General features: G+C 39.6%; 2 protein-coding genes and 1 long non-coding RNA gene across 3 annotated transcripts; all 3 read left to right on the top strand.

The window, feature by feature from the left end:
• The first annotated feature begins 8838 nt into the window (after positions 1–8838).
• On the top strand, positions 8839–10720 carry LOC117061472. The gene is made up of 2 exons (XM_033174313.1): positions 8839–10066; positions 10519–10720. The coding sequence occupies exons 1-2, from the start codon at positions 8910–8912 to the stop codon at positions 10718–10720; spliced, it is 1359 nt and encodes a 452-aa protein (XP_033030204.1). The 5' UTR covers positions 8839–8909.
• Positions 10721–32814: 22094 nt separating this feature from the next.
• Positions 32815–35925, top strand: LOC117043468. The gene is made up of 3 exons (XR_004426190.1): positions 32815–32864; positions 34013–34030; positions 35780–35925. It is a non-coding gene; the product is annotated as an uncharacterized LOC117043468 (long non-coding RNA).
• Positions 35926–35927: 2 nt separating this feature from the next.
• Positions 35928–70555, top strand: LOC117043462. The gene is made up of 22 exons (XM_033143144.1): positions 35928–36288; positions 37544–38012; positions 41212–41341; positions 41649–41824; positions 43888–44024; positions 45662–45831; positions 47508–47628; positions 48757–48907; positions 50048–50130; positions 52428–52504; positions 53175–53335; positions 54496–54630; positions 57409–57558; positions 58339–58479; positions 59782–59895; positions 61823–61942; positions 62949–63022; positions 63989–64199; positions 66662–66814; positions 67897–68067; positions 69461–69686; positions 70319–70555. The coding sequence occupies exons 1-22, from the start codon at positions 36155–36157 to the stop codon at positions 70450–70452; spliced, it is 3438 nt and encodes a 1145-aa protein (XP_032999035.1). The 5' UTR covers positions 35928–36154; the 3' UTR covers positions 70453–70555.
• The last annotated feature ends 1534 nt before the right edge of the window (positions 70556–72089 follow it).

The raw sequence follows: 72089 nt of genomic DNA, 5'->3' as shown, positions 1-72089 counted from the left end.
GTTATTGGTCAGTGCTGAATTTGTGCCTACACATTCATCCCGGAATTTGTTTTTAGTGCCCTTGATGAGTCTTGTAATGTGTGAAGCAAAGAGCCAGAGAACTTGTCCTCATCTGCTGAATGTGACTGATTAGTGAAAGCGAGCTGCATTATTATCTAGAAGTTTCAACTTGGGGGGGGGGAATCCAAATAGATTAAGCGGTTCATTGTTTAGGATAGAGATATTAGAAACTGCATTTCTACTCACATTACACAGAAACGGATTTCAAGGGCATAAATAACAAATACATATATTTTCCAGGAAAAATTAGGATCTAAACTGATGTGATTAAAGGTCTCAGACACCTCCTACATACCTGGGAGTGAGTCCCATTGAATTCAATAGGTCTTTTGAGGAGGCAGGAATAGGATCCAGCTGTCAGTAAGTATATTTAGCCCTTTGAGGTACAGTATATGGGTTTAGCTAAAAAGCCTAGTTTAATTGTGTTTGGACATATTCCAGCAGCCTCCCCCAACAAGGTCCCTTCAGATATTTTGGACAACTCCCATCATTCCCGACCATAGGCTGTGCTGGCCGGGTCTGATAGGAGTTGTAGTTGAAAACATTTGGAGGGCTTCAGTTTGGGGAGGGTTGCATGACAGCCTCCAACCATTTGTAAGTCAGCTGTGGTTTTATAAAGATCCCAGGGCATTTTCACACAAGATAAATTTCCATGAAAGTCACATCTGTGTACAACAGTAGTTCTGCCCCCGCCCCCGCCCCCACCCCATGGACCACTTGAAAATCTCTAGAGGTCTTGGTGGATTAGTTAATAAACTCAGGTTGCTGAGAAGGTCTCCATTGAATATTCACTTTTATTGGTGAATAATTTCTGAATTTCACAGAAACCTTTTCAGGTAGAAAGAGGAAATTAATAAGTGTGCACAATAGGATATCAGCCCAATAAATAGTTTATTCTGTTTTACCTATGCAACACCAACCTAGCAACAATACTATACAGTTAAACATCAAAGCCAAAAGAAGGTGCTGCATTTCTTGGCACAATCAAATTTATGACAATTTGTATAGTCAATTGAATGATATATTTTAGACCTTGTATAACAATAAGGGTACCTACCTATTTGGCTTAGGAGTGCTATGGCTTTGACAAATCAAGTTTCTGTTAAGTGGAGCAAAACATTCATTGTAAAATGGTGAAAATAACTTTGATCAAAACATCAAAACTGTTAAGAAGAGAGAGAGAGAGAGAGAGAGAGAGAATCAACAGCAGCAATTTAGTCTGGGTTGTTGAGGAAATGTCTGTGTTTAAACTGGCAAAGAAATAAAGCAAAAGCTAGATTGGCAAATACAAAGAAAAACCTCTGTGTGAGAGTATTTACTGCAAGATGGCCCTATATAAAATAATTAAAGGCCTGACTGATTTCAGGGGACCATAAATCTCAAAAGGTAATTATGTTATGGAGGGACAATCTTGCAACATGTGAATTGAGGTAGGAGACTTGTTAGAAAATGCTTTACTTCTTTCTGTTGTGTAACTGTTGAAGACACAGAACTGCTGCTCCTCACTCTCTCACTATATATAAGGGTCTGGTGACTTCTGTTTTAGTGTACCTGAAGAAGTGTTCATGCACACGAAAGCTCATATCAAGAACAAACTTAGTTGGTCTCTAAGGTGCTACTGGAAGTATTATTTTATTTTATTTTATATTTTGTTTTGATTAAAAAGTGAGCAACTCTTAACATGAATGCTACTTAGCATTGCTACTTTTTTTACTCAGTGGTGCAGTTAAGTAATATTTGACTCTGCCTTAATGGTCTTAAGGGACTGGACACACATCACTTTGGGTTGTAATGCATTTTACTTTACTTCAAAAATGTGTTAATCCAGATGTTGAGTGGGATAGCTTCTCTAAAGTGGGATGTCCTACCTTGATGACATAATTGTTCTGATTTGACCTCCACTTTAATTATGGAACTTGCTCCCATGGGAAGCAGCAGTGATGACCAACTTGGATGACTTTAAAAGAGGATTAGACAAATTCATGGAGGATAATAATAATAATAATAATAATAATAATAATAATAATAATAATAATATGCACCTATGGAGGCAATACTAGAAATCTTTCTAGATAACAGTCCCACCTGCTGGCTAAAGTTATTTACTGACTGAATACATTGGTTAAGCCAAGGTTCTTACTTAAAAAGGTTGTCCCTCTTCTCAATCTTTGGAATGCCATGTATCAGTGGTGGTTAGCATAGTCCCCACTCAAACAATTCATGCATGATTGGAGAAAGACTCTGCCTTCACTAGCATCCTGCTTTATCAGAGCTCTCTTGATGGCTAATAGATGGTTGCAAAAAGGTTGCTTGCACTCATTCCCATTAACTGAGGCTTTCTGGTGCCATGACCACTTAAGTGTTGGTGACACATTAACTTTTGCATGGCTTTTAAAATGGCAAATGCCCTGTTCTTTGGAATGAAGATGAGGAGAGAGGACTCCAAGCACTTTTATGCTTTGTAAGAGATCAAGAAGATCAAACCTATCCATTCTCAAGGAAATCGGCCCTGAGTGCTCACTAGAAGGACAGATCCTGAAGTTGAGGCTCCAGTACTTTGGCCACCTCATGAGAAGAGAAGACTCCCTGGAAAAGACCCTGATGTTGGGAAAGATGGACGGCACAAGGAGAAGGGGACGACAGAGGATGAGATGGTTGGACAGTGTTCTCAAAGCTACTAACATGAGTTTGGCCAAACTACGGGAGGCAGTGAAGGATAGGCGTGCCTGGCCTGCTCTGGTCCATGGGGTCACGAAGAGTCAGACACGACTGAACGACTGAACAAAGAACAAGAGTCAGATCCACAAAGCTTTGTGTGACTTGTGTTCTCTGATGCATGAGTTGGAAGGAGGCATTTCTATACACAGACATTGAGCTATAGTTCTTCTTTAGGAACCTTGAGAAGACACAGAAACATTTCCTTTCTACATGTCCTTTTGGTGCTCAGTGGAAATCACAAGATGCTAAGAAGTTCCATACAATTGAGCATCTATCTATCTATCTATCTATCTATCTATCTATCTATCTATCATCTATCTATCTAATTTTGAGCAGGGACTGTTGGGACTCTGGGGATTATGGTTCATCTGTGTGTGGGAACTGCCCCCTGCCTGCTCCCCTGCCCATGGATGCCCAGGCTTCCAACATGATTTACTCAGATTTTGAATCAAGTCAAACCAACATCTTGGGTTTACGTGATTCAGAAAGACAACACACAGACAAACACACAGTGTCCCAAATCAATCTGATTGCAAACTGAGCAAAATTCATGTTAAATAAAGACATTAGACAATCCAATATGTATTTGCTATCATGTCTGTGGCATCTCATTCAATCTTCTGTCATTTAGAGTGGGTTCATGTTTTAATTAAAATGCTCAGAAATAAAATGCTAGCACTGTAATGCCTAGTTGACTGATTTTTTTTAAAATAACAAAACTTAAATATGAAATTAGTTGCCTGGATAGATATTGGATTTAATGCTACTCCTTCAGAAATTATGTAATTCTGGGTTTTTCCTCTGTCCCCTCTTATCTTCCTGGGTTTCTGACCAACCTTCTGTGGAACTCAAACTAGGAAGGAAGTTGCACACTGGGGCTACAATCCTATTCCCACAGAGGATAAAAGGGAAATTCTTATTAATTTCAATGGGATTAGGATTGAGCCTTTCTTGCTGTGCAAATGAATAACTTTGAAGAGGGCTCAGATTTCTTGCATCTACTGTGCTATAGTGTAGGAAAATAAACAGTGCCAATTTATTTGAAACTGTTCCTCACCAGTGTGCCAGAATCCTGACCCACAGAGAACCTATTGTGGCATAGGCTAAGGGGCTACCCTTCTGCCTATTGTGGGATTTTCCTTTGCTTCCTTCCGGATGCAAATCCCAACATTCCATTCAGGTCCTCCTTCCTGATGCTAATAGCTCTTTATATCCATTGCCATGTCCTGCCCCTCCTGCTGTGGCTCCTGTGGAGAGGTGTCATGGCTGCCTAAAATGGCATACTGATGGTTCTATTTACTGTTTAAAACTACAAAGAGTCTTCTAGCATCTTAAAGACAAATGTATTACGTCATAGGCTTTTGTGGACATAGGCCACTTCATCAGATGCACGATTTAAAAAAATGTACTATCAGTTGCTCTTTGACTTGCTTTTTAAAATCCTGTCTGTGTGTATGACTCTTCCCCCACTTTCTTCACAATTTATATCAGTATTTCCTGCACTCATCCTAATATGGCTCAAAAGAAAACAGTTAGAAGCTCAGCGATGAGGCTTTTCAGCATTAACTGAGGTAGTGAACAACTGAACTGTAGAGGGCAGTACTGGATGGCAGAATGAGAAAGTTTACTGTTAATTTAAAACAAGGTACATATCTGGATTCAGCAAGCAATTCTACGCCTGCTTACCTAGGAATTAGGGTAATTGAATTCTGTGGGCCTTACTTCTGAATAGACATGTATAGGATTGCATTATTGTATCTCCAAAGAGCTCATGGTGGCTCCCCTCCCTGCTTTTATATTCACAACAACCCACTTATAACAAAGAAAATAACATTCAACAATCCATTAGAATATGATTGTACAGCAGAAAACTAACTCTCATATTATCAGTAAATAACTCTCAACAATGTCAACACAATAAATCATTGCTAAATTATAATCAATAAAAATAACAACAAGTCACAATACAATAACACCAGAGGAGAAATAAGGGAAACTAACAACAGCAAGTTATAATGCAATAACATCATGGAAATTAATAAAGTGGAATGTTGTTTGGATGGTCCAGTATAAATCCACCACAAATGCACTATTATTGGGCCATGACATGTTGCAGAACACGCTGGTGAAAAGATGAGTCTGAAGGGGCCCCTGAGAAATCACTCAGTGAAGTTTAAGGCCAAGAGAAACTTTGATCTGATGACGGCACTGACATGGCAGTTTATTCTATTTTCACATTTCATTGTTAATTTCTTGTTAATATTTGAGCTTTCATACAATGTAAAAGCCACCTCTGGAACTAATATAGCACAAGTTTAGTTCTCACTTCCATATTATTTGCAAATGGATTTTTCCCTTGGAAACAACCTGGAAATGAACACTAAACCTGCACTGTGTTATTCCACTATGGTTCCAGAAGTGGCTTTTACGTGAAAAATCAGATATAATGCAGAACTTAAGAGTTGGGGAAAAGTCATGAAAACAACTAAACCGCCATGTGAAGGAGAAACCTGGGTCTCCTTGTCCTAGTGCGTCACTCACTGTACTGCCACACAGACCCTTTAAACAGAAGTTAAAAGGTAAAGGGGCCCAGTTGTGTCCGACTCTGGGGTTGCGGCGCTCATCTGCGCTATAGGTCGAGGGAGCCGGCATTTGTCCACAGACAGCTTCTGGGTCATGTGGCCAGCATGACAAAGCCGCTTCTGGTGAACCAGAGCAGCGCACGGAAACACCGTTTACCTTCCCGCCGGAGCGGTCCCTATTTATCTACTTGCACTTTGACGTGCTTTCGAACTGCTATGTGGGCAGGAGCTGGGACCGAGCAACGGGAGCTCACCCCGTGGCAGGGATTCGAACTGCCGACCTTCTGATCAGCAAGCCCTAGACTCTGGTTTAACCCACAGCGCCACCTGGGTCCCAATAAACAGAAGTTACCACATCCCAAATAGTAATTATGTAAAGGCTAGAGGACCATGTACTTGACTGGTCGGCCCCCCCCCACCCGTTTGCTTGCAAGGTGCTTTGGGCAAGATAAAGCAACTAACAAATGTAATATAAATAAGTAAATAAAAATACTGAATGAATAAACCGATTTATTTTGGTCACTGACCAGAGTGCTAACATATGCAACAACATGGAGCCTACGGATATAAATAGATTAAAATTAATCTCTAAGAGCTGATGCACGATAAATAATTCAGACACAAAACAGCTCTCTCCCTATGTTAAAACGTTATATGAAAATACTGAGCCAGAACAGTGGTCCAAGCAGCCCACGGCTGTCTATTCAGAGGAGCAGAGGATTCCCCCAGCTCCTAGCCTTTTAATTGGATATAGGCCTACTTAGGATGAAACATAAGAAAGGTTGATGGTCTATGTAGCCAGGACCGGATTTAGGTTTGATCAGGCCCTAAGCTACTGAAGGTAATGAGGCCCTTTATATGTCCAGCTGTACTTTGTCAACAACAAATTGTCACTGTATATGCTATGGTAATGTATGGACCTAATAGGTATCTAAAGTCATTTGCACGTTGCCATGCAACCAGTCCATGCTGACTGTAGGCACCCTAAATATAGAAATGAGCAAATCAGTGATATTTTAGGGAGCAGGCTAGCAGGTGGGGCCCATTACTTACATCATAGGAGCCTCAGCCTACACAATACAAAACACTGTTTTACTTTATTTGTTTTTTATCATATTTTGGAAATGTACACCCAGGTTTTTTTTCCTTTAATTTTTTGGGGGCTATAGCTTGTTTAGCTTATATCCCCCAACTCCTGGCCTTTTAATTGGACCTACCAAGGATAAAACATAAGAAAGGCGGATAGTCCACGTAGCCTAACATCCCACAAGCAGGACCTGAATGCCCTCTCTCCACAGAGAGCCAAACGCAGCCGAGGGGATCGTTTCCAGAGCGACCCTCCCTTGCCCCAGGGGGCGCTCTCGCCAACGACGCACCCCCACCCCCACTCCTTCCTTTCCCATTCCCTGTAAGCCGCGGCCGGCCAGGCCTGTCTCTCTTGCGTTGACTCCGCGTCCCAGCCCGTTGCTAAGCGACCGCGCGCGCTTCTCTCCTCGCGGCGGGCCAAAGCTACTGCCGTCGTCGTTGGCGGCCGCTGAGGAGGGAGAGGCTGGGAAAGGACGAGATGGGGAGCGGTTGAACCGAGCCGTGAGGAGGGAACCGCTTTCGGGTTGGGGGTGTCGTTTCTGCCTTGGGAGGCGGGGGCGGACCCGGGGGGACCAAAGCGGGGATAGGACCGGGTTGAGTCGGCACGGGAGGAATCGCGGCACAGATTTTGCCGTTCAGCCGGAACGAGGTTTGCTTGAAATGTTTTGCGGGGAAAAGTTAATGTCAGGCGAGGATTTGGCGCGAAGCAGACGCGTGGCAGAAATCCAACAGGTGCAGGTTTCCATCGTCGTGGGAAACCCCCTAACAAAGGCATAGGCAAACTCGGCCCTCCAGATATAAAATCAAAAAATCCTTCCAGTAGCACCTTAGAGAACACAACACCCATCATCCCTAGCTGACAGGACCAGTGGTCAGGGATGATGGGAGTTGTAGTCCCAAAACATCTGGTGGGCCGAGTTTTCCTGTGCCTGCCCTAAGAGGAAAAGGGCTTTACCTGTTGAATTTTTCGGCCCCAACCCCATTGTTTAGGAGTAGTCGGAGTCCATCAGCGACTTTAGGACCACGGATTCCCAGCCCCAGCCTGAAAGGCGTAGGACTGACCCTGCCAGTGGGTGGGTTTGGGATAGATGTGGGAACTATATGGCCAGTGCCAGATTTATATATAAGCTAAACAAGCTATAGCTTAGGGCCCCACTCTTTTGGGGCCCCCCAAATTTTTTAAAGGAAAAAACCACTGTATTAATTGTATTTCAGTTCAACAGTTACTTTGATAAAATACGTATTTTGTTATGTGCAAATGGCTTTAGATACCTATTAGGTATCTATTAGGTACCTATAGAATATATTCAACACAAAAAACAACAACAATTTGTTGTCGACAAAGGACAGCTGGACATATAAAGGGCCCCATTACCTTCAGTAGCGTAGGGCTTCATCAGATCTAAATCCGGCCCTGCCTAAAAGCCACAGGACCCTTCCAATGGGTGGGTGCAAGATGGATGTGGGAACTATATGGCTGCTGTGTATGATGACTTGGTTATATATAATCAGCTAGACCTGTTGTGAAAGTAAAAAAAAAAGCGTCCCCAAGTAATTATGCATCAGATTCAATTTTTTTATAAAAAAAATAGCAAGTATTTGTTAAAACAGCAGACAACAAGCTCTGTCTTAAAAGAGGCATTTCTTCCTCTTTTGCTCAGGAGGTAAGGCCTCTCCTAAGAAGGTGCCTGCTATAACTTTCACACACATCATGTAAAAAAGGCAGTGCTTGTGCTGTTTCAAAATCATTGCCTTTTACTTATATGTACAGTTGTGCAAATTAACTAACATTTATTTGATCAACTTGCTTTTTCTAATAGGCAGTACCCTTATTGTAAACAATTTAGTCAAATTAATGTTGAAATATCATTCTGGATTTATTTATTTTTATAGAGGAGCAGGTTTTAATTAATTAATTAATTAATTACATTTACATCCCACCTTTTCTCCACGGAGCTCAAGTGGCATAAATGGTCCTCTCCCTCCTCATTTAATCCCCACAGCAACCCTGTATGGTAGGTTAGGCAGAGAGACTATGACTAGCCCAAGATCACACAGTGAGCTTCATGGCTGAGGCTGAACATTTTATAAATCTGTCAGTCAGTGATATAGTTTGCTTGTTGTTTGTGTGTTACCTGTGGTGCTGGGGAAAGAGAAAAATTAAATGGGACAATTGAGGTCACCTCCTGTTCCTCTCTCTGACTAACCATGGTAAATTAAAGGTTTGTGGCTTTTCTGTTTTTCTTCTCCTTTTTCAGACTTCCTAGTACTGCTTCAAAAAACATTTAGAGCTTCATATAAATTAGCATATCTGGTATCACTTATCAGCTTGTCCACATGAAGCTCCCAGAAATGCTAATTTACACAGTCAAGAATATTAAGAGTCTCTTAATCTTTTATAGCTATGAATTTTAATCACATATAAGTAAAATTCTATGCTTATTTCTTGAAAGGTGCAAAGAAATGGCTAGAAAACACGAGCATTTTGGCTTAAGTTATTTGGAAGAAATGCGTATCCTTAAGGAACGTGAAAATATATGCAAAGAATCTCGACAGAAATTTGTGAAGTTTAAACAAGCAATTGCTGCTGTTCGTGGAGAACTGAAAAAACCCAATTTGGAGGTTGAACCACCTGAAACAGCCTTGTCTGATAGGAGCTCAAGGAGCCCATCCCCGCATCCTGAAAGTACAGATTATTCTCTTGAATTGGATTCTTCTAAACTTCAGAAAGCAGTTAGGATCTCCACTAGTATTACGAGTGTGGAAGATCAAACACAAGATGTCACAACTTCACAAAAATCATCTAAGAAAGAGGGCAATGTTGACAAGAAACAGTCCCCTAGTTTTAAGAAAACAACCCCAGAATTCAAAAGTGATAACGTAGAAGGTGAACATGAACAAGTTGCAGTAGTAATAGCTTCTTTCGTAGGTACAAGCAAACAACTCACAATGCTAAAGAAACCAGAGCCCCCACCGAAACCCAAATATCAAAGGATATCATATCATGCCAAATCACCATCTAAATCTCTTGCTCTACAGAAAGACAGTTTGGGTATGGAACAACTAAAGCAAAAAATAACATCGGGAGAAGCAGTTTCTACAGCTGGAGGAACCAGCACTTCAAATGTAGAAGCTGATGATGCACATTCGGTGGTTTCTGGTTCAAGTGAAAAATCTGATATGGTGAAAGAAATTTCAAAACCATGCTTATTAAGTTCAGTATTTGACGTTGAAATATCAGTTAGTAAAAGAAGCAGTGGCTCATCTAGTAGGAAGTCTGTTGCAGAGGCTTTGGTAGAAATTTCGCCTGGGAGTACATCGAGCATTTCAAAAGCAAGACACTTATCGCGAAGTAGGTCACATCTACAGCGTTCCCTGCAAAAGATGCCTTCTGGAATAGCTGTAAGGTCTATTGATGAAATTATTGCATCCCTAAAGTCTACTACACCAACTCCCTCAGACTTGAGGATCAAAGAACTTGTGGAGAGTATTCTTGGTCAGGACTACAACATAAATGAAGAAGTAGGTGGACTTAGAATGCGTGAAATATGTTTGGTTTTCTTTTTAAAATTTGCATATTTTTCTCCAAAACCTACAATGTGCTGTAGCACAGAAACAAAGTACAGTATATTCTGGCATATAAGACTACTTTTTAATCCAGGAAAATCTTCTCAAAAGTCGGGGGTCGTCTTATACGCCGGGTGGAAAATCTGTGGTTGAGTATATCTCAAACTCTATATTTTAACTGGAAAGGTTGGGGGTCGTCTTATACGCCCAGTTGTCTTATACACCTCAATATACGGTAGTACTGTATAAAACTAATAGATTGAGCAAACATAAATGCATCCTCCTTTGATAGGTTTTCTGTAGTTTAATAGATACCTGTATAGGCCTATTAGTAGAAGTATTGTGGAAGTACACAAAAGCCATTGTTACAGCCTGCTGCAAAGTATGTATGCATGCATGCCTGGTGGCTCAAAGTGAATTAAAATGGGTTAAAAAACAAAGTGGCTCAAAGTGAATTAAAATGGGTTAAAAAACAAAACAAAACACTTGTGCTGTTTCTGACTAGGGCCCTAGGGAAGAGTTTCATGCATGTGAAACACATACTGAGGGTGCTTGTCTACATGACTTTCATGTTTGAATATGATGTGCAGCTTTCCAAAGTGATATTGGATACAGAGATGGATGTAGTGCCTAACCTACAGTATACAGAGCTCAAGCTCATAGGTTTGGTACAGCTTGAATTGTGCCAGAAATGTATAGGATCATAGTAGAGTGGTTATTGATAGAACGTGCTTTAAAAAAATTATACAAGAGATTCCACACTTACGTTAGCATAAACTTCAGCAAAATGTTTTACTGTTGTTTGACATTGGGGTATTTTCTAATATATTTATATATGTTTTTGTACAATGAAGATATTAGCTATTCAGGCGAGAGAACAAGTGACTCCAGCTGTAGAAGTTTCACCTTTGGAAATGGAACAGGTAAAATTAATAAGGTTCAAGGCATTATCAGAGAATGATGTTAATTTTTTATTATTATTTCAGAGGACTGCTCTAATAAATGTTTTACTCCTTTATCATATATGCTGTAATCAAAGTAGCTGCAGATTGAAACAAAGGAATATTGATTGAACTGAACCCCCATTTGCCCTGTCACTTGTACATATTAGCATAGGGCCACTGATCCCCCCCCCCCAGTATGACATTGACTCCCTAAGAAACTACTGTAGAGGATTTGGGGACCTGGAGCACCATGTGACATGACAAAGCCTGCAGCTTGTGGGAATTGGTAACATAGCTCCCCGGTAGGTGAGCAGACCTTTAGATCTAGGCCATAAATATGAAAAGAATTTAAATTGTATCACATAGTAGTACATATTATGTAAACAAATGCCTTCCTCATGGCTAAAATATGATGCTAAGAATCATGCTTTTTAATCTTAATCTTTCTAGGCCACAGCACAACAGGCCAGTGGCCACAGAGGCAGGGAAATGACAGTGCTGTGATACAATAAGTAGGACAAGACACCACCTTGAATTGAAAAATTGGCCACAATTTGATTACAAATGTAAGATGGATTTTGGCATGGGCATTGGATTTGTATCCTGGATCAGCAAACTGCTTGCTGACTGATATCTCCATCAGGGTAGAGCCTGGCAAAAGGATAATCCCCGTTGATACAGATCTAATGGTGGAATTCCATATCATGCCATTCAGGGATATTCTATAACCTGTTGGCCCCCATCACATGCTTTCATTATAGCTAAAATGTGACATCAAAGATCATGCTTTTTAATAGAAATATTCTTCTTTCTTTCTCAAGCCGCCACCTGCTAAAAAAGAACATCTGGCAACAGAGTTGGCACCTGAAGAACTGACACCAGAAGATGCTGAACAAGCAAAACTGGTATAGCTTAAGCTTCTGTTATGGAAAAATATTTGTTTCTTAACCTGTTCTCCCTCATGGCAGCAGAACATAGAATTGATTATTAAGCTTACAGAGAATGAGAATGGATGCCATTGCTTTGGTACTGGGACAATGCCTTTATATGGAGAAGGAGCACTGCGCTAGCTGAGGTTGTGCTCCAAATTTGGAATGGATTATGTAAGATCTCTGGTTCATTGCTCATGAGTAACCAGCCGATTCCATTGCTTCTTTTTATAGTTTTATTGTGCAAAACTATTTACAGTGCAGAGCTAACAAATACACGTCTGTATCATCCATCAGCAGAATCCGGGAGTGCCCCTTTCCGGTTACCCCCCCCCCCCGCAAAAAAGACGTGGGATACAGAATCTCCTCCTTGTCCTATGTGACACCCCTTTGCGCAATTGGGGTGACGGAAGTGGCATGCCACCCTCTGCGCCCGCAGGGTGCAAGGGCTCTCTCATGTCCCTGGAGCCTTCACTGCCCGTTCCCTGAGAAACCTCCCCTTCCCTGCTTGAGGTCTCATTGCTGCCCCCACTGGATGAAGAAGTACTGCTCCTCAGGTGTTGTCGGGGCTCTCTGTAACATCCCAAACCCTTGTCACCCTCACTGCGCTGTGCCGAGGGCAGTTCCCTGACAGATTACAAAATAAACTTGCACATGCAAAAAGAGGTGGTAGGTACAGTTAGGAGACAAGAGGGGTTATGTTGCACTGCTGTTTACTGCTAGCCAGTATAGGGTGGTTCTTTAACATTTGCACAAACACCCACACCTCACTGCAAGGACTAAAAGTGGCCACAGTTAAATTTCACTGCCAGGGTGAAATAAACTACCGGTAGTAAAACAGAACTTGCTTTAGCCACTTTACAATATATCTTCTATTTCAACTACTGTATTTTATATCTGTTGAAAGCAAGTGATGAAATGAGAGCTGAAAACAAACTTTGTTTTAGTCATGTCATATATATATATATATATATATAGAGAGAGAGAGAGAGAGAGAGATAATATTTTATATTATTTCTACAGTTAAATATCCTAATTTTAAATAGAATCTACTTCCTTTTCTCTTTTGTTTTGAAAGTCTCATGAATTGTTTTTGTTAGCGATGACTTAATTATAGTTAAAATTTAAAAACATATATATATTGTAAGCGTTAGCTGCCCATCTTGTGTGATGGAGCTACCCTCCCATCACAGCTGCAGTTTGGCTGGATAGGGCTAGGGTAGAGAACGATGGTGGTGAGGTTGGGGGTGTGCAAGGATGCTGGCAGAGCTAATCTGGTGCTTCTGCTGGTATGCCTGGGCAGCCTCAACATAACTGCCTCCATGTCTCCGCCTCACGGTCTCAACCAGGTAATCTGCAGCAATGCCAGCATTGGGAGGATGACTCAGCCACACAGGCTGCTACTGGTTGTAATGAAGCATAACAATGACTACTTGTGTTATGGCTACTTTTGAAAATTGACATCCCTGGATCTTCGGCATGGAAAGAGCTCCCTTCTTTTGAGAATCCATTCAAGTCCCTTGATTTGGGACAGTAATAAAGTTGCAACAACAGCTGCTGGGCTGGCAGGCATATAAGCATTGGGTCTCTGATTAATATACAGCAGCCTTTCCCCAACCTGGTGCCCTCCAGATCTTGTGGACTGCTAGTCTTAGCAGCGCCATCCAGACTGACAGTGCTTGGGGATAATGGGGTTGTTGTCCAACAAATCTGTGATGGGCGACAGGTTTAGTATTCCTGGTGAAGATGATACAGCTTGTTCATAAAACATCACTGCTTTCATGCTTGATGATTGATAATTTATGTAGATTTTATATTTGCCCTTTATTTTCTCTAGGATATACCAGGATTATCACGAAAAGCGAGCTTTCCCCGATCTCACCTTCAAATGGAAGCCGCAAAAATGAGAGGAGATATTGCTGAAGTTAAGGTAAAACTTAAATTCTAAACTTTCCTGTTTCTGACTAGTCCTTTCTTTGCTGATCCTACCTGTATTATTCTCTTTCCAAGCTGCTGTTTTATGCATTCTTTTTCTTATTCTTGTATCCCATGTGCCATCTGCTTTCTCAGTGTGAGCCTAGTCTTTGAGCAGGGTGCCTCCAATATGCCAATGACACTTAGCTCTATTTATCTTGACATCAGAATAAGGCGAAGCTGTGCAGATTCTAGACCATTGGAAGGCTGGATAAAGCTCTATAAAGTGAGAAAGAATCCCAGCAAGTTGGATGTCTTGTGATTCTCCAGGTGCTCTCAGATTAAACTGGTGAAGTGCTGTATCTCAGTGAAAAACCATCTGACTTGCATGCAGAAGGTTCCTGGTTCAGTCCATGCATCTCCAGGCAGAGCTGGGACAGATTCCTGGCATTGAGCAATCGGCGTAGATTAGGGATTCTGCTGTTTTATCACCTGCCTTGCTGCCCAGCAGTCTCCCTGCCTGAGGTGACAGTCTTGGAGGTGGTGTTGAGGACTCCCAGGCTGCTGGTTCTAGGGACCTTCAACATCCATGCTGAGGTGACTGGCTTTGGGGCAGCTCAGGATTTTATGACTGTCTGAATGTCTGACCTGCTTTATATCATGGTTGTTAATCAGCTACCTATGTTTGGTGAGCCTTTTAGAAAATACAAGAATGTTGGTCTTTTGGTAATTTACTCTGAACAGGTCTCTCATACAGTAGACAAGGAAAAAGGATAGAATGACTGAAAAAGATAGAATGACTGTTTCTTCTATATAAAGTAAAGCTGGGATTGGTTGATTTGCTAATTTAGGTAGTTGGGAATAGGGTTTGGACCATGGAATGAGAAATCAAAACAAAAGCTTTTTTAAAAAATATTTTGTATTATTTTAGATTTAATTTTTTTAAAAAATTTATTATATAATTATTTTATATAATTATTTTCCTGAACATCAGGAAGACTAGTCTTACAGTAAGAGCTGTTTGACAGTGGACAGACTCACATAAGAGCTGGTGAACTCTCCTTGGAGATTTTAAAACAGAGGTTAGATGACGATCATCTTGTATGATCTAGTTGAGATTTCTGCATTGCAGGAAGTTGAACTAGATGGCCCATGGAGATCGTTCCAACTCTACCATTTTCTCTATTGTTTTAAAAATCTCTTCATTATTCCTTGAATTGTTTTAGTAGTTTGCTTTGACTTAAATGGCCCCCAAAGAATGCTGTTATGAAGCATAATCATTACTACCTTTATTATTGCAGTCTTTGAGAATATCTGTCATCCCTGGATATCAATTTTTACTGCCTTATCAAAGTGCAAGTAGATAAATAGGTGCTGCTCTGGCAGGGAGGTAAATGGCATTTCCATGTGCTGCTCTGGTTCGCCAGAAGTGGCTTAGTCATGCTGGCCACATGACCCGGAAGCTGTACACCAGCTCCCTCGGCCAATAAAGCGAGATGAGCACTGCAACCCCAGAGTCGTCCGCGACTGGACCTAATGGTCAGGGATCCCTTTACCTTTACTTTTACCCCAGATTGTAAACCTTTCTGTTCCTTATTCATTTTTTTGCTTATGCTGTTACTCTGTTTTCATGCTAATGTGTTAGGTGTTTGTTTTTTTAATCTTTCAGTTTACATTCCAAACTTTTTTATTCTCTATATAGATGTGAACAGAGTAACATAAGTCTCAATGACTATCCAGTGATGTTTGGTTTCTGGCCAAAGCAGACATGAGGGCCAAACAAGATGGTTGGCACTGATGTGCATGATTGTTTTAAAACAAACAGCTAGCACAGGGCTCCCCCAAACCAGATAAGGACTGTGGCTTGTGGGAAGGGTTTTTTTTTAACCCTTTACTCCCACTGTGGTCCTGATGGGAATTGGACCCTCCATGCTCCCTAAATTGTTTGTTTTAAAAATGGTGCATTTCAGGGCTATTCATGTGAATAATGTCATGTCTAGTTTGGCCCTCCTAGCATTGACAACTTCTTGGATTACTTCCTGCTAAAATAGCAAATTAAAAGCTAATCATTCTTACAGTGTAAACTTGTGCTTGTTTACTTGGAAGTAAATTCCACTATATGACTGGCAGCCACAAAGAGGAAGATCACTGATTACTTGTAATGTTTGAAAAGGAGGCCTCTTAAATGCCTCTTATGTGAAACATAAAGTGAACCATATAATACCAAGCAGTGCTGCTGTAGAGAACAGGCCAACCCACACGTGTAACAAGATTCAAGGATTTGTGTTGCAGCAACCTCAGATCAGAAGAGTGGGGGTGTTCTGTGGCACAAGCATTGTAATAGAATTAAAGAGATGCAGGAATTGCCAGTGTAGAGCACTTTAGTAGCCCTCAGATTAATAGAGGAACATGGGTCAGCTGGGTCTTGGTAGCAAAACGACACCATTATTTCTACTAGCCACAGAAATTATGTGAAAAGTACCTCTGAGCATGTGCACAGTTCCTTTCTCATTACCCTGAGCAATAACAGCTTGTCCCTTCCCTATACAGAATTAGTGAAAAGGAAAGAGGGCAAGGTTCCTTCACAGACCTGAACCTCATTGCTTACATTTTAAAAAATTAAACACTGCCTCACCTTCTTCTCAAGTATACTGTATGTTGCTGTTGAACTTGGGGACAAACAGACATGACACCTTTCAGACAATAAGCAATAGCAGGTCCAGTCTGGATCAGGACCTTGTGCAGGGTCAAGATTTCAGAGTTATATATTTGAGCTAAATATTTTCGTATTTAGATAGATTAGGAGCTGATTTTATATACGGTATATATAACTGAGGGAAGTAGAAATGTACATCTAGACTAAAATGTCCTCATAGGCTGACGAAGTAGTGACTGAAACGCCAAGAGAGAAAGTAGAGCATTCCTCATTATCATCTTCACAAGAGGTAATAAGCATACATGAAAGTGAAGAGACTTCATCTTCAGAGGTTGTACAGTTACAAGAGCCAACTCCTCTAGAGCGAAAAGATGTGAAAAAGGTCATACCTGAACCATCACAGGTAAGAGATAAATTTTAAAATACCATTTGTTCATATTTAGATTAGGAAAGACTCTGTACAGAAAGGACTCGTAAGCCATTAAGTCACCTTATTTCCCTCTAAGGAAAAATAAAGGAGGCAGTGATCTCTTTGATTATTTTGGTTGCCCTTTTCTGAACTTTTGCCAACTTTGCAATATTCCTTTGGAGGTGAGGCAATCAGAACTGTACACAGTATTCCAAGTGCAGTCATACTCTAAATTTGTAAAATGGCATTATGACATCGGCAGTTTTCTTTTCAGTTCCTTTCTGATGATCTTTAGCATGGAAAAGAATAATTGGGAAATAATTTGAAAATAAAGCAGATGTTAAGGAAAGTAGCCTGTAATTTCCAGGATCTCCCTGAGTCCCTTTTAAAAAATAGATGTTACATTGACCACTTTCCAGTCTTCAGATATGGATGCTGATCTTAGGGACAAATCATAGACTTTCATTAGAACATAAACATCTTAATCAGGAGAGGCTGTGAAAGCTCTGGATTGGTATCTGCATGCATTAGTGTACTGGATAAGGGCCAATAATCTGTACTTGAATTTTGGAAAGAGAGATGCTGTTTGGGTGGGTGGTCTCTATGTTTGGGAAGTAGGCAAATTATTTTGCTTTCATTTTTGCCTCCTCACAGAGATCTAGCTTCATCTTTGAGAAGCTCCAAATCCTTCCAAGGCATCCCACTTTGCCTTGGAATTTGTGAAATTCCAGCACATACCATTACTAAATATCCTACGCTAGATATCTTATCAGCACAGAGCAAGGGTCTCCCTCACATGTTTTATGATATAAAAATAATCCTTCCAGTAGCACCTTAGAGACCAACTAAGTTTGTTATTGGTATAAGCTTTTGTGTGCATGCACACTTCTTCAGATACTTTTATGATAGACACTTTCATCAGAAAACCAGCTCCATTTTATCTCTTTTTAAAATCTGTGACTTTGTATTGTATTTTGATATTTGTTGGAAGCCGCCCAGAGTGGCCGGGGAGATCCCGCCAGATGAGCGGGGTATAAATTATTATTATTATTATTATTATTATTATTACTACTACTACTACTACTACTACTATTATTTTATTATTATTTAAAGTTTGGAGGGGGTGGGGAAGATTGATAATGAAGAAAAATTCTTCATTCAGGAGTGTTGAATGGAATTGAGGCAAACATCACTTTTGCAGATGACACATCGGAAGAGGGGTAAGTCTTGCTTTTCTACTTCAGAAAGGAAGCTGTCCTGTCCTGAATCTGATAAGGAAAAGTGTGGAAGACATGCTAATTGTTCTTGATCAAGGCTCCAGCTTTTATATATTTAATAATTCTGGTTTTAGGGTTGCTTTCCATAATTTAACATAGGCAGATGGCCTGTCTGTGGTTGTGGCCATGCCTAACAACAGGGAGGAGCAAGGAATTTTTTTAAAAAAGGCGTAGGAATATTACTGCACATCTGAACAAATAACCCAACTGTGAGGCTGCTGAAAGTTTACTTTAGCCATTCTTTTTTAATGTTCTTGACTTTACTGTTGAATTTTATCTCTGTATAGGAGTCTCCGCTCCCAGACATAGAGCTGGAAATAAAAGGCAAATCATTTCCAAAGGCTAAACCGGTTAAAATTCAGGAGCATTTAGAAGATCTTGATGAACAGCATCCCGTATCTCTGCTTTCCACTTGGACTACAAAGATCAAGTGAGCTTAAAAATATTTCCTTTTTAGTACTAATTTATTTATTAGATTTCCAGTATACAGTCATACCTCGTGTTGTGTTCGCAACGGCATGGGTTACGAATGCGCCAAACCCGGAAGTACTGGAACGGATTACTTCCGGGTTCAGTGGGTTGCGCATGCGCAGATGCATCAAATGTCATCATGTGCATGCGCAGACGCGCCGAATCGTGAGCCGCGCGTGTGCAGAAGCAACGCTGCGTGTTGCGGACTGCTCAGGATGGGAACAGGGCTCCGGAACGGATCCCGTTCGCATCTAGAGGTACCACTGTACCCCCAGTAATAGCCAAATTATAACAATAGCAATTAATTCCCAAATTATACAATTATCAAAATGCCAATCAACTTCCAGTTAATACATTTTAGTTAAAGTGGCTTCCCGCATGGTGGTTTGGGTGCATTTCCAATCTGCGTTACATAATCTTAATGTTAGTTACATTTAAGTCATAATAATCTCATAGTCAACAGCTACATAATTAATGGTTTCCATTTGTGATATTATAATATATAAATTTATAAAGCTTTAGGTGAGGAACTCAAACTATTATCTTTATTCTGCCCTGCGTGTGGAAACTTATGTGCATAGAGATTCCTTCTGTCCATATATGGTGTTGTCTCTTTCACTTCCCAGCTGTTGCTTTCTCCCATCGTGGCTTGGGGCGGAACTGAATCTTGAAGATTATTTCTCCATCCCTTGCTTCGATGTCTCTGTACAGGCGACATGCCTTGGAACAGGCTAAAAACCATTCTGTTTCACTAGTAAAACATGTCACAGATCTTCACCATTTCCCCCTCAGCCTAGGAAAAGGTGGGCAGTTTTTGAATGCACTGAAGATTTAAAACTCCTTTCCAACACCCAGAATCTCTGCAGAATTCTTATCACAGCCCCCAAATTCTTTTCCTTCCAGCAAGAGATTTATGGCCCAGTTGAGCTTTATCTTAGATTACATTCTGTCAGCAGCACACACCAATCTCGGTCTCTTTTTCCTTGTCTGTTATTTTTAAACGGAGGTGAGGGGATTTTTTTTAAAGGTAAAGGTACCCCTAACCGTTAGGTCCAGTCACAGACGACTCTGGGGTTGCGTGCTCATCTCGCTTTACTGGCCGAGGGAGCCGGCGTTTGTCCGCAGACAGCTTCCGAGTCATGTGCCCCACATGACTAAGTCGCTTCTGGCAAACCAGAGCAGCGCACGGAAACACCGTTTACCTTCCCGCCAGAGCGGTACCTATTTATCTACTTGCACTTGATGTGCTTTCAAACTGCTAGGTGGGTAGGAGCTGGGATAGAACAACGGGAGCTCACCCCGTCACGGGGATTCAAACTGCCGACCTTCCAATCGGCAAGCCCTAGGCTCTGTGGTAATACTATGCATTTATATAGCACTTCAGAGTCTTCAAAGTGTTTCACGTAAGTTTGCTTTTGTAAACCTTAAAGCAAACCTACATAGTAGGTCGCATTATCATCTCCATGTTTCAGGTGAAGGCTACCAAATTAGTTCACGGCAGAACTGACAGAAGTGTTAGTTGCAACACAAGAAGAGCTCACTGCAATACAACATCATAAATGTTCTAGAGTGCAGAAGATTCAATCCTAAATTACAAAGAGTAATTGTTGCAGATAATTGCCTAATGTAGGGAAAGGGCCAAAGCTCAATGCTTTGAATGCAAAATGTCTCAGGTTCAATCCTTGTCATCTGTAAGTAGGGCTGGGAAATATGTCTGTCTTAGAATACTGCAGTCAGTGTTGACTAGAAGTGGGCAGACTTCAGCTTTATGAGATCTACTTTTTTTTCTTACTGGAACCCCTAAAGTCACCAATAGGAATTTGGTGCAAAACTCATATACTTAGAATCAAAGAATTCAGTAATTGGTTTGAGTACCAGAGTTTAACTGCTCATGGTTTGCTCACAAATCCACTCTTGGCTATCTCTCCCCCTTTCTGATCTACTTCAGATCATGCAGAGATCTACCAGTAGATCCTGCTCTACTTTCTGCCCACCCCTAATTTAGTCAAGGCTGAAGTTGATGGGCCCATGGTCCATATCCTCCCAACATTTCTCCAATGAAAATAGGGACGTCCTAAGGAAAAGCGGGATATTCCAGGATCAAATCAGAAATCAGGATTTGATTACTTCAATGTATTTTATGTGGGGTTTGCCTTCTGCTTGTTCCAGAAACTGCAGAATGCTGTAGCATGGTTGCTGACAGGAGTAAGACCTTGTCAGCATATAACACCTGTGCTCAGATTACCTGCATTGGGTGTCGATTTGTTACCAGGTGAATTTCAAGGTGTTACTCTTGGTATATAAAGCCCTTAATGGTTTTGCTTACTTGCAGGATTGCCTTACCCACATATCCGCACACTTGATAGTTTTGGAACTGGCAGTGTTACATGCCACATAATACTTGTTCCACAGTTGCGAGAAATAAAGCTTTTGTTTTATTTATTTATATTTCCTGGAGGACCTCCCCCCCACCAAAAAAAAATACATCATGAAAATCTGGATTCCAGCACATAACACCACAACCGATAATAGTATACATCTGTAAAACATGTTAGAAATTGATCTTTTAGTGTGGCAGCACCTACACTTTGGAACTTCCGGCCAATTGACATTGCTGTACACTTTTTGGCACTTGCTTAAAACAGATTTGTTTAGGCAAGCTTATCCAGACATGTAGATGTTGCCATGTTTTAATATTTAATATATTAATAAAATTTAAATTTAAATTTTAATTATGTTAAAATGTGTTTGACTATTTTTACTGATAATTTTACTATCTCATAAATCGCTTAGAGGTTTTAGTACAATCAAGCAGTATTTGCATTGTGTTAAAATAATAAAATAAATAAATAAGGAAGGGCTGCCTTATATCTTGTTGTAAGTCACATTGGAAACCATCCACCTGAATGTCCACACTCCCAAAGTCTGTCCCCATCCTTCATGCAACCTCCCCGAACGTGGAAAAATGTGGGGAGAGGGACCACATGTTTGAAACAAGCCTGCTTTTTCACTTATTTCTTAAAATCTTGCCCTCTTGCATATTATGTGCTGAGTGGTACACATAGTTCCTTGCAATCATACCTGTTTTAAGTTATACTCCTATACCCACTTACCTGAGAATATGCTCCATTTAACTTACTGGGACTTACAGATGAGTACGGTAGATCTGCTTACTTTTGAGTAGACTTACATAGGCTTGTGCAGATAGTGGCTATGCTATAATCCATAGAATTGATGAAAGAAATTAACCAATTAGATGTACTCCTCTTAAAGATCCTGGTACTTTTAATAAGTCTTGTCTGTGGCAGACTGTGGTGCATGGCTTCCCTATTAATTGTATGCATGCATTATTTCAGTAAGTTCTGTTGCATTCTTCAGAACTTATTTCATTAAATATGTTTGGTATTGGCCCTTCAATTGAATGTGCATGGCATCATTTCCTTTACAGTATTTATTTATTTTCACATTTGTTTTTCAGTTTTGCACCCTTTGGAATATTAACTTCTTAGGGTCAAATGTGTTTTGGAATACCCCAGGTTACTCCTCCACTACTTTATTGGTGTAGGAAAAAAGCTTTAATTACTAGCTTTTGTTGTGATTCAGGCCCTGAAAAGTTTCTTGGACACGGAAGAGAGCCTTTTTATGGCAAGTCTGAAGTTTGTAAATGGATATTACTTTCAATTAAGTAACCGAGAGCAGACTCATGGGAAAAGAATTCCAAAGTTTATGAAACAGTCAAATTGGCATTTAAGTGACCCTGTGCATGCCATTGCTTATCTACATTGCTTTAAGTTCATTTGGTTAGCAAGATTATGTATTAAAACAAATAATGACAGCAGACAATGAGTATTTTACTTCAGTAAAAAGTTACTGTCAGATTATCAATGGTGCAGAAAAAGCATGATTTTGTGAAAAAAAGTTATTGAGTGCATTAAGTGAGGTTAATGTAGGCCACACACATAGTATTGGTTTTTCTTTGTCTTCTCTTTCAAAGGATGATAAATAGAGTGCTTAAGGAGAGTGTGTGCTGTAAAAACACACACCTTTACCTGCAACATGTTCTAAATATTTTACTTTTTTGTTAGGAGTGTTTCCATTTTTGTCCATTAAATGATTCCATCTTCTTTTGGAGCTCAAGCAAAGGGGCACAATAAACGATGGTTCAGTTGTTATTTTCTCAGTTAGATTAAAAACAAAACCTATTAACAAAACATACTGGGTAACATTGTAATTGATATAAAATAAAAAAATCCTTCCAGTAGCACCTTAGAGACCAACTAAGTTTGTTCTTGGTATGAGCTTTCGTGTGCATGCACACTTCTTCAGATGACTGTGATTAATTAAACTTGTCTGTTATGCTTTCTTTTGAGAGCTACAAAATTGTAACTTTTTATGTTTGAAAAAGGGTGACAGGGAAATTGTATTCTGGAAGAAAATGGAAATGTGTGCAAGGTAGTTGTTTATATAATTGTTTAAGAAATTTTGCAGTACAGACTACTATGTGCAGAAACACTAACCCATTACTTAGCAACACTTTTTCTCACCTTCATTACATACATTCTGAACTGTTCCATTGTAGTTTGATTCAAAACATGATGATTCAAAACATCAAAATAGCTACTTGAACACTGGTCCTCTGGGATGGGGCTTCTTTACCCAGTGCAGCAGCACACTCCCAGGCAGCGAGATCTGTCATAGTTTTTGGTCTTGCCTTCTCTTTCACCCTCAAAGAAAGAAAATGATTGCTGCCATGTTTTATAGAGAGGTGGGTCAACAGGTTCCATAGAAGACCCGACCCCCCAGTATGGTGACATTTCTCCATGTACGATATTTAAGATAATTCCTTTCCACATTCCCTTGGGAGGAGTGTACTGTGCTTTCTCTCTCTCTCCCTCTTCAAAGAGGGCACAAGCCAGAGGCAGAGCCACAGACAGTGGCGTAGGAAGGTGGGGGTGTTGAGAGCGGCACGCCCCCGGTTCAAGCCAGTTCCAGCCTGGGGATGGTGGTGGTGTGACACTTGGCCCCACCCCTCCGCGACTCCCAAGCCGCCGCCCGGCACCACTTCCGTGCGGCGGCTGCTCACATGGCAACTCTCTGCTTGCGCGCTGCAGCCTTACGAGTTGCCGCATGGATGGGGTGCTGCTCGTGCCTGGCATCCAGGACAGACTGCGCAAGTGTGGAATCCCGCATGGACTGCGCATGTGTGCACTTGTGCAGTCCGTCCCGGATGCCAGGCGCGAACAACCGCCGCTATCCTGTCTGTGCGGCTGCTCGCACCTGGCAGCCTTGCGAGTTGCCGTGCAAGCAGCTGCCGCACGCCATGCAGTAGCTGATTGTGCCCAGCAGCCTGGATGGACTGCGCTCCGTAGCGTGCATGCGTCGTGACATCACGATGCACGTGCGCTATGGAGAGGCACCCCACCCTCGGGGGGTGCCCCTGCATTTGCCACTCTGGGCAGCAAAGCGGCTCCGTACACTGGCCACAGAACAAGCACCCTTTGGCTCTCGGCCTTCAGCTTGCGCCAGAATGCTTGCGCCACTTCCAAGGCGTGAGCTTTTAAAGTTATTTGGAGAGGAGGAGTGCATACAGCCCCAATCAGCTTAACAGGTTCCAGACAGAAACACACAGGTCCAGACTCGGTAACTTTAGAATCAATATCTACATGCATCAAATGGTAATGATCTTTATTTTCTTTCTAGAGATGTGGATCACCCACTTATTCACCTTCTTTGTGACGCTTCCCCAAGATGTGTGTTGCCTGTTCATTTGCAGCTTGCTTCAAGAATACACCATACTATAGACAAAAGGGGTCATAATGTTTTATTACCACCAGTTAATCTTTGCAGTGACCACTCAGAGCAGTTCTTACCATCCACTTCTGCTTGTGATGAATTTATGGCAAGAGAAAGGTATGATTAGAAAATACTTTGTGCAGTGTTTTTGTGTGTGTGCACTATGATACAGTTCTATGTTACAGTGAATATTTTTTTCTGGTGGAAGAACCAATTCACACAACTTTATTTGCATTCCAGGAATAACAGAAATCTACAGATTTGTGTCCCTCCTTCCTGTGGCACACACTTGAGTTTTTGTGGCTCCTGCTTCCTTCTTTTCCCAGCACCAGCTGGTGCTCAGTGCATGAGGTTCCTACCTATACTTGGCCTTTCAGTCCTGGACCAACTGCAGAGGGCATATCTTTTGGCAGCAAACATTGAGCAAGTGAGGATTGCTCCGGCCTCTGATTTGCTCACCTGCCCTCTTCTACTGGAAGGCTTTACCTGCTTCAGTGTCCTCTCTTTTTTGGGTGGTGCAATAGGAACGACTAAGCCTCCCAGAGAGAAGTGGCAGATCTCAGAGACGGTGGTACTGTCAAAGAGTTTCTAGTGGGGAGGCCCAGGCCCTCTCAGAGGTTTGGAGAGGCCTAGCTTTTGAGACTCCTAACCTTAAGAAGAATAACAATTACCTGAAATAAAAATACCCGAAAACAAAATAAGGTACCAAAAATAGATTGAGACATAGTTTGATTTTTTAAATTTATTTAACAATAGTTTTTCTAACCTTTTCTAGCTGAGAGGGTGTGTCACATTTTGGTCTCATGTGTATAAAAACAAGTTGTGAAACATATGAAATGCAAAAAACATTAACAAGTGTCTAAATTTGAACCCCCGTTTGAGCCAGAGGCCCTGGGCTAGATGGCCCTCCTGCCCTACAGCTCCTGCCCAGACTGGCCCTGCTAGTGGTCTTCTTGGCCAGGATGCCAACAATTGTAAAATAGTAATGCTTTGAATATCTCTTTCAAGTCCAAGTACATAATGTATACTGAATCACCCCTAACCACATACCGTACTTGCTGCCACTGTCAAAAAACCTAAAAGGTAAGTCAGGCAGGGCTTCCCTTTGCAGAAGCCTTGTTGATGCTTCTTCAACGACTTGTCCTTCTATATTCTTTATAATCTTTTATATTCAATGATGCTATGACTTATTGATACTTTTTGTTACAATATTTCTAGGTGTAAGATTCCCACCCTTTACTTACTTACCTACTTACTTATTTAAAAACTTTTCTAAGTTGCTGTTCTTCACAAGGAGCCCAGGACAATGCACAGTAAAAAAGAGAGTAAAACACACCAATTCAACAACACAGTGCAAATAAAAATACCTAAGACATAAAATATAAACTTCAGTTGCTAGCATTTAATTTTAATTATTGTTCAACTATTAGCCTAAACCCAGCTATTTAAACTAATTAAGGGACTTAAATTTAATTGCCAGGCCAGTAAGTATACTTCCTGTTTGCATGGGGGTTGCATTCTGGGTCATTGTGCAAATCAGTGAGGCACGCAAAAGCCAGTCCTCCCTCCATTCCGGAGCTGAAAACAGCATGCATGTCAGCAGTCGCGTGTGCCTTGGTTGCATGCAAAACAGCCATTCCCTGCATTATTTATTGAAATTTATTGATAATATCAGATAATGGCATTATTTGCATGTTAAACAAGACTAAGTTTAATTATTGCTTTAAAATGGCACTGTTACTTTAAAGAGGTAACTTGTCCCCTTGTACCAGTTCTCACCCCTGTTCTAAGCCAATAGCCATTTCTCTATGTATTCTGCCCAGAAAGCACATCCAGCACAAATATTTGTAGAGCAGTTAGCTGTCCTAACATCCTGACATTAGAATAGTGGGGTAGGGTGACAGGTCAGAGCATGGACTGGAATGCCTGAAACTTATTCCTGTGATTTAGTGTATGGTAGGCAGAAACTGAAGATGTGCTCTGGTATCCCTGTGCCATGCTGTCAGGCAGGTTTCCCTCCATTCCCCTTTGGTCCAAGAAAAGCCCTTTTCTTTGTTAATGTGACAACAGTTGTTTGAATGGCATGTAGTCTGAATCAACAAACACTATCAAGCAATGTCTTTTCATAGGAATGAGAATGTGATAGATTCTATTTACTCAGGAGACTTGTTTACGTGAACAGGCATTCCTTCAGCAAAATGTTTTGAGGGCAGTTTAATTAATCCTGATTGTTTCCTTGCTTATATTTTGGAGACCCTGCTAGAGTAATTCATTATCACTATTCTTTTACGAAATCAGACACTACCCAGGTGTAGATAATATCTGTGAGACTAAACAAGACTCTAGAATGGTGTTCTGTGGTTTCACATTTGCACTATTACATTCCCTTTTAAAATGAAAACAATATTTTGGTGGTCACAGGAATAAAGACATGAATGATGATTTTAAATATATAGCATTGCTTTCTACCCACAGGACTTTCAAGGCAGATTTTATTGCAGAACCCAGCAGTGTTCATCTGTTCTCTTGTGAGAAAGTTTTGAACCACCAGTAGATGGCACTGTTAGAATGTACTCTTGAGTTGAAAATGATAATTGACTTAAATATCTAATTTTAGCATTTTGTTTATTTATGTATTCATTCTCTTTGTATACCACCTGTATAACTTAGCTGTCTGGGCAGTTTACAGAAACATGAAACATATAAATACAATTAAAACCCTTATATAGTAAAAACACTAAAACTAATTCATCAAAATTGTTGACAGATCACTGGCATGAGAACTGCACACAGCATGCTTAACTTATGCGATAAGAAGATCCTTTTGATTTGAAGGGATTGAGCCAGTTACCGGTAACACCTAATTTAAAAAATACCCAGAGAGCTAATCTCAATGAAATTTAGCCTATTTACTATTAACAAAACCCACTTGGTATCTAGGCGACACTACAAAATTACTGCTGTGGTTAGGCCTGGCTAGTCAAAAAATGCCCCCCCCAAATTTCTCCAATCAATTACTGTTTAACTGTCTTTCTATTCATTTTCCCACTGTCAGCACACTCATCTCCCAATGCTACTTTGAAATAAAATTCAGTGTGAATCCATCATTACTTGAGCTATGTTAGCCAGTAGTTGCTGAGGTTATAGCCTGCAATTATTTGCCATCAAGAATGTGGTATTTAAAAGGGGGGGGAGCATAAAACATGAACTGAGTAAATATTGTGTGTGTGTGTGCACTTTAGAAATATTCCAGTTTCTTACTGAAAATCTTTTCCCCCCAGAATTTGTAACGAAGGAGTTCCTATTTCAGAAGTATACAAATGCAGTCAGGAAGATGGAGTTAAAGTTTTCCCACCAAGGTCACCAGAAAGTATGCCTGAATGGCAAAGAGTAGCTGAGTTTTATGTTGAAAAACCTCAACTAGCCCTGTTAGGAGAAAAAGTAAGATTTGATACGTAATTCTGATAACATATTTTTCTGAAGTCTCATCTTTTGAAATATAACAGATTATTGTCTTTCTAGATTGCTTCTGCTTTTTTAAAGAGGGTGTTTATATAGAATAGAAAAATTCAAAGTATAGTAGGTAGTTTTTTGCTCTGCATTTCCCAGGTTCTTATACAGTACTCTCCTCAAGGTACAGAAGGAGGGAGGTTCAATAGACAATATTAGCAGTTGCCTTACCAATCCTAGTGGCTTCCTTTCAAGACAAGCTCATCTCCTTTTCAGATGGTGTAATCCAACCACAATGAAGACTAGACTCTTTCTCTTTCACAGAAACCCCTTTCCTCTCCCCTGACTTTCAGTCAATTTTTCTATTTCTTTCTTGTATTTCTGACAGTGAGGTAATTGTATGCAAATTCTTTATTTAACTGGGCCTTGAATGCAGAGAGTTTTATGATGTCTCTCATTCTCTTGCTGTAGCCATTGTCATCTTTGGAGTCTCCTGGCATTTTCTGTTTTGGGGATACTACCGGTAGTTTAATAAATCTCTAAGTGTAACTGTGTGGGACAGCTTTAGGATACAATTGTGGATGTAAGCACCCCCTGTTGCTAATATATAATCCTGGGCACATGAAAGTATAGGACTTGGGTCTTTCCATTTAGATTTCCTGCTGATTGAGGTAGTCCATACTCTTACATAATATGTTTAGAATAAGGATTTCACTCATTTGCCCTGATCTAGAGAATGCTGGTTTTGCCATGCAAATGAGATGTGTAGCTTTTGCCAGGTGATACAAGTGCCCTTCATATTTTGTGTTTCCTTCACTTCTGTTTTATCTCAAAATGCCTGATTTGTCTAGAAATGTTTACTATTTCAGCACAGCAACATTAATTATTCAGAAGAAAATATGTCTAGGATTAAAGTCATACTAATTTTTTTAATTGTTTTTGATGTGAAGGTTAAATTTCATCCAGGGTCTCTCAAAATGTTTTGGACACCAGCTCCACAGAAATTCGCTGCTCCTCTCTCTCTTATGAAGGAGACCTTGTTTCCAAAGTATGAGGTAAAAATTCTTAATATATTTGAAGACTACACATCATTTCATTTAACATCACATTTGATTATCTACACAAAATATAAATTAAATAATAGCGTTTCTGTACCAATATCTATAACTGAAAGTGTGAATTATAGAAATAGTTGCTTTCTTTTGATTTAGAGTGGTGTATTTTAAATTAATGTAAACATGAACTAACAGTTAGTAATTACATGCCATATGCAATTGGGGCACATTCTCCAAAATATTTACCGGGTAAATATTTCATCAAATTAACAGAGAATGCTAATGTTTAAATACCTGCAGGATTGTACTGTCTTGTGAATGCCCAAAAGCATTCTAGTTTTTTCTTACTATTGCTGAAATTAATATTTCCTTTGTTTGGATGTGATCCTTCTGGAGTCTTATAGTGCAAACCTTTCTATGTGTGTTTGTTCGTGTATGAGTAAGCTAAAATACCTGGGTGAAAATATATACACCATCAAACCGTTCAGATTTTTTGTATGTTAAGCACTACTGGCCCAAATAAATCATATTGTCCAACTTGTTGTGCATTCCTTGTTTTGTGGGACCAAATGGAGTGTATCAAATCCAATGAAGTTTTGATGTTATCGTTTTAACTTTTCTTAGAGATTTATGAAGTCAAACTGAAATTGGTATGATGGTTTATACCACCGGTTAAAAGTTATCATTAAACCTTTTTATTTTTCCAGAGCAATCTGATTAATGGCGTTATTTATGAAGACTTTTCATGTGATCTTCGAGATCAAGAAGTATTAGAGTTTGAGGAGGACTTTGACCATTTGCTTTCTGTGTGTATTGCAGTAATAATTTCTTTATTTTTGATCTGATATTGGTTTTATATATTTCATAAAGGGTTGTTTTCCTATATGAACTGCCTTGGAAGGGCTTTGTGAGGAGGAACCTGTCATTGGCTCATGCCTTTGTATTTGCAAGAAGCTTCTCCAGCAGTCAGTCTGGCTGGAAAGCACACCTCTCTCAGTATTCAGAGATAAAACAGAAGTGCTGAGAGGGAAAAGTAGGGTGTGGAGGAGAGAAGAAGAGGAGGAGGAGGAGGAGGAGGAGTTTGGATTTGATATCCCGCTTTATCACTACCCAAAGGAGTCTCAAAGCGGCTAACATTCTCCTTTCCCTTCCTCCCCCACAACAAACACTCTGTGAGGTGAGTGGGGCTGAGAGACTTCAAAGAAGTGTGAGTAGCCCAAGGTCACCCAGCAGCTGCATGTGGAAGAGTGGAGACACAAACCCAGTTCACCAGATTACGAGTCTACTGCTCTTAACCACTACATCACACTGGCTGCAGGAAAAGCTCCAAAGTGTTTGGTTCTTCCAACAGGAAAATAGCCAATGAATAGAGGAACTCCCTCTGCCTCAATGTTTCAGATTACTGGCAGGCAAAGTACTGGGAGGTCAAGTACAAGGGTGGCAAAGAGGAGCTTGCTGAAGGGAGCGAAGAAACAGCAGGACTGCCCATGTTAATTGTGTACAAGGGCCAGCATAGGGGAAGAAAAGGGGAAGAACCTGAGCACAAGAAAGTAGGGGGAAACCCATAAGAGGGTCCTGTGATGAATCTGGCTCCTGAGTTCAGAGAAAAAAGGGCTCACTAGTTATTCTCTGAAGCAAGAGTGGTCTGGCATTCTGAGGAATCACAGGGGGAACTGGTTAGAGGGGACACCATTCAACTGGGAATAATGTGTAACAGTATACAAATACTGAAGAAACTTAATATATCAGAATGCATTTGTCAGCTTTTCTTCATTGAATGTCAATGTTATAAAATGACCCCACTCAGTCTGTATACTGTAATTTTTTAGGGCCAAGATGGGCATGGCCCCCTCAGTACTTAAATGACTCTTGGAGCCTTTGTACTTGCTTAGGAAAACATTAAAGCAGTCTTAAAGAGGAATGTTATTGCCCTTGGACAGTGGAGTTAATTCCCTTGGCTGTTATCCCAAGCAATCTTAGGCACACTCAGATTCCCAGGGGTAACTACCATAGATTTTTTCAGTCTTCAGTCAGGATGTCCCTAATCTCCTAACTTTAATTCTTCTGCATCCTGTACCTGAGACAGAACCTGCCATTTGCTTATTTATTATTTTATTTTACAGATTTATAAACTACTTCCTAGCCTGAGGTCATCAAAGTGGTGTACAACAAGATAAAATGACATGAAATACAAAAAATAAAAAATACAAATGCTAAAAACATTTTTTTACTGAAGTACAATCAGCACACTTCAGAGAAAATGGTCTTAAAAAAAAAACTTCTTTAGTTGCTGCTTAAACATCAAGGTGCCATGGGGCTGTCTAATTCCATCTAGTATTTAACTTCAGAGCTCCTCCTTTCAGTTTATCAGAAGAACCAAGGCCTACGGTAGTTAATTAAAGTCCCTGTCTCTTTGTCTTACAAACAGTAGTGTGTGCCACGGTGTCAGCACTTACCTGACCTGCCACTGCTGTTGCTGCAGTTAAAAAAAAAAGGAGGAGGGGCAAGGCAGTGGTAAGGTTGGTATGCAAATACACTGGTAGAAACACCGGATTGGTTCCACCAGTGTGCTAGCACTATGCTCACCTCACCCATCGCCTTGTCCCTTTCTGTAAGCTGCAGCATTAGTGATAGCAGGTCAGGTAAGTGCTGACAACCCTGCCCTGCTGACTGCTGCAGCTTAGATATAAGTTACAGGTAGGTAGCTGTGTTGGTCTGCTGTAGTCAAAACAAAATAAATAAATAAATAAATAGGGCCTTAAAGACCCAACGACTGTCAATCAATTTTATGCCAGGTTGCATTGGAACTAATTCCCAAGTATTGTTTTTATGGAGGGAATCTAGTTCAGCCTTTATGGCATTAAGCCAAGGCTTTGCATCCTCTGAAGACAAACTCTTTACTTCCTGGAAGCTTGCAGGTTCAAAAACCTGTTTTGAACAGCTAGCAACAGCTGTATCAGTTATGGCTGCATTAGCATACTCCTGTGCATATCTCTTAGGTGGAACACCCTTTGTGGCTCTCTCAGACCTGCGTATATTATGCAAATCTTCAGGATCAAGCTCTTGCTTTGGAGTAGTAAAGAGTGGTATCTCTGACTCTGTATAAGACTCATCAGACGGTCTTTGGAATTCTTTAGTGCTTTTATAATCTCCCATGTCTGTCTCACTATCAGAATTTTCAGCAACCCAATGTGTTTAATTTGATTTAAACAAGTCAAGGCTAAACAAAATAAAAAAATTCCTTCCAGTAGCACCTTTGAGACCAACTAAGTTTGTCATTGGTATGAGCTTTTGTGTGCATGCACACTTCTTCAGATATGCTTTAGATTTGTAACAGAAGCCTGTCAGCTGAGAAGGCTCTTTTGCCAAAGTTACACTATCTTTAATTTTCTGTATTTTGTGAAAAGTATGAAGAATGCCAGTAGTAACATTTGTGAAATATTAAGAAAATCTGACTTTTTTGTTCATCAACTGGCCATTCTGTCATCTGAAGGTAAATTCCCAAGCTTCTCATCCAGATGCATTACTTGATCCTGTTTGGACCTAGATGTGTTAAACAGCTATTGTCCAGTGGCAAATACCCCCCTTTTAACAAGGTGTTTATGTGAAATATTATTTCCTTTTCTAAACCAGAAAGAAAGCCCACATGATGCATCTCTTCCACCACAATTTTTAGACTTCAGTGTGCATAATTATGCCGGCTTTATCAGTATGTAAATAAAACTCAATTTATTTTTAATTTCATACTCCTAATGTAAAACCAACATACCGGTACATGCTCACAATCTGAATCTAGCTTTCCAAGAAAAAATGTTTTATGAAATTAAATTTGTTCTATTTAAAAAAATACCCACTTTTTGTATATATTTTTCTTTGTTTCATAGAATCTTAAAGTCTGTAAAAGATGCACTTCCTCTCCAGGGATTTTAGTTTCTGAAAGGGAAACATTACAGGTATTGTAACTTTTTTCAGATTTATTATTTGCTACTTATTATTTATTAGTCGCATCATACCCAGTGTTGCTTGGGAATTCAGAGAAACCAAAAAATCAGTGCAGTTTTGAAATTGGTGGTTAAAACAGTGCTCTTTTGAAAGGTTCTGGCTGCCATCTTGATTCAAAATGGTGTCCAATTGTATCCAGACATTGAGGAAAACCTGCTCCTTAATTGCAGGAACCACCATGCAAAATTTGGTTGCAGTATCTTAAGAGATGTCCAAATGCATGGTGAACAAGCGATTTACCAAAATATATAGTAGATTTTTCATAGCAACAGTTTTATCCAGAGTGTGGCTTAAAGCTTTAATTATTATTTGCAATAATCATATCCATATTTAATAATAATTTATTGTTTAAAGTTTAACTCAAAATTATAATTATTTATTTTAATCTTTAATTCTCTGGTAGACTAAGCAGGGCATTTAAGATTCTTCGTAATTGCTTTCCCAGTAGTAGGAGGGTAGGGCTGGCTTGAACTTTACTCCTCTATTAAGGAAAACTGAAGAACAGGAACCTCTCTGAACAAAATCTAAAATATATAATTCCAATTACTGTATATACTAAAATGAACCTGACTATAATGTGGGAAATTCTCTGCTAGCGCAGAGCTCCTTAAAGTGTGAGATTACTGTGTAGCTCTGCTTCCTATTCTTGATGCAGAGTCTGTTGGGCTCTCCAGGTCTCTCCATAGAGCTTGAGTAAAACATCTTAGCAGGGATTTGGGTTTCACAAAGTGTGAAGGGGAGGAGGTTGGGGTTAAGACAACAGCCCCTCCTATTCTGTTCTGGAACCAATTAAGCGAGCAAGAATGCTGAGATCAAGCGGTGCTGAGGCTTCAACCTCTGCCTGTGCCATAAGGCAGACAGATTCTTTTTATCCATTCATTACATGTTGAGACTGTAGAGTTCTCCCTTCTTGGCAATAATTTACTTTGCAGTGGTCAATAAATTAGGAACTGAAGAACAATGCTCTTGTAAAAATGTAAAATTCAAGCAGTCTAATTTTTGTACTAGTATTAGATAATAATATTGTACTAGTATTAGATAATAGTCAGTTATTCTTGTAATGTCTCATTTTACAAGATACCAAAACTTTGTATTGCAGGAGAACATCACAGAATGTGTAAGTAGTCAGCTGTGAAGGAGTTGCATCTGCAAGAAATATGTATGTTGGTTTTATAAAATCTTATTTGACTTATGTGACACTAAGTGCCAACCAAGTAATTTTATTTCCAGTTTTTGCATATAGATTTTGTTGCTTCTGTAAAAATTAATTCAGATTCATTGGTAGTTATTCCTTATGTTTCCCTTCAATGAGATCTAACATTCACATTTTTTAATTAAAAGTAATTGGGAGATTAAATATAACAATCCTTTTGCTTGTGTAACTGTTGTCACAGTTTTTCAAATTCAGGCATTTTTACACCACCCTTCAATTGTATTCCCAGGATTGTTTACAAGAAAGGGTAAACAATTAAAATGTAAATACATCTCTCTACATTCATTTTATTATGCCTTGCAACACAATCCTAACAATTATACTCAGAAATGAGTCCTACTGAATTTAGTGGGCTTACTTCAAGGTGCTCTAGGTTGAGTTAGTATTGAAGCCTTATTTTTTCAAAACAGTTTGTGAGAAGATTTTCAGTTATTTACGCAAAGTAGCTGTGATGACTTACTCTCAAGTAGACATGCCTAGGATTGTGCTGCAAGATTTATTTATTTTTTAGACTGTAGCCCTAAACACACTGTGCAATCATATACATGTCTGCTTAGACACACATCCATTTAATTTAATGGGGCTTCCTTCCAAGTAAATCGGAATAGGATTAGTAAGAATAAGCCCCATTGAACGCAGTGGGCATTTACTTCAAAATAAACATGTATACAGCAGAACTGAAAATCTTTAAACTCACTCTTTGCCCCCGTGGATGAGCTGCTTGCTATAGAAACATGCTCATTATGAATGAAAGAGGACAGCATAGATTCTGACTCAAGGCTGCAATTCTAAACATACTTAGGCCTGTTGAAAAAAAATGGCACTTGCTTGAAAGTAAATAATATAAAATTGCTCAGTAAGGTATTTTTTAAGCAGGAGTGGTTGATGAGGAAAGGTGCTGTGGTGCACATGGCCTCCCAGCAATGGAATCTATGGTTTGCTGGGAGGGAGAGGGCCCTGGAGGCAGCAAGGCTGGCCCAGTCTGGTTGCATTGGTGTGAGTGCTGGATAGTTAGGCTATTATTGCCTGATGTCTTTCTGTTCAGTCAGGGGAACTGGACATTGGGTACTTACCGGTACTCTGAACAGGCCTACAAAGAAAAACTACAGAGAAAAAGGGTGCATGTTACTAGGTTTCTTTTTGGTTTCCCTTCTTTTAGACTTCCTAGGTTTTTTCCACTGACACTTACTTGAATTAAGACGAAACCAAGGCATAGTGAGTGGGCTGGGGTAGATATTTGATTATGTTGATATGTCACATAATATTATCTTGCCTAGGCAAGAGGGGGAATTAACCTGCTCATGCTTGGCTTATTCCTGCTCACTCTCTCAAGAGGATCTGTTCATGTGATTGTAACCTTTAGCAGGGTTCCACTAATGCAATGGGACTTCCGTTTCTTCTCCTTCAGCCCCCCCTTCAGCCCTCCCCCCCCGCTGCTCTGAAGGGTCCCCCAATGCTCCAGGGCTGATTTTGAGGGCACACGAGGGGCTGGAGGGGACAGGAGAAATTCTACATGAACAGTTGTGGAAGCAAAGGTGCCGGGTTGGATACAGCCCATACTAAGTACCCAGAAACCCAATTTTATACAGCTGACTACTTTTGGAACGTTATCCAAAAAACTAAAACAAACAAACAGATTTGTTTTTCTTACAGGAAGGTCTGGTTAAAAGACCTCATAGTGCACCAGAATTATCATTCAGAGACAAATCTACTTTGAAGATTTCTGCAAATTTCAGAACCACTATGGAAGAGATAACTGTTATGAAAAAACAACATTTTTCAGTAGCTACTGAAGCAAGAAAGCCACAAAGCTCTCTTAGCCTTGAGAAAAGAGAATCTGCCGTACACAAAAGTGTTCTTGGTGGCTCAGATAAAGATTCTGATATAGCTTTGGCAAGTACATTCAAGCAAACAAAAGGTCTTTTCTCCTCTAGAGGACGATCTGCATCTGTTGCACCCACTTCATCACCTCCTGAACCTGTAGATGTGAACATACAAAATCTGGCTGCAGAATCAAGAAGAGCTGGGATGAAGTACATTGTTTTCCCAAGGAAAGCATCATACAAAAGGAAATCATTGAAAACAACAGGGAAACACATTTCTGTTCATGTATTAGAAAGTGTTTGTGAGAAATTAAGAGAACCTCCACAGATTCTTAAAAGGTCTGCCTTTTTATTAATATTTGCAACTTTTAATTTTATATATTGAGCACCTTGCGGTATGGAAACAGTAATTTCTCCAACAGCACCAGATACCATTTTTATGTGTGTGCCAGTTCTTTATGGGTAATACAGTAATACTAAATAAAATAAAAAAATCCTTCCAGTAGCACCTTAGAGACCAACTAAGTTTGTTCTTGGTATGAGCTTTCGTGTGCATGCACAATTCTTCAGATGATGTTACCCTTATGCTTTGGGTTACAACTCCTTTCAGTCCCAGCAAGCAAAGCCAGTGGTAACAGATCATGGGAGTTGTAGCTTTTAGTCCAAAACATTTGGAGGGTACCAGATTGGTATCAGATATGTTCACAAGAACATCAACTGTGGGCAGAAGGTTCCCAAAGGATTCAGTATAGCTTTGTTTCCTCTCTTCCCTCAGCAAATTTCCTGCTTGGCAGGGGGTTGGACTGGATGGCCCTTGTGGTCTCTTCCAACTCTATGATTCTATGAAATGCTCAGGCAGCAGGCAACCCTTTTGCCTAAATGCAAGTTTCATGTTGTGTTCTTGCATTTCATCACATAGAGCAGACAAATTGCCGGGGGATATGAAATGGCTCACAGACTTCCAGTGCTCTGTTACAGCCTGGTGCACTGCCAGTGGTGGTGTGAAGGACTGATGTGGAAAAATATTTTCTAATCATTATGGGATTCTCTGTGTATGGGCACTGCAGTTTTGGTAGCACTGAACTGTCCCCCCCCCCTTTACAGTAAATTAATTGCAGTTACGGTAATTTTACAGTAAATTAAACTAAACATGAGAGGAAGGTACTATTTGGATTTTTTGTCTCAGGTGCCAAATTATTGTTGCACCATGTCCATCAGAAAATGTTATTTAGGCTATACACATTGCTTTATTGGTTTGACACAGTTGCACAGCTCTCATGTACAACATGAGTGTATAATAAAGAGGTTAGAGAGCTCTTTGATTACTAAGTTTTCTACATAAATTTTCTACATAAATTATAAATTTCTACATAAAAATAATTACTAATGACAGTGTAAACCATTTTTATGCACCCCTGATAGAAACCGTATGTTATGTGTTGAAACTTGAATATTATGCAGCAATCAAATACGTTATTAAACTTTATAATGAATATTTATTGGTCATATGTCACATTGTCACATGTCATATTGCTCATATGTCAGCAACAAATGTACAGGCAAAATGTAATTATAGTTTTGGCTTTTTTCTTAGGTCTGCATCTCTTGGAAAGCTTACAATTCATAATAAATTCTGTATCAAAGTATCTCGAGCAGTTCGAAGTTATCGAAGTCCCAGCCTCCCTTGCTGGCTAGATTTTGAAAAATTTGCAGAAAGCCACGGGAGAACCCCAGAAGACACCAATGATTATGTTTGGGCCAGAAAAATCTGGAATAAATGGTTTGATGAGCAATACCCTCCCATTAGTCAATCTTTTACTGATAGATCAATGGCAGGCAAAAAGGACATAGAGGAGGAAACCAAGGCTACAGAATTAGTAAACGCAGTAAATCCTCTTCTCTTCGAGGGAAAACCAGATGAACTTGAGCAGTGTCAATCTGAAATTGATAGAATAACCCAACAAATTGATGAAGGAAATTCTTCTGGGTTTAACTATTGTAGACGTGGAGCGATATACAGGAAAATAGGCAAAATGAAGGCAGCCATGGATGACTTGGAAAAAGTAAGTTTTAAAGAAATATTACCTATTTTTTCTTGCTACTGAAGATGTTTTGTTAACTTATTAATAACTATGACCCTCTGGCAATGGCAGATGAAATTAAAAAATGGAAGGGCATCTTTTTCAAATAATCCCCTCGCTGGATTCCTCATTTTATGCACTTTTCTATTTAGAAAAAAACAACAACTTTGCAGGACTATATCTGGAAACCTAGCAATTTTGCAGATAATTAGGTCACCAGTGATCTGTTTTCATTATACCCTACATATCTGCACATATGAAAAATTTTTTTTATATATTTTAATGAAAGTCTTAATTCCACATTACAGCTATTGACGGTTGTACAATTAACTCAAACTCATTGTTAATTTTTAATAAGATTGCATTAGGGTTTTTCATAATACAATACAATAAAAAACAAACTAAGCAAAAACAAAAAGAGGAAGAAAAATGCAAAGTCCTCTCAAAGGTAGATTCTAACCCTTGTGTCACACAGAAAGAGGTGGGCCTTCCCAGCTATCACCTGGGAGCTTGCCTACCACCCTGGGAGATCTCCTCTCCTGCCTCTCACACAAGGTCTTCCACCAGCCAGCCATCATCTTCATCTACATAAAACCCCCCAGTCATGGTTCACTTTTGACAAGTTTGTGGACTATAGAAACATCAAGCTATTTGCCAGGTGGTGATATTATGCATATGTTTGACGTCATACACACATGGTGCTACTACACTTGTTTAGAACCGAAAAAGCTAGGCATGAGTATCAGAGAATTGCTGCATGCTACTGTGTACAGGCAACTCCCTATTAGCTGTATGCTATTGTGTACAGGCACTGGAAACACCATTGGAAAAGCCGGCAAACACCCTCTAAACTTCTGAAAACCCTTGAAAAACCTTTTTTTAAAAAAAAACCAGCAGCACTTACTGGAAGGGGTTAATTAGCTAACCTGTATATATTTACCTGAATGTATTGTTAGTCCAGAAGTATAAAAGAACTTTTTAAGCTTTGCCTTATGAAACCTCTCTGTAAAGCTGTGAACTTTGATCTGCATTGTACTTCTTTCTGGCAAGCTATGACTAAGAGTCTGGAGATAACACAGAGAGTAACTGTCCTTGCACAGAGAGGAACTGACTGTGTAGGTCAGAGATAGGATGGCCTTGCTGGAGTGTGCATGAACCAACTCAGGGCTAAATGTCCTTTTGCCTTATATGTACAACAGGAAATGTTCCTTATATGAACAAGAGGAAGATTTCTGGGGTGGGAAGAGAGCCAGGGAACTGTCTATAAGAACTGTCTGAAAATTGACTAGTTTTGTACTTGCTTGGATGTCTGAACACCGCAGTACCTCTGCATGCAGAAAATAAATCTTTCTCTCTCTGAAGCCAGCATCCTCAGGTGTCTTTTCTGCTTCCATGTTTTCTCACTGGGCGCAACCGTGGGAACCCGTAGGGGCAAATAAGGCTCCACTTACCAGATGCCAAACTCCACCACAGTCGCTCCATCCGAACCTCCTTGCTCCAATTCCCAACTCTCCACAGGCCTTAACAGTCAATGCAAGGGCTCGTGGGATTGCATTTGCAAAGGCCTGTGGGATTTCTAGGCACTGTTTCACTTTTTTGCCCTTTCTGGGCTCTTTTAGGGCTGTTTTTGCCACTTTAAAAGTCACTTTTGGGTTTGGTGCAATGTGTGCATGCACAATCATGCATCAATTGGATGCTTGACAATTGGTGGTTGCCTGTCTTTTTTCGGTAGCATATGATAGCGTTAGTGTGTATTTAGGAAGCTTACTGTAGCAGTAAGCTATGCTAGACAGACCATAGATCTTTCTTATATGACTGTTTTATATTGGGGTCCAGAAGAACATACTGAAACTAGATGTTCAATATAGGTACTTGCAGCCTACAGTGACCAGTTTATATTCACTTTGGATTGAGTTTAACTACCGGTACTTTCTGTACCAACAATTTCAAAGTGCATTTTGTTAATACGAGAGCAACAATATGAACTAAAAATGGGACATTTATTTAATTTTTAAGCATGCAAGGAACTTCAGTGCATAAATGTTTGGCAGCAACTAATTGTAGGGCACTAGAGGAGGTGGTGCTGCGGGTTAAACCACAGAGCCTAGGGCTTGCTGATCAGAAGGTTAGCAGTTCGAATCCCCGCGACGGGGTGAGCTCCCGTTGCTCGGTCCAACTCCTGCCCACCTAGCAGTTTGAAAGCACGTCAAAGTGCAAGTAGATAAATAGGTACTGCTCCGGCGAGAAGGTAAACAGCGTTTCCGTGCGCTGCTCTGGTTCACCAGAAGCGGCTTTGTCATGCTGGCCACATGCTGGCCAGTAACGCGAGATAAGCGCCTCTGGACCTAATGGACCCTTTACCTTTAGAGGAGGTCTCAGGCCAGGATTCCCAGCAGTCATGCTCTGGCAACTTCTCTGCTACCATTGTTCTGTTCTGATCTACCAGATCAGTCAGTTTATCTAAGGGCTATTCTGTGTCCACTAGGTCCTATAAATCCTAACCTCAGAGCAACTGGTCTGCAGCATGAGCACATTACCTGTGTGACCATTTCCTTCCCTGATGGCTTCCTTAAATATAACAGCTACCGGTATATGGCTTTGACTGTGGATCTGCTTCTGACTGCCCTCTTCACAGATTCTGTGATGCTGTCCTGCAACTTGACCTGTCTTCTTTTGATAATGTACCAGCCTCTGGTCCCTCTGGTTCTTGTTTCCTGGTTGGAACTCAGCCCTTGCCCTTTTTAGATGATATACAGTGGTGCCTCGCTAGACGAAAAACTCGCTAGACGAAAGGCATTCGCTAGCGGAAGGCTGTCTCGCAAGACGAATTTGTCAATGGGCTTGCCTCGCAAGACGAAAAAATTGCCGATTCCTCCCCCCCGTCAAACTGCTCTTCCCCCGTTGGTGCTTCGCAAGACGAAATTTTCGCTATACGACAGCACTCGCAGAACGAATTAATTTCGTCTTGCGAGGCACCACTGTATCTGCTTTTGACCCAGAAGCTAGCTCCACCTGGTCCTGGAACCAGATTGCATAGAGCCTAACCAAAACTCAGATCTGACTGTGTTGTTTTTTCTTTGATCCCCAGTGATGTGCCCAGAGGTGTAATTAAGATGTGTGCCTTATGATACACTGGAATTTTAAGATAACTAATAACCAATTTATCTCATTACTTTAACAGGCAATAAGTTTAGAACCAATGCTGGTTAATGCCTATTGGCATAGACATTTAATTTTCATTTACCAGAACAAAATGCTTCCAGCGCTGGAAGACCTGAATTTTATAATTAAGTGCAACAAAAACAATGCAGGCAAGTAACTTTGAAACCCTATGATGTACAATTTCGTTCTGAGAAGCTCCTGTTTATGTGTCCCCCATATCAAATCAGTATGTACAGAAGTTTTATTATGCAACACTTCTGCCAAATATCCATAGGTTTAGAGTCTAGACAAAGGTTGGAAAATTACTTCCAATACATTTGCAGATTTGAATCACACTATTTGGCTTGCAAATTTTTATTACAGTTGCAATTAATTTTAGTAAAAAAAAATAAACATGCATATCAATGATATTGGGCATCTGAAAGAGACTAATTTTAAAGTATTTTGATTATGCAGATGCATATCTGTCGAGAGCTGAAATATACAAAAATCAGGGAGATAATTCATTAGCAATTATCAACTACAGTCTTGCCCTGAAATGCAGACCTACAGATGATGAAATATTCTACAAAAGAGCTGAGGCCCATGAAGAGGATGGTGATATAATACTGGCGATAGAAGATTATACTAAAGTAAGTCTTGCTATACATAGTTTTACAATATATTTGGGCCAGAATCCAAAAACCTGCACAATTACTTCTGTGCACGCAAAATGGTGGTCACACAACACTGTTGAAGCCAAAGTTGTGATATGACATGAGGGCCTGCTATTCAAAGAAAAAACAATAAAAGCTCCTACTGGGCAAAAGCAAAAGTTGAGTTTGCCTAGTTATTTGTTTAGTTACATTTGTATACCACCCATATCATCCCATCAGTGCAAGGATTTGCAATTGCACAATGGGACTTCCCCATATTCTTTCTGCCATGTTACCCTAAATCTATTATAGGTAATCCCCCAACTCTTTGGCACAGATTGGGGACGACGCAAGAGAGAGAAGTTTTGTTGTACAAGTAAATCCTTGTACTTATGGGATGTACTTGTGCGGAGTGAGCAATGCAATTTATAAGACTTAAGGCTTGTGTCTGCTTCAAGTAAACTCATTCATATGAATGGGCATGGCTAATTGAGGTGCATTAATTTCAGTTGAACTACTCTGAGTAGAACTTTATTGGACATAATCCAATAATAAAAAATAGATAAATCACAATTGACAAAATATGGATTGAAAAGGCTGTGAAAAATGAAAAGTACCAACTCTGTTGGGAAGGCATTCCATAACCAGGGTGCCAGCACCAAAAACGCCATCCCTCCAGTAGTCACTTGCTGCACCTTATTAGGCAGTAAATCTAGTAGCAAGGAGCACAACCCTTTGGAAGCAAACAGGTTTGGCAGGATGGGCTGCTTTATTCTTTCTCTTCATGGGACTGTCTCTGACTTACAGTAGCCATTCTCAGAGTAGATTCACTGAAATCAATGGACTTAAGTTAGTCGTGACTTAAATCAATTTATGGTAATAGGTATGACATTGTAGACACAGCTCCCATTCTGAGTATGATTTAGTATGATTTAATCAGTTACAGGTAGGTAGCCGTGTTGGTCTGCCATAGTCAAAACAAAATTGTCAGGAAAGCCCCCTCCCTTCCACTGGGGCCGGGATCGCAGGAGTTTTTAGAGTACAGAGACCCACGTCTGCTGTTTACGAGCTACTCCTCTTCCTCCCCCAGTGGAAGCTCGCATACCACACATTCCTCAGACGGGGAAGGAGGGGAAGGAGAGGGGGAGACAGAAAGGCAACGTAAAGGCTTAGAAAGAGTCGGAGAGCCGAAACAGCACAGGGAAAACAGAGATAGGGGTCAGGTTCTCACGCTACGTGGTGGGTCAAAGAGGGGGAGAAGGAGGGGCTTCAGGTTTCCCAAGCTGCTCTGTTGGAAGGGAAACCGAAAGAGTTCATTCATTCCTGGACACTGATGAGTAAGGGAAAGGACGTTTGAGACTTTGCTTTGCTGTATATAGCTTGCACAATAAAGAACTTAGTTTTTAGAAGTTCTTTGCCTTGGACTGTTACTCATGAGCAACCACTAAACGTCCTTACAAAAATAAAATAAAAAATTCCTTCCAGTAGCACCTTAGAGACCAGCTAAGTTTGTTCTTGGTATGAGCTTTCGTGTGCATGCACACGAAAGCTCATACCAAGAACAAACTTAGTTGGTCTCTAAGGTGCTACTGGAAGGAATTTTTTGTTTTATTTTGTTATGATTTAATCAGTTATAGCACTTGCTGTTTACCCACTTAACATTGCTCTCAGCTTCTTATCTCTAAGAAAGTAAAAAGGGGTAACCGTTCCTCCTCAAGTTGGACATAGTGGTGTAATATTTTTTGACTGGATCAGTGGCAGGGAAGGAAAGGGTTAAGCAACCTAGCTTTGGCAGGGCAAAGTCAGTACACTGGACTCCATTCAACTAAATAGATGCACTAGCAGGAGCCAGTGCAATGGGACTTTCCTCATCTGCCCTTCCCACTCAAATCAGTTCTGCAGGTTCAGGAAAATACCTAGAAGAGCACACAGAAAGATGAGAGGGGAGATAATTTCATCTGGCAAGAAGAAATGCTTGTGTTGATGGAATGATTTCCTTGGTGTGACATTATGAATACAAAAGCAAGTGTAACAATTACATGTATTTTATTTCAATCTAGTGCCTTTTCTATAATCCCAAAAGAACCGATGCACTTATGAAGCATGGAATACATTACTTTAATAAATCTATATGGAATATAGCTATTAATGATTTTACAAATGTGATTAAAGAGGATCCAAGCATCGCAGAGGCAAGGTAACTGAAAATTATATATGAATTTAACCAATTGTAGTTGACTTGTAAATCACTTATAACTATGTCTGAGAAAATGAGTATGCCTTGTATTCAGTGTCTGCCTGTGACCTCTTGTACATAAAAATGAGTGAAAGTATCTGCTCTACGTTCTGGGTATAAATATACAAGAGTGATGAGTGTCATTGTGTTACTTGTGTCTATCTGTATATTTTATATATTGGGTCCTCCCTCGAAGAGGGCACGTGTTGCGGTGCGACCTGGCAACCAGACCCTGGGTTGTGGGTGGGGATTGATTGGATAGCCACAACACCCTATTGGTGGGTCCCTCAATGTTGGGAACAATCTGACCAATGGGACACAAGAGAAAGGACATTGAGGGTCCTATTTATGGCCATGCACGTGCGACTGAGCTTCCTCTTGGGGATAGGGCATCGGAACACCCGCCCACCTCTCCCTATATTTAGGGCTTGCACTTTACCTTGCTATGTGGTTGTGTGTTGCCTGCCGTTGGGGTGGGGGCATGGCAGGAATTTCCCCCACTTGGCTGATTGGCTGTTGCCACTTGGGTTTTGCCTGCCATCTAGCAAATTGTCACAACTTGTAAGGTTGCGGATAGGCTCTGGTTCAGGAGATGGGGTGGCAGAATGGTCTCATCATCCCTATGCGATGGGTATTCCGATAAAGGAATCCAGGGACTCATTGGTTTGGTCAACCTTGAAAAGGGTTGTGCCTGTGCCCGAGTCCAGGGGACATGAGGGTGGCAGGCAGGAGGCACACCCCCTTCAGTTGTCCCTGGTGTTTACCCATGGCTGACCTACGACTGCGCTCTGGGTCAGTGCTGCCTGCCCACTCACTTGATTAATTGTAATCAATAAAGTTGTGGCCTAAATTCTGCAAAAAACCAAACCAAAATTTGAGTCATGTCTGAATTTATTTCTAGGGTCAGGTTAAAAGGTCTAAACACGCAAAAGTAGATCTGCTGGAGAGAGAGAGAGAGAGAGAGAGAGAGAGAGAGAGAGAGAGAGAGAGAGACTGAGAGTGGATCTGATGAGACAAGGAGTGCCAATGTCTTATGAAACCTGTCTGTGGTGGTGGGTCAATTGTGTTGTGCAGAGCTATCTCTGCTATTGGTATATATGCCTCTTGAACCTTCATTTACCAGTAACTCTTTTTTGCATCAGAATGTTTGTAAGGTTCAGGATGGTAGTCTATGGAATATGTTAATTTATACACCTTTTGTTTTGAGATCCTGATCAATATGCTATGTCAAATTTGATGTTTATGTTTTTCAAGCTGCCCATTATCTTTCCTCGCCTCTTGCATTTCAATTCTAAGCACAGTTACTTTAAGGCAATTCCCACTGTTATGAATGGAACTTACTTCCATGTAAGCATACTTAGGATTGACTGTGACTGTGTATCTGAAGAAGTGTGCATGCACATGAAAGCTCATACCAATAGCAAACTTAGTCTCTAAGGTGCTACTGGAATGATTTTTTTTTTATTTTGTTTAGCCTTGACTTGTTTAAATCAAATTAAACACATTGGGTAATCAAGTTATGCATTCAGACAGAATTTATATAAATGCAGAATATTGTAAATCTACTATGATGAGGAAAATATTGGTTTGATTTCTAGAACCTATCGAGGAAGAATATATATTAAACTAGAGCAGTATAAAAATGCAGCTGAAGATTTTGCTGTTGCAATTCACCTGAATCCTAATGATTGGATTGCATACTACCACAGAGGTTGTCTTTTGCGAACGTTGGATCCAAAACAAGCCTTGCAGGACTTGAGTGTTTCTGGTATAGTATACACTGCTTTTATGATAGATGATGGGTTTTGTTTTGTTTTTTAAAAATTCAAAGTGTGAATTTGTACATTTTTCTTTTTAAGTATCTCAAATATCTATTTTCCTGTCTTTCTCCCTAATGGGAGTCAAGGTGACTTATAGCTAAAAATAAGAACATAGAAAAACATAGAAAAAAAATTAAAAAATTAAACATAGATAGAATTAAAAGTATATACAAATTTTACATCTATATGTCGAAGGTTTTTCCTTTAAACACTGTAAAGTCCTTCCAGTATATGTATATGTACAGTGAGTGGTACCTTGGTTCTCAAACTTAATCCGTTCCAAAACCAAAGCATTCTAAAACCAAGGCGCGCTTTCCCATAGAAAGTAATGCAAAATGGATTAATCCGTTCCAGACTTTTAAAAACAACCCCTAAAACAGCACTTTAACATGAATTTTACTATCTAACAAGACCATTGATCCATAAAATGAAAGCAATAAACAATGTACTGCAGTCACACAATCAATCAGTAAGTAGCTGATATCGGTTCCACACAGTCACAAAAACAAAAAAGCTGCAAAAACAAAAATGCTAAATAAATAATCAGAGACAGACAGACCACAGTGTAACACTCAAAACAGAAGTGTGGCACTCAAATTGGAGCATGTTTGGCTTCTGAAAAAAGTTCGCAAACCGGAACACTTCCGGGTTTGCAGCATTTGGGTTCCAAGTTGCTTGAGTACTAAGGCGTTTGAGAACCAAGGTATCAATGTACCTTTATTTTTATATGTATCTATATAGATACATAAAATGAACTGACATGGACCCTGCAATCATCATCTGGGGCCCTTCTTCATGTGTCTCTTCCACAAGAGGTCTGAAGGGTGGCAACATGAGAACAGGCCCTTTCTGCGGTGGTTCCCTGCTTGTGGAATGCTCTCCTCAGGGAGGCTTACCTGGCGCCTTCATTGCATATCTTTAGGCACCAGATGAAAACGTTTCTCTTCAACTAATTAACATTCTGTGGCTTTTAAAATGTTTTTGTAAGAGAGGGGTTATTGGTTTGTTTTTGTTTTATTATGTATTTGGTATCTCTTTTTTATTTTTCTGTTGTGAACCGCCCTGGCATCTTTGGATAAAGGGTAGTATACAAATTTAATAAATAATAATATTTAGCTCAGGAAGCAGGCTGTAGCCAATGACTGGCTCTCGCATTTGTTTGGGCAATTTTTTCAATGTTTCCATTGTCCTGCTCCCCTCCTTTATGATCAGAACCCCTTTCTCCTATCCCTCCATTATTAGAGTATTTTCCCTCTTTGAAAAAAATAATCACTCCTATTCACAATGAACACCTCAATTTCTTTGGGAAGGGGTTGCAAGAGTTGTTTTGTGATCTGATACAACCATACAACTTTTTCACAAGCTCCCATAGATATTTCATGGTCGTTAAATCTCTTGAAGCAATCATAGAGGTGCCGTCATGCACATTCGGTGATATTTTAACACCAAGCCCTACAGTTCTACAAGGAGGGTGTGATTTGTGCCAGGGCTGTGAAGAGCATACCAGAATGGAAAGGAATTAAATAAAGGATGAAGATTCTAGTGCACACTGAGATGATATATAATTATTTCAAAGGGCATATAGAAACAACTATATATATCTGATTTTCCCATCCCTCCCCAGTTCTTATCAATCACAAGTTTGAGAATCTTGCCGCTTTTCTTCACCGTGGGATCTTGTATTCAGAACTGAAACAGTGGTTACTGGCAATCTGTGATTTTGAAAGTGCACTCTCCTTGGACAGGTATGCTCTATTTATTTATATATTTGCTTGATGCTTGCTGTATTATTATTATTATTATTATTATTATTATTATTATTATTATTATTGCATTCAAGCCTGCTGATCAAATAAAATCAATTACCAAAACACATTAAAACCAGCTAATATGTTTCAGGTCAAGGGCCACACTGACCCAAAGCTAACCCTCTTGAAGCCATTTAAATTTTTTAGAGCCTGTGTATTTCTGCATTTGCAGAAAACCATGTTTTAGCTTTGCATGACATACAAACCAGTGCCCTGCATATGGAGGTGCAGAAATGCCAGTCCCGGACCTACAGAGAGGGCCATCATAAGCAAAATAGACTCAATACAGGTCCTAACTTTTATATTGTTTGGGTATAGGGTAATGCACACCACCACCTGCTTCCCAAATTAGTCAGTTCCAATTAATGTTTTAAAAAAACATATCGCCACCTTAAGGGATAATGGAACCATTCTGCTGAAGGGGGAAGGTATTAACCATCAAACTAGCCAGGCCAGGTAGTCTCCTATTGCTTGGCTGTAGTACCCAAGAAGCTACACTTCTGATATCTTGTATTCCTTGCTCCCCACCTTTTCCCAAGGAAACATAACTAGTAGAGCTTGGGGGTGGACTCTAATATAGATTCTGATGCTAATGTGGCATCTGTATCAGAATGGCACATTATTTTCATTAATTGTTTAATTAATTGTTTAGCTACCAAGTCAGTGTAGGTCACTGATAAATCCCACTTTATGGATGGCCAGAAAGCAGAAGTTCTGTTGTGCTGAGATAAAGTACGGTCTTAATCCCCAGGTTGCCTACAAAGCAGGTTGTGTAATGCCATGTCATCCTGTGGGGGAAAAAATGAAAATGTGTATTCCTCTCCTTGACACTCTGCAGTGCTTCTGCCCTCACTATAAGAAGCAGCATGGAGATAGCAGGAGGGAACTCAAAACATTACTCTTGCTTTTGATATGTAGTGTGTACAGGTCTAGGATGGAAACATGTTTTTTTTTACTGGAAATCAGATATGCTTTAATTCAACAAATAATATGAAATTCAATGTAGCATAATGCACAAACATGTTGAAAAATGTAATGCTCATAGCATTCTATCTGTATTTTCAGGAGCCTTACTGTAGCTTACATAAATATTGGACTGATTTTGATGTTATATATGGACCATTATTTTGAATCTATTCGACAGTTCACTCAAGCCATTCAGCTGGATCCATTAGATATTAGACCATACATGTGCAGAGCCCAGGCACATCAAAGGGTATCTATCTATTCTTTATCTATGCTGTAGAATTTGTGTGATAGGTGCTCAATAGGTAACTAGCTGCTTTAATACTTACCTATAAAACAATACTGGGACAATGTGCAAGAAATGCAAAGACTCTTTCTCAGTGCAAACAACAGAAGTCCTGGTGTTTTCTTAGTCAGAACCACCTCTCTGAAGGCTTAATTTAGTTCTAAAAACTAAGGAAGAGCATTTAGGGTCTATGGCAGGGGTCAGCAAGCTTTTTCAGCCGTGGGCCGGTCCACCGTCCCTCAGACCATGTGGTGGGCCGGACTATATTTTGAAAAAAAATATGAATGATATCCTATGTCCCACAAATAATCCAGAGATACATTTTAAATAAAAGCACACATTCTGCTCATGTAAAAACACCAGGCAGGCCCCACAAACAACCCAGAGATGCATTTTAAATAAAAGGACACATTCTACTCATGTAAAAACGCACCAATTCCCGGACCATCCATGGGCCGGATTGAGAAGGCAATTGGGCCGCATCCAGCCAAGGACCTTAGGTTGCCTACCCCTGGTCTACGGTGTTGAACATTCTGGCTTTGTTTTTTCCTTGATACATATAAACGCTAGTTAAAACTTCTCACTTGCTTAATTTTTTTTATATTTCCCCATATATATTTGGGGGGGACAAAGGGGAGAACCCTTGCTCCTCTGGACAAAAAGTTTGGAGTCTAACTCCTAGTATCACAGGAGAAGCTTAAATATATATATATAACTGTCCTCTTTAGAAAACCCAAATTAATGTATAGGTCCAGAATTTCTGAATGAATTCTGTAAGTAAGTAAATGTTGGCCAGTTATACCAAGGTACTAAAAAACTGAAGAAATTTGGATTTGAAAATCTGAACATATTATTTACATAAAAGGATTTCCTTTGGCTAGCAGGGACAGTATGATGGATTATGGCACTTCCTTCTGGTCAGGGCAGAAATGAAAGCTGTGGAAGTTTCTTAACAATCAGTTGAAGTTTATTTAATATTAAAAGATATGGATTAAAAATGTTTTTAAAAGGTGGAGGTGGTCCTTGTATAGGAGAACACATTGAATGAGATGGTGGTATCCTGAGACAAAGAATAATGGATATTTGTCTGTTTTAAAATAACAGGTTCATGATCTAAAGAGTGCAATTAAAGATATAAACAGAGCCATTCATCTCCAGCCCAACTCACCCCACTTATGCTTAACAAGGTAAGATTGTTATCAGTTCCTTTTCTCATTTTGTTTCTTTCTCTCCTACTTTTATTGTATTAACACTGTATCATGTAAGCCATTGACGTGATGTTAAATGTGCTAGTACATTTAATGTTTCTTTTTTAACTTAAAAAAACCAAAACCCACTTATTTATCACAAAGTGTCTAGAGTTGTTGAGCTTTTCATTGAGTTTTTTTTTGGGGGGGAGGCAAAGTTGTTGAGCTTTTTGGGGGGGAGCTGCTGACCAAAGTTTTGGAACTTTTGGGGGGGTCACACAAAGGTTGCTTTGCTTTTGGGGGGTACCCCAAAGCTGCTGAGCTTTTTTGGGGGGGAGAGAGAACGGAAATAAATGATGAATAATACCTTCGCCGGAACTAATGTGCAGCATTGACATCATCGTCTGCCAAAGTGCCAACCCCCCCCAGCACAATAAGGGTTAAAAATGAATGCTGTTACGCCCAATCAGAAACAACCACTGACACAGCAAATTGAAAAACAGACCAATTGCCAAACACAATCTCTGGCTAACATCCAAAAAACGAAGAAGAAGAAGAAGAAGAAGAAGAAGAAGAAGAAGAAGAAGAAGAAGAAGAAGAAGAAGGAGGAGGAGGAGGAGGAGGAGGAGGAGGAAAGAAAGAAAGAAAGAAAAGAAAAAGTGGGGAAAAACAACAACAGCGCGGATGGGTCGATGGCAGCAGTGAGGGCTCTGCGTGTCAAGTCTGGCACACGTGCCATAGGTTCGCCACTGCTGGCCTAGGACCTAGTCCTTGTAAATTCCTTGCTTTGACTGTGAAGTCATCATGGAAGCTGGAGCATTGCATTTTGTCAGCCCAAGAGAAGCTTCTACAATGGCTTCAGCTCTGAAGGAGAGGGAGGACTGAATTCAACTTCCCTCCATTAGCCCTGAAGCCCATGCTTCATTGACTCATACCTGAGGGCAGCATACAACTCAGCTGCATCTGCTATTTCTTCATAGGTCCTAACTATGCTTTTAGATGTGTCTACCAAAGTAGTTTGTATCCTTTTAAATTTAGTTTTTAAGTCTTTTAGTGCTGGATAAATAATAATCTTTCATCAGGAATGTTACTCTAATTAAAGTGGGCTTAATAGTTGAGATTATTCAGTGCATAACTGAATAAATAAATGGAATTTCTTAGGGCTTTATTTGACTAAATGAAATTTGCCTAAATTAAAAACAAATTAGCTTGATTGTCAGAATCTGATGGAATATTTTACTTCTAGCATTAGCTCAAGAGCTATTTTTCCAGGCTGTTATGTTACATATGTTTATGGAACTGTCAGCAGCAATATATATATAAATAATGGTCTATTGATTTGTACTTTTATCTGCTTCTTTTGGATATTTTAATATTTATTTTATTTATGTAACTTGCCCCGAGGGTCGATAAAGATAGAGAGTGGGATATAAATATTGTGAATTAGCACATTTTATTCCTAGTAGATATATTTTAGGTATTTTATTAGGGATGATGCAAAGGTTGCTGAATGGTGTTCTTTTTTTCATATGTGGTGGTCTTGTAGTAAGGTTAAGGCTTACTGGGAAATGATATATAATGAAATGAAAAGGATGCTTAAAATAACGTTTGTAAAAAACCCCAGAAGCCTTTCTTCTGGGATTCATAGGGATAGAACTACCTAAATTGTATAGAAATTTATTTTTGTACGTGAATGTTACATGCCCAAAAATGCAAAGAAGAAGTCCAGCAAAGGAAAAATGGATACAAAAAACTTATGGAATATGCAGAAATGGCAAAACTTACCAGAAGAATAAGAAATCAAGATAAAAAACTTTTTTTTTTTTATAAAAGAATGGAAATGGTTTATTGAAAATTTACAGATAAATTGTAAACAGATAAAAACACTGGCAGGCTTATTGTAATAACCCGAAGCTATATAAGAGTGTGTGTGTGTGTGTGTGTGTGTATATATATATATATATATATATATATATATATATGATAAATAAATGAGCAGGCTAAGTTAATTTGGATATGCAGAATATAGTAAAAATAAATTTAAGGAACCGCACAAAAGGGGGGAAGGAAGTCAAGTTTCAGAATGTCGAAATGAATTTTATATATCTGAAAACTATAAATATTTTTTTAAAAAAGGTTACTGAATGTATAGCCAATGAAGAGTTGATAATATTCTATAATTTTTATTCACTCAAATATTTAAATCTTTGTTGTTATTCTATTGATATTTGAAAACAAATAAATAGTTCCATAGAAATTCCAAGCAATTGATATATGTTAAAATACTTCATTTACAGAGGACAGTATTTACTAGAGATGCAGAATTATGCTCTTGCAAGTTTCTGCATATACCAAGTTGCAGAAATGGGTCAAGGTACTGTCTTTTTATGTTTTACTTTTCTGTGTACTGTGAAGCTATGGCCCAGGTCCAAAGGATTACTTGAAACATGCCCAAGAGCACCTGGAACTTTTCTTGAACAGCAAAATCTCATACCCTATCACGGTTGTGTGTTTTTTGGTTGGAAGGGGGGAGTCCCTTCAAGTTCAAAATGGTTTGACTTTTATTTTTTTAAATAGAAGTATTTTTCTACCACCATATCACAAAATATCAGGGCGGTGTACAATGTTAAAACACAATGAATGCACCATTAAAACAACAAAAATGCAGATAATTGTTAAGGTGGTGGCTAGCTAAATAAAAATTGAAAATTAAGTAGCTGAGAAGCCCTGTTGGAATAAAATGGTATGATGGCTGTCTAAGAAATGTAAGCCCAAAGTCTCCTTGAGCATGCAGAACTAGTAATAAGCTAATTGGGAACCACTGCTGTATTATGTTTTATATATGGTTTCTGTATATCACTCTGGTATTCTCTGTATGCCGAGTGCTTTAACAAAAGTTTAATACGTGTCTTTGGCATTCTGAACGTTTATATTAACATTGGCTATGAAGCTTGCCTGTTCTTATGATATCTGTATTTACACATTGAAATGCACATTATTAAATAGGTTGGCCCAGAATGAAGTTGTCCTTCAATATTTTACAGGACCCCTTGAATGTTCGCTTGTTCAAGAAGCACTTGTTCAATCATTTTGTCAGAATCACAACAAGGCCATTGTGTGTGCGATTCTAGCCGCCGATAACCAACCTGATTGTGCCATGTTTGTTCTACTTGGAAAAATCCAAATGAAAGCCAAAAAACATAAGGTTAAAGAAATGCTCTTGTACTTCTGCGGTTTTGAAGGGAACTATTTTTGAAAGCTATAGGGAAAATGTGTGAAGCTGATAGAATTCTGCATGGGTTCTGGTGACTATTTCATTTCTTATTAAATCTCTATTCCTCTTTGCTGTTTTCTGCTGGGAAACAGCATCCTACTGGTTGTCCAATCTTTTCTGCTGTCTTTGTCACTCAATGGTTAATTTGTCAAGAGCTCATTTAATCTCACTGGCCTCTGTGTATGATCCCTATATTTTTATCTGTCTTGGACTTTAATCTGAACTAGAGAAGACTTCTCCTTTTTAACCTCTTCTCCCCTAGCCTTGCCCATACCCTCTTCCACCCTATTTGGGGGTTAATGATACCTCTCTAACTCTGGCCATGGCAGCAAGCCATGCTTCTCTGATATCTGGTGGTCTATGAAGCCAAAGTAAACACTCAAAAATGGAATCTTCCCATGTACTACTGCAGGTGTCACCAGTACTTGGGAAGATTACATTTACCAGGCCCTACTTGATAAATATGTAGAAAAATAATGGCAATTACTCTTTGGATTCAAGGTGCCTGATGAAAGCAGGCCAAGTTTTAGATCATTACTTGCTGTGCAGAAGAAAAAAGAATTTTTTTTAAAAAAATTGGGCAGCCTAGTCCATGACACACGGCAATTGGCTGCAACTAAATCAGTCTTTCTGGCTATGATTTCAACTCATTAAGTTTGTATTTCTGTCTAGCTTTCATTACTGGGATAACCTTAGACCCCCCTTTCCTTGGTGCCAAAAAAGAACTGTATTACCGGTACATAGTCGTCTTTGTGGCAGTACGTACAGTATTTAAGAATGTGGCAAACCTATGCATGTCTACTCAGAAGTAAGTCCAAATGATTTCAATAGAAACTTACTCCCAAGTAAGTGTGCACAGAATTGTAAACGTGTAGAATCTACAGGGTTGGGTATTTACTTTGTTTTTGTTTGTTTTTTTTAAAGAAAACCAAAGTAAATATTTATATCTGTGGTGAAAAAAAGATGGAGGCCACTTTGTTATTCAAAAGGGTGACTGATTCACCATTGAGCAAACTGAGCAGCACAATCACTCTCAAGACTGGGATTGCAAACATCAGTTAACTCTATTTTACACTTACTTTTTATTACAGGATGCTGTAGCCAGTTTTAAACAAGCATTGTGGCGGCTAACTGGTACTGCAAGATCTACACCTAGTACATTTGAGGCTGCAGAAATATATTTTTTTATGGGCCAGTGCTACATGGAGCAAGTGTCCTTAATAGAGGTACATATTTCTTAAGTGTTATGGCATTTTGGTTTTAAACATTGGGAACAAAAGTTTTGATTGTGGAGTTGAAATGAGTTAAAGACTTGAGTGTTGGGATACTCTTTGATGGTAAACTATTAAATTTTACTTAGGTATGCCAGTCAAAGTAATTTGAAGGGAAGGGGATTACTTGAGGGCTATTCCCATTGGGCAGTAGCACTTCAGTCACACATCTTAGGATAGTGCCAACCTAGGCACAGAGACTAAGGGCGAGATTTAGCTACCCTGTTCTGTTTGGAGACCCCAGTGCAAGGGCTCCCTTTGGCACAACAGGGCTTTCCTTTCTCCCCTCTCCCCTGTGCACCTCCCTCAGATCTGCTTTGGAGGGTCAGCAGATCCCCCAGAACAATGTGGGGGGGGGGGTAGGAGAGGGAAGATTAGTGCCATGCTGAATTCCATTCTTGGATCCCTTCTGCCTGGAATATATTTAACCAACCAGCCAGGCTATTGATGGGTTGCAATTACTGGTATACATCTATTGTAATATTGTTTTTAGCTATTATCAGCTTAATATATCTATAGACAGGGGATTCATTTTTTAATAAATAAATGAATAACAATAGTACATCATCTGGTAAAGCAACAAATGTTTAGGATTACAGGATTATCAATTTGCCACTGTTCTTCTCCCATGCTGGCACGATTGAACTTCTAATGCTTGAAGACAGGAATGCAGTTGTGTCTCAGGAACTTCTAAGCAGTCTGTTCCCAGAAGAAACCCCAGTGAAGTTCCTGCCTTTTGTTTCTGGCAATAGCTTAGCAATTCTTTCTGCATTTCTTTGTTCTTCAGGTTTGTACTTTTGTCTGTTTTCTGCTCTATGTGCTCAGGATCCTTTTATTCATTCTCTCAATTATTTCTCTTTCTCTTGTAGCTAGTTTTGTGTGTCTAATCTTTGTGGCAAGTGGAATCTTCCCTTGGCTGTTCCAGTGTCACAAGCTTAATTAATTCTGTGGTTGTCTACATTTTTTTATTCCCTTTGCTAGTTTGTGTGATTGATATTAATTGATTCTGTGTTCAGTTCAAATTTCTTCAATAATTGTCTACGATTCATTCCCCTTTGTGATTGTCATAATTGATTATTTTAATTAATTCCCCTCTGTGACTTGCCATGATTAATAATACCCTGCAGTGATTTTCTGTCTTGAACCCCATGGTTCCATTGGGATCAGGCATGGATTGGCAAGTTCAGACTGATGAGGACAAGGCAGAAGCAGAAGGGGTTTGTGAATAATAGGAACTGGGGATGGGCGTTCTCCCATTTCCTATCCATCCTGCAGAGCAGAGAGCCTTATTGGGGACTGAAGAGGGCATTAAAAACCCACAGGAGATGTCTGAGCTGAAGGTGGGAGTGGCTGAACAGGAGCTAGAATGGGAGGGCAAAACCTTACTGTCTCTGTGAGAGGAATTTCTGGTATTTGAACCATCACCTCCTTCTTTTTCATTGGCACTGCATTTTCATAGCAAAATTGTTGGAATGAGTGCTGAAGAATATAATTAAGTGTCTGTGTACCCTCAATATGTTATGTCCCCCCGCCCCCTTCATATACTATAGAAAATTAACTTTAAATGTTTTATATGAATAAAAGAGTTCAAAACAAAATACAGTGGTACCTCTGGTTACGTACTTAATTCGTTCCGGAGGTCTGTTCATAACCTGAAACTGTTCTTAACCTGAAGCACCACTTTAGCTAATGGGACCTCCTCCTGCTGCTGCTGCGCCGCCAGAGCACGATTTCTGTTCTTATCCTGAAGCAAAGTTCTTAACCTGAAGCGTTATTTCTGGGTTAGCGGAGTCTGTAACCTGAAGCGTATGTAACCTGAAGCGTATGTAACCCGAGGTACCACTGTACTGATCACTTCCACTATGCCCCTTGTGAAAGCCTGCACTGGGTACAGCAGGACATGGTTCATTTTGATCAATTTTTCTAACTTCTCTAAAACATATAGAGCATATATTTTGATCAAGAAGGCTTGTCAAGAGTCACCCACCCACCCTCTTTGTGGCCACTCACCTCATGTCATAACAAGAAAGCTTGTCGAGTGATTTCCTTAAATTGGAATTAAAATACTTTATATGTCCAAACAGCTGGTAATATTCTTGTTCAATTACCAGTAAGTGCAGTATACAAAATGGCCAAATTGGATAGATTTGATTAATTAGATTTTCTATTCCTCTTTCCATTAAAACAAAGCTCAAAGAGGCTAACAAACAATAAATAACAATAACATCATAATACATCCCAGGTACGACATAAGTCATATTATATAAATTAACAAATCATCAGTAAAACAATATCAATATATATAGCACTGTTAGCAAACCAGCAACTAAAAAGTAAGCATCACAGTTACAGCATAGTCAAACTGGGTCAATATGAAAAAATAGGCAGTAAATTGTCTTGTCTGGGGGTAGATAATAGCAATTGGAAGTCTTAATAAGACATTTAACTTCTGTTTTGTTAATATGTGGCCAATTTGGTAATATCTAAAAAATGGTCCTATTTAATACCTCATATAACAACAGATACTGTCTGGGCCTCTTGAGGAGTGTTGTTAAAACCTATTTTCAGAATGTGAGGCCTATTTAAACATTGGAATTTGTCTCTCCATAACTGGTATCGTTTGCCTAATTTCATGCAGTACAAAGTCCTAGAGCTGTAAACATTTTATATTCTTGACAATATATTCTAGACAAAGGGCAATATTTAGTAATACTAACTTTATTGTATTTTTAGGCCTGTGATGCTTTTACTTCTGCTGTCAAGCTATATCCACGTTATGCAGATGCATACTATCAGCGAGGGCTTTGCAGAATGCAGCTCCATCAACCTAAGTGCATATTAGATTTTAACAAAACACTTGCTGTTCAACCAGACCATTTTCAGGTAATGCTGAAAATTTGATTTTTGAAGGCACTGAAACAGAGCTTATCTTATCTCAATGTTCTACATTTAGCAATAAAAATAGTAGATTGCAAATCCCCGGAAAAGTTGATTCTAGTTCGTCTTCATTAAATTTACTTCGTGGTATACCAGGGCCAATGGTGTGGGCTGAATTTCCAAGCCTGCTCATTTAGCCACATCCCTACCTATCCAAACACGTACCGGTACACCTCTGTATAGGCATTCTGTGTCTATATAGTAAGAGGCATTCATTAGCATGCAAGCAGTTTTCTAGAGGCCTCTGTTACATTCCTATTTAACATCTCTGGCCAGGTACTCATGCAAAAGGGGGTCCTTCTGCAGAGTGAGGCCTTCTGGACAAGGTAACCAGAAGATTGCCTAAACTGCTGCTGTAGTTGGCCACTGGAACCTGAAATGCTGTTTTAAATTGAGAAATTTTAAAGTTATTTGTAACCCACCTCACCCAGAGGACTTCACTCTGAAGATCCCCCCTTGGCTCTTTCTTAGAGCAAGGTGAATGGAAAAACTTCTAGGAAATGAAAAGAAAACAAAGAAACAAATAAAGCGAGGTAACAGGAGGAACAGGAATGAGGAGATGTCAGGGTGAAAGAGGAGGATGTTAGCTTCACTAGCACCATAAAGAAGACTGAGCAGCAGCAGAATTACTAGCCATTTCAGGCAGCGTAATGTCTGGTACTGGGCTTGTTGGTATTTGTTTCCTTCTAAAATGTGTTTGTTTCCATCTCTAATGCTTTTGTAAAGGCATATTTAAGTCGTGCTGCTTACTATGGATGCAAAGGAAGATTCTCCAAGGGAATAATGAATTGCAATGAAGCCCTCAGAATTGAGCCTAGAAGCGTGAGAGCCTATCTTTATAGAGGAGCACTGAAGTTTTATAACAGGGTAAAAATGTTGTCTTATTTTTTTGTGATGAAGTATGTTGCCTTTTGCAGGTAAAGACAGATCTTTGGAGTACACTGCTGCTCATTTTAAAGAAGAATCAAAAACTTATGATTAACACACCAATGTAGTAATCAGCCTTAACTGAACATATTTTTGAAAAATACGGTGGGATTCAATGTCAATAGAAGCCCAGTTTCCCCTTGCACAACAAGTCCCCCATCCCTGCTGCTTGTTCCCCTGAAATTAATTCATTTTTTTGGGGGGGGGAATCGCTAAAACAGTGCATGGGGGGCAGGAGGAGAAGGGGGCTGTACCTATGCCAAGCCAAAATGCTTGCTCTGACACAACAATCACATGAGTACAATGTTGAATTCTTCCCATAGTTTAATAATAATTGCCACTTGTAAGAAATAGCACACTTTCATGTCATGAAGGTGGATCCGAGTGTTTGTTTTAAAAATAACTATAACTATAACATTGGTAACTGTTTTAGGGAGACAGTATGAAATAATATAGGTGAGGTAATATTGTAAAACAGCTTTTCTCAGCCTTGGGTCCCCAGATATTTTTGGCCTACAACTCCCATCATCCCTAGCTAGCAGGACCAGTGGTCAGGGATGATGGGAGTTGTAGGCCAAAAATATCTGGGGACCCCAGGTTGAGAAAGGCTGCTGTAAAATAAACGAGCCCTGTGAAGCTTATAAACTTCTGCCCCTTTCATCTGTCCAATCCCTGAAAATCTCAGGGTGCTTTTCCCAAAAGAACTGTCTTGCTGGATCAGACAAAAATCTGCTTTGATTCAAACAGGAGACACATGCCACTACAAGCAGGCAATAGGTGATGGTCATTCTCTGTTTCCAGCATCAGTTAACATATATGTATTCTGCCTTTGAATATCAAGCTTCCATTTACAAGCTTGATTAATAAGCTTTGTTAGATCTGTTCTGCCTCTTATATCTATTTTTCTATCTAACCATTTTTAAAGCCCTATAACCTACTGGCCATCACTATGTCTTATGGCGGTGAAGTCCATAAATTAATTATGCCTTGTGTGAAGAAATGCTGTCCTTAATCTCCTGCCAGGTAACTTCACTGAATGACCACTTGCATTATGAAAGAGAAAAATTATCTCTGCTGTTTTCACCTTCATAATTTTATAAACTTCCAAATTTCAACAGATATCAATAGAAAACCTGCCAACACAGGATTACATATAGAGGAATGTGCAGCGATATTCATTTATACAGAATATTTGATGATTTTAGGTAATATGACTAATGCTATGTCATTTTTTTCCTATAGACTTACAAACATGCTGTTGAAGATTTAAGTAAAGCTATAGACCTAGAAAATGGTTGCATTTTGGCATATTACAATAGAGCACTTTCCTACCACTGCTTGAAGGACAGCAAAAATGTATGTTTCTTTTTAAAAGAGCAGTCACATAATACTTTTCAATTGCTTTACCTCTATTTCTGAATCTGAATGTCCTGCTTTTATTTTTAATTATCATTCCTTTTTCCAATTTATGACATTTGTTCACTTACTGTGTTTACTAACTTCAGTCTAGAGTTCTGTGTACATTGTAGCATTTGCATTGAGCTCTTATTCCCATTCACTTTAGGTGGAAGGGGATCTTCACACTGTGTTACTTTGTTGGTAACGGCCTCTGCATTTGAATCCCTGTGGTAGCTTTCCCCAACATGGCATCAGCCTCAGATAGCATAGTCAATGCTCAGAGATTATGGGAGTTACTTGCTACAACGGATGAAGGGCACCAAGTTGGGGAAAGGCCATTCTATGATTTCATAAATTTATAGCATCACGTTGACAGACCCTTGCACACCTTAAGAACCCACAGTGATGTGAATAGATGACTGCAAAAGCACATTTACCGGTAATATGGCAAATGACAAGTGGTTGTTCTGCCTGTGTTGATTTTAACTTTGTTGTTGTCATGATGCCAATATTTGACAGCAAAAAGTGCCAGTTGCTTTTTCTTGCATTTTTAGTATTTATATCCCAAGCCTATTAGTGTATGAATATTCTAACCAGTGATGTGGGATGTAAATTTTTCCTAAATGTAAATTTTCCATGGTTTTGCTTTTCCATGGAAATCTTTCTGTTTCATAAGTTTATTAGTTAAATGAATGGATGCCAGTTGCAAATAAAATATTAGGCAAGCTTAGATGTTTTTGGCCTTGTTTCCTAAATATGCACACTGAAAAATTTCCTATGCACAAATTGCCCTAATTTTGCTAATTCACATAGGAAATTCTCCCACAAAACCCACATCACTGGTCTTAACTGTTTCCCTACCTTTGCACCCCATATGAGGAATACTTTGATGGTTGGTTCATAAAAGATTTGCTGAATTTGCAAATTCAGTGAAAGAAAAAAAGCCTGCATTAAAAAACCGTTTATTTAAATGCTATATTTTTCTTAATTTGCTGTATTTTTTCTTAACTTTATCTATGAAAACCAATAAAAATTACTTAACCAATAAAACTTAATCAGGCACATGTAACTACCGCAGTTAAAGACAGATTTACTAAGATGACCAGAGGTAGTACAAAATCAATAGCCTTGTGATTAAGCAGATGGTGCAATTGGGAAATTCCAAGGTCTATGATATCATTTTGTAGTTTTGATGATAAGTTGACTTCCAAGGGTAGCTCAAGGCACTCTTGTCAGCTACAGTGCCATGGTTAAGGTCCTTTTCTTTCCCCAAATCGCCAGGTTGGGAAGAATAAATTGCTTTTAGCTATGCCAAATTTGTTCTTAATCTCTTCTCCCTTGTATTTCATTTACAGCAAACTTTATAGTCACTATAGTTCATGAAACTAAGGCTAAAACAAAATATTGAAAATTAATTATTTTCTCTGAACTTTGCTGAAACTTGGAAAATTGTACATTTAATTCTTTGTTAAACACCCTAGTAAAGTTATATAGTATAAGCCACATTTCTTGAGCCTTTATTCCAGAAATAGCGAACCTCTGACCCTTCAGAATTTGTTGACTCCCATCAGCCACACTCCGCATGGCTAATGGTCAGGGAGGGTTGGAGTTGTAGCTCACTCAGTACCATCTGGAGGGCCACAGGCTTCTCAACCCTGTTTTATTTCTCTAAAAAGCAAACAGGTAATTAATCAGATGGAGATTAATAATAATAATAATAATAATAATAATAATAATAATAATAATAATAATAATAAATTTGTACCCCGCCCATCTGGCTGGGTCTCCCCGGCCTTTCTGGGCAGCTTCCAACAAATGTCTTTATACAGGATAACGAGATTCCATATTTTGCACTATTTACTAGTTACTGTGTCTATTTTTACAGGCTTTGAAAGATTATGGGATTGTTCTTCTTCTTGAGGCCAGCAAGGACATTGTTCTGAAAGTGTTGATCAACCGTGCCTTACTCTATGCAGATTTGAACCAACATGCTAATGCACTAGAGGTACAGACCTAACTTAATCATGTGCTGTTAATTTCAGTAGGTCTGTTCTGAATAAAGCTTAGTTGCTTGGGCACTCAAGAGGGTGGTGACCAGTCAGCTTCAGATATTCTTGGTGACGGCTGTTTATCTAGATTCACTTCATTCTGTCTTTAGGTCCCGGTTTGGCTTTGGTCTCCCTGATGGACGACTTCTTTCTGTAGTGAGATGAGAGAGTGCAGCTCTGTTGATTCTCCTAGATCTGCATTTTATTGGAATGACTTTATGTACTGAGGGTGATAGCCACAGTGGTGTGATGGTTCCAGTCCTAACCAAAGGGCCAATTCCAGAGGGTGGGAAGTGTGTGGCTTCTACTCAGCCCCATGTAAATTGGTTTGTGGGGTCGCACAGGATTCTATTTTGTCTCCCCAAAGCTACATCTATATGGAGCTGCTGGGTGAGGTGATTAGGGGGTTTGGGTACCATCAATATGCAGATGACACCCAGCTCTGTTTCTTCATGTTATCTGAGTCAGCTGAAGATGTGCAGTTTCTTGTACATCTGGTGTCTGTCTGCTGTGGTTGGCTAGATAAGGTCTAGTAATTGGAAACTGAATCTGGAAATGCTCTGGTTAGATGTTTCCTGTGTCAGGGAACTGGGTGAATGACTTGTTCTTGATGGGAATGCATGTCTGGACTGATGTTATTCTAATAACAGTCTAAAACCTGGCTGTTTACAAAGATGTTTGGGGGCTGTGACTGATTTTATTCTGTTAGTTGCTTTATATCTGGTCTATGTGCCATGTTTTAATTGCTGTTGATTGTTATTTATTGCAGACTTACTGTTCCCTGCACTGAGATCTCTGGATTAATGATGGGATATATATACTTAAAATACAATTTAAAAACTTTCTTTTTTTTCTCAGAAAGTGCTGGTTTTCACTCACAGCTAGCATTATAGGCACTTATTGGATGATGCTTGTGACGTCAGTGCCGGGTGCATCACAAGTATTTTCTTTCTCTGTTTTTAGGACTTTGCAGAAGTAGCACTGAGTAAACCAAAAGACGGTAAACTATTTCAAAATATTGGACACTGCTGTCATAGGTAATAATACCAAATAGTAGGAATTTAGAATAAATGTTTTGATGCCTTGGTTTACAGTAGAGTTGGCAAAGCAGAAGTTGAGGAACATTTCAATTGCAATGGGTGGTTTCCTGAGCAAGAGGTTGAATGGTTTTCTTGTGTGCTTTTAGTTCTTAGGCCCTGTAGCTCTGCTCTTCCCCACAGGCTTTTCACTTAGGGCCAGATCAGTTCTTAGCATGCTAGCTGGGCAGTGGCAGCAGTCCAAAAATTACTGCCATTGCCTTTTCTCCAGGGCTGGTCAAACCAGAGTGGGGATGCTCTAGTCTGCACTGCAGTTCAGGAAGGGCACAGAAAGTGTGTGAAAAGAGCAGCTATTCTTCAACCCCTCTTCAACTCTGGACAGGCTGCAAAGGGTAGATGGAGATTTGGAGTTTCCTCAAAGGGCTCCCCACCTCTACAGAAAGTTTAGTTAATTAAAAGGAACAGCAATCAGGGAGCACCTTCCATTTCAGGTTGGACTGTATAGTATATGAGGAAACTTAGCCCTTCATGCTCAGCTTCCCCCACCAAGTCTCAGAGAAGCTTCCCATAGAAGACGAAGGAGATCAGTCAGATGGGTGGTAACAGCCTGAACAGCACATAGATCAGATTTTAAAGTCAAAGTTCTAATCTGCCCTTGTATCCATAACAGGATGTTTACAATAAGAAAAATGCTGTTTTGGTCTGCTTCTGAACAAGTTCACCTGATCAGCACAATAACTGTGACTCATGCTTGAAAAAGTAATATAGATGGTGAAATAAATACTATAAACCATGACAAAATAAACCTTGTGAGAATGCATTATACAAAAACGAGAGGGTTGTTTCGGCTACAAATTATATTTATGGTCCTGGTTTCTGCACCATTGCTTGTTCACTCATTTTAAAGTATATAATGTCAAATGTTGCTAATAAAACACTTAATTTCTAATGTATATTGATTTTCAGACTTCAGAAATACGAAGAAGCTGTGGAGTCATTTTCAAAGGTTATTGAAATAGATCCTTTTTCTCTGGATGGCTATATTGGACGAGGAAATGCATATCTAGAATATGGTCATGAGAAAGGTACTAGACAAGCCCAGAAAGATTTTGCGAGATCAATACATCTGAATCCATTGTGCATAAAGGCCAGACTTTGTGCAGGATACAGTTTGCAGGTAATGTATTGGTAACTGTGTCTTTATAATATCTGACTGCACTCAGCAACCTTAAACTTCCTCTGACAATTTAGGGCATTCACTTAAAATACATAATAAACATTAAAGATTTAAACACTTTTCTTAAGGATAAAATAACCAGCACATATAAGTGTGATTGTAGGTCAATTATTTCCATTTCTCATATCTAGATTAAGTCTACAGTATTTTTAACCAGTAAGAAGAACTGATGCCCTCTGATTTATGTAAGATCTGTACCTATTGTACACAGCACTCTTAACTGTTGGAGATCAATAATAGAAAGCAGTACTATTTTCCTATGAAATTCATAGGGAAAAGAAGCAGAGTAGGAGCTGTTTTCCACAGTTCCTGTAGTGCAACCTGTAACTTACCATACTTCTCAGCTTTATCCTGCTGGCAGTGTCACGAGGTGTACCACCCTGCTGTATATGTATCGCCTCCTGTGAGGTCAGGACATGTGTCCATTTAAAATTTGTGTATACCTTAAACCCTTTTGCCTAATAAATAACCTGTCACATCAGGAAGTAGAAAAATTGGTTTCTTACATGGAAATGAGAGACAGAGGGTATATGGGCTTTAGGCAGGAAATTTACAACTATGATCCCTAAAAATAAACCATGTTAAAGTCCGGACTAGCACCCTTTGTCACAGCACTGGCAAAGTGGTTAAGGAGAAAGAAACTGGCAGACTCATAGAGGTATGAGACATTCCTATAGAAGATCAAAATATGAGGAGGAGCTTCTACATCTAGCCTTGGATCTAGAGATTCTGTGCATGGCAATTGGCTCATGGGGTATTCCTGCTGACAGAAGGGGGGGGAGCAGCTTTCACTAATTCTTCCTGCCACCCCCCTATGCTCCTTGGAAATCTGTTCTGAGCTACATAGCCCTTCAGAAAGGTGTAAGTAAGTGGGTGCTGCAGTGGGAAGGCAGGATTGGAGAAAATACCTCCATCCCCGCTTTCCACCAGTTGGGGTCTCTGCTGGATCAAAGATCCTCCTATGAATGGAAGAAACCTTTCCACAAATGGAAGAACAATTATGGATGCAAGCTAGTGGAAATGTTGATGTGTTAGTCCTAAAATGAAACTCTTTGCTCTTTAATGCTTGCGTAATACACCGCTCAACTGATTGGAATAGTTCTGCATTAACTGAGCTATGAAAAAGGAAATTACAAATTACTTTTTCTTTGCAATACATATAGTTCACTGTTTTGCTATTGTGGTTTGTCATAAAGCAGCTCTCTACACATTGTTTTGAAATAATGCTAATTTAAATTAGGATACAGCCTTTTGGCAGTTTTGTCCATATACTTTCAACAAATACCTACATGGCAAGTCGTGTGTTTTCAGTCTTCACAGGCTTCTGTAACAGCTTCACATGCTTCTTTGTAACATGCATAGAATTGCACAGTTAGTGAGCAGTTCTAAAACTAGCCCCCAACCAGTAGGTAGGGCAATGCAGATCAGTGGGGTGGGGGAGAGGAGGCAGATTGGTGCATCAGCCTGAAGCTCCACGGTGATTGGGTGCAAATTGGGCCTAGTGCCATCACCTGATAGCAGTGGGGCTTGTTTGGGATCCAAGAGGTACCAAGGTGGCTCAGATCCTCTGTTGGAACTTCTTTTTTCAGTGCTCCACACTGACTGCTGACAGGAGAGATCTTGCCAACAGTGCATCTGCCCACATGTTTGTTGCAAGGGAGATTGGAGTACGCTATCCAGAAGGAGGTTGGCACCAACAGAGTGATGTTAGTTGGCATAACTCAGCAGGTGATGTTTGCATCACTCTGCAGGTGATGGGCCAGCAAAGGCTGGCAGAGCTCCAGACTGGCACTGAGACTATTGGATTTCTGTGCCCATGACATTTGCTGGTTTTCACTTTCTCCAGTATATAATGGATAACGAGCCTGAGAACAACACAGGTTTGGTTTTACTGGATAAAATCAAACTATGAGCCAGTGTGGTGTAGTGGTTAAGAGCAGTAGACTCGTAATCTGGGGAACCGGGTTCACGTCTCTGCTCCTCCACATGCAGCTACTGGGTGACCTTCGGCTACTCACACTTCTCTGAAGTCTCTCAGCCCCACTCACCTCACAGAGTAGTTTGTTGTGGGGGAGGAAGGGAAAGGAGAATGTTAGCCGCTTTGAGACTCCTTTGGGTAGTGAAAAGCAGGATATCAAATCCAAACTCTTCTTCTTCTGTTTAGAATTGTAACATGTATTTTACTTCATTAAAATCTGATTATAATACGACAATTCAGGGTTCATTTTCTTGACTTCTTTTACTGACTGCCTACTGGTTCAGGATGATGGAAAATGTAGTCCAAAATATCTTGAGGGGATCAGTTTGATGTTGGTTGTTCTAGGCATATTTTTAAAGGTGAGAGTTTTTTGTTTTTTTTTACTATGTCTGATTTTGTTACTAGTTATGTTAAATTATTGTAGGCTCTCGGAAAGTTTAAGAAAGCTTGGGACCAGTTTTCAGCAGTTCTTTATATTGATCCCAAGTGTTACATTGCTTATGATGGGCGAGCTGTAGTCTCTCTTCAGATGGGCGATACCTTTGCTGCCTTTCAAGATACAAATGCTGCACTCAAGGTAAATATTTGATCTGTTACTGATCTTTTGCAGTATCCTCCTTTGCTTGTAATTTATACCCTTCATGTAAACTCTGTCTTTCCACATTTTCTCCAATTTGCTTATAATTTGCTCTTTATCTTTGACAGTTACTCATATGCACCCAGCCTTTCACAGGCTGGCGTACAAGACATGTATGTGATGGATTGCTTGTCCCAGTTTCCCCCGGTTCTCAGGGCAATTCTGCAACATTCTTTTTACTGCTCATGTGTGAGAGAGTTGACTTCTCTCTCTTATGTTAGTTTTCTTAACTGCAACTGCCACAGCATTTCATAGTGCCCATTTCCATATCATGCTGTAAAAGGCAAGAGGGGCAGAGAGAGTGGAGGAGGGCGGCTTCAGGGATATCATAGCTGGCAGGGAGATTGAGGGTCTTGGTGAAGGAGAGTGTCCACCTTTAGGAAGAGGGAAATATTCCCTTAGAAGGGATCCATTCCTTGGGGGAGAAACATCTATCCTCTTGTGCCAAAGATACTTCTCTGGTGGATGGATGGATCGCGGCAGTGGGTGATATATGATTATTAAGAATATAGATAATTGCGGACAGTGCTTTTTTCTGGGGGGGTGCAGGGGTACGCATACCCCTAAACATTTTGTGAATCTAAGTTTGGCCTCATTGAGGGGCAGTATTTCAATATGACTGATTGTGGATGTGGTGGGCATACAGACCACAGGGTGAATTGCCTGCATGGCATGAAGGTTGCAGATGTTGCCAGTTGCCTAGATAGCATGGTAGATAGTGCTGGGGAAGAGTCAGTGGTCACGGTGTAGGCACCAATGACATGGGGAAATGTTATGCCCATCATGGGTATTAGCCATTTCAACAAGTGTACTCTATGCATGGGTGGGTTTCCAAGTTTAGTTTGCACTTCTAAGTTCATTCTCATGCATATATTTACTCTGTTCCTGTGTATAAACACCTCAGCTTTTAGATCATAATTTGAAGGTAACTGTCAAGATCAAGATATTACTGTCTATTTCTAACAACTATGTCCTTTATGAGTTCTATTCCTACAATTTTATTTATGTTGACTATATTTCAGGTAACTACAAGTGCAGAGCTGCTTACTAATCGAGGTGTCATTAACCAGTTTATGGGATATTTAAACTGTGCCATGAAAGATTATCAGCAAGCTATCTCCATTGACCCCAGCTATGCTTTGGCATATTTCAATGCAGCAAATATCTACTTTCTCAACAGGCAGTTTTCACAGGTCTGTATTTGATTCTGTACACACTAATTTTCCTTAACTCTTTTCCTTGGAATGGTTTGCTTGCATGATTTCAGTTAGTAGAAGATTTTTTTAGCACAATCCTTAAAAAGCATTTTTGTCTTAAAGCTCAAGGACGGGTGACTCACATCCTGATTTTCCAGACTGACTGGAAAGGTACAAGTTTTGGAGTGGAGGCAGAAGGGAGAACTATGCTAGAGACTAAGGCACTTCCCCCATATGGCAGTACTGTGGGGTACTGGGTAGTTGTTTGCCCTACAGCAGTGCTCTGTCTACTGATCTGTCAACAGCACCAATAGCAACAGCAAGCATAGGAGGAACTAGCAAATGCAAGGCTGCAGGATCGTGTATATGCTTGGATGTGTTCATACCACGCACTGGGATTTATGTAGGATTATTACACAGTACTTAAAATTTTGCATGGCTGAAATAGCTGTTTGGTGACAAAAAGGCCATTCCCAGATATTAAATGAATATACTCTACTTCTGTAGCTATAATTAGCATATAATTAGTTAGAAATGACAGCTGATTGTAGGACCAACCCTGTTGAGTAATGTTTTTGTATTATATAATCCCCATGCAAAGAAGAAGGCAGTCTTTAGAAGGAAAGGCAGCCCTTTCCAGCATTCATACTCCTTACCACCATTGTTACTGTTGACTTTCCTTCTTCTCCAAAAAGACAATTTGTGCACGTCAGCATTGATATAGATGCAGCAGTTGAAACTGATAGTCCTTTCCTCTATGTGTTTTTTCTGGAAGTCCAGAAAAGTTCATTGCTGAAAAGGAATAATAATTATTATTTTGTCATCAAAAGTACTGCCAATGGATTATTTGTTTGTTTCTAGAATTTATTAATTGCTTCACATTTAAGCAGTTTTGAAGTGATATACTGCAACAACCTTTTACAAAATGACCACATGTGAAATAATATTAAGAACATATCAAAAGCAATATAAAATACAGTTCTGTTATTTCATAAAAGTGGCAGTAGTCATGGCTCAGATCAAACAGATTATTCCTTTGCCCCAGGTGAAACAATAGTACTGCAGTCAGTTCACACCTGATACTACTATTCTGCAGCTGTAGTGGAAGTTTAAAGTGCAGGGGGTATTGTTCCTGTTTGTTAGTATGATAAATAAAGTTTTGCAGTAAATCAACAACTGAAAAAAATGGGATGGCAGAGAAAACAACAAAATACAATTGTTTGGAATGAATGAGCAAATTGTGCAATTACTGGAGAAAACAGCTAGACTGGAATACAACCAGGTTTCCCTAAAACAGAATTCTTCATGCATTTCTCATGTTGTTCGTGATTTTATAAAACAAAAGTAATAAGCAATTTCAAAATGTATATACATTTTATTCATTTTTTAGGCAAATAACTATTATTCCAAGGCACTTATGCTTGATCCAACAAATGAATCTGCATTCCTAAATCGAGCTATTACTAATACACTGTTAAAGAAATTTGAAGAAGCAAAAGCAGATTTTGAGCAGGCAATTGGCCTCTCTCCTTTCTCGGCAGCAATATATTTTAACAAGGCAAATCTCTACAGTACATTGCAGGAATATGAGCAAGCTGAGGAAGCCATTTCAAAAGGTAAAAAGTACTCAGAGATACAGTGAGAGCGAGAGTGAGAAAGAGAGAGCGCTATTTTAGTTTATGTACCTTCCTATTCTTTTAAAAAGGCATTGCAAAACTTCAAAATAGTCTGGTAAATTATCTCTCTGATCCTGATGGTCAGAACTACAGTATGTAGCCCTGCATGAAGCATAAAGCAGGTTGTGTAAACTTTCAATCTAGATGTGTCTGCACAATCATGTATAGTTTGGTCAACAGTATGAGGCTTCAATTGTGTTTGGAGGTGGGCAAACTGCTTTTCTCCTCCTTCCTCTTGTGATGTCACACTGGACCCAGGTAGGTTTAGCTCCCCCTAGTGCTTTTTTCCAGCTCTGATTCTGGAAGGGACCCCAAGGTACGTTTCTGCCTTTTGTTTGAAGCAGCAGCAAAAGAAATTATCTGTATTTTTAACCTATGAGACAGACTAAATATCAAAATAGAATAAATTAATATTTAGACTATCTTGTCTGGACTTGTTTCTGAGTAGATATGAAGATGATTGCACAATAAACTCTCTATATCCAAATTATGCAAGCACTTTCAGATGAATATTAGCCTATCATTCTTATTTACTCTGAGAAATCGCTAATAACAATGCTAACTTCTTACAGCACTGTCAATTCAGCCGTATGATTCCCTGATGTTTAAACTCAGAGCTGATATTCGTGGCAAGATGGGTTTAATGAAAGAAGCTATTGCTGATTACAAGAAAGCTATCAGTATCCAGGAACTTATCAGTGGGTGAAAATATATTTTTGGTGTAGAGTAACATGATCACCTGTATTAGTTACTTTTCCAGTTTATGCTGAATACCGTTTATGTTTTGTTACTGTATGTACTGTTTATACTAATGTATTGGTCTCAAATTATCTTACATTTTAACTATGAATGTCTGTACATATTTTATTTATATAACTGAATAGGAAAACTTAAATGAAAAGAACAATGAAAACTATCACTTGACTGTAGTAAAGAAAAAAGTAGTTGACTTATTAGAGAAATGTAAATTATAACCTCTTTGTTTCTCCATTTTTAAGGACTAGATTTGCTGAAACTTCTTTAGCTGATTTCCCCCCTCATTTAACCAATATGTGGATACTCAAAGTATAATATGGATAAAGCTGAATACAAATGAACAGCTATAATAAAATGGTGGTTTGTTATGTTATCCTCATGTATTCTAATTCAGCAAATACTGACTACCCTTAATACCCATTCAAAAGGGGGGCGGGGAACTGAGAGTGCAGTGCACAGAACATTCCAGTAAGAGCCATTAGAGGAGTTTAAAGGCCGAGAAAGCTCATTCTTCAGAACAACTGTGTCAGCATATAGGGTGATGTGTTGGTGTGTTGCATCCCACAGTGTACAAGTATGGTCCCCGTGCTCCTGACTCTTCAAGGACATTGCAAAAGCAGATGCACCTACCCCCAAAATCCCACGGGCTCAACCAGTCTATGCTAGGATAGGGCAACTTGGTGGATATGGAAGGAGAGTTGGCACTGCATCTGATCCTCTTCGAACTGTATTAATTTGTTCAGTTGTTTCTTTAAATCATTTCTATACCACTTCACATTCCCAAAGGAATCTCCAAACATTTGTTTTTAAAAGCTGTGCAAGAAAAACAACCACCAAGAATCTTCCTTTCTGCCAGCCTCCTCCACTGTCTATTACAAAGTACAGGGGCAGATAATAGTTTTGCCCCCAATAGTTAGCCATATCTGAGTTTTATATATAAGGTATAAAAATCTGCCGTGTGAAGCTGATAAAACATTAGTTCATGTCTATAGTTATATAATCTTTGTAGGAAATGTAGAATTGAATGTCAAGAAGATGGTTTGCTTTCATAACATGCAAACGATCTCCCACCTCGGTTTCTCTCAGGGTCATTTACTTATCTTTCCTCCATTTTCTTTCTGGCTGTTGGCCTTCCCTTGTAATGTTTGTGCCACATTCTGTCTGATTTTCATTCTCATTCCTTTCTTTTGTTTCTTGCACAATATTCTCATAAAACTAATCTAAACTGATGGGTTTGGGGTGTCATGGAAAATCAGTTTTGGAGGTTATGGGTTGTATTCAATGTAGCGCAAAGTCACCAGCTCTCCCAGCACAAGGGATATTCTTTTCTCAATGGAACATTCCCCCCATACACCCTCTAAATCTGTTCTGAGGGTTCCCCCAACTACCAGAGCAGATTGTGGGACAGCATGGGGCATGCACAGAGGTAGGGGAAATCCTATTTAGTAGCCCTAATTGCTACCACAATTATTTTGTTGAATACTATCCTACGTACTGAAGAGTTACAGGGTATATCAAAGCATCAACACTCGAATAAGAATGCAAGGCAGAAATACTTCTATATCTGTTGCCCTCACATGAATGCCA

The sequence above is a fragment of the Lacerta agilis genome, chromosome 1, assembly GCF_009819535.1.
Source record: "Lacerta agilis isolate rLacAgi1 chromosome 1, rLacAgi1.pri, whole genome shotgun sequence".
In the NCBI taxonomy this organism is placed as follows: domain Eukaryota; kingdom Metazoa; phylum Chordata; class Lepidosauria; order Squamata; family Lacertidae; genus Lacerta; species Lacerta agilis.
The sequence above is the reverse complement of the archived record's forward strand: the minus strand, read 5'-3'. Positions and strand labels throughout refer to the sequence as shown.

Coding starts and splice junctions, on each gene's coding strand:
- LOC117061472 (XM_033174313.1), top strand. CDS start 8,910: ATGGCTAGAAAACACGAGCATTTTGGCTTAAGTTATTTGGAAGAAATG. Junction 10,067..10,518: donor TGCTGTAGCACAGAAACAAA/GTACAGTATATT, acceptor GTTTCTGACTAG/GGCCCTAGGGAAGAGTTTCA.
- LOC117043462 (XM_033143144.1), top strand. CDS start 36,155: ATGAAGTACATTGTTTTCCCAAGGAAAGCATCATACAAAAGGAAATCA. Junction 41,825..43,887: donor CGATAGAAGATTATACTAAA/GTAAGTCTTGCT, acceptor ATTTCAATCTAG/TGCCTTTTCTATAATCCCAA. Junction 64,200..66,661: donor GTGCAGGATACAGTTTGCAG/GTAATGTATTGG, acceptor AAATTATTGTAG/GCTCTCGGAAAGTTTAAGAA.